At 46.2% G+C, this 72,089-nt stretch overlaps 1 protein-coding gene across 1 annotated transcript; it reads right to left on the bottom strand.

The window, feature by feature from the left end:
• Window positions 1–20,582: 20,582 nt before the first annotated feature.
• On the bottom strand, window positions 20,583–71,396 carry LOC144821609 (uncharacterized). Its single transcript, XM_078678842.1, has 2 exons — window positions 70,865–71,396; window positions 20,583–25,687 (listed from the first exon to the last, which is right to left on the bottom strand). Exon 2 carries the CDS (start codon window positions 24,437–24,439, stop codon window positions 22,784–22,786), a length of 1,656 nt encoding a protein of 551 aa, XP_078534968.1. The 5' UTR covers window positions 24,440–25,687; window positions 70,865–71,396; the 3' UTR covers window positions 20,583–22,783.
• Between the last annotated feature and the right edge of the window lie 693 nt (window positions 71,397–72,089).

Here is a 72,089-nt window from a genome sequence, read left to right as displayed (position 1 = left end):
CTCGGCTTCTCTGAAATAGTCTCTCTTATCAGAGCAGTTTCGCCTGATCCTCAGAAATTGTGAGTATGGCAATGAGTCTCTGAGGGCCCTGGGGTGATTGCTTTTATAGTTCAGAAGCGTGTTACGCTCTGTGGGCTTGCGAAATAGCTTTGTGAGAAGCTCACCTTCTGCATGGTAAATGGTGAGGTCTAGGAATGCTATTGAGGAGTTGTCGTGGGTAAGGGAAAAGGTAAGACCAAGGCAGTTATTATTGAGCCAATGGAGGAACTGTGGTAATGTCTCAGGGGGCTGAGTCCAGATCATAAAAATGTCGTCTATGTAGCGACGCCAGAGTTTTATGCCCGGATGGAATGGATTGCCTGGCACCAGTATTGAGCCTGTTTCTAGCTGGTCCATGAATAGTACGGCCAGATTGGGGGCAAAAATAGCCCCCATAGATGTCCCCTTGATCTGTTGGTAGTAGGTGTTGTCAAAGGAGAAAAAAAAATTTACTTAATTATTATGACACAAGGAGCTGCTCACAAAGTCACTATCACGTCGGTTTAATTTAAATAAACCCACCACGAGTGCATCACAGATATAGGCACGAACATGCCGGATCCGAGTACACAAGTTATGTTACCATGTGTGATCCATGAATATTCAGGTCTAATGAACACATTTTTCAAGCGGAAATTGTTTGAACCCTAAAACAGTTTTTTCTTTCGCCCTCTTTCTCCTTTTATTTCCCTACAGGCGTTAAACAATATATACTGACAGGCAAATAATGTAAATTTGTCAGTCCTGATGATGGTCCCAATTAATTGAGCACTAGGGATCGAAACGTCGACTATGTAGATTGCCTTCACAACCTAAACCATTGTGTTAAATTTTGTTGTGTTTTGGCAGTTGGTTGGCATACCTTGAATGTAACACTGATTTGAAAAGTGGCCAACATTTGCTCTTTCTTTTGCCTGTTCTCTTTTATTCTATTTTTCTTTAATTCTTCAGTTTCTTGTGTTCTTTTTTGTGGTACAGGATTGTGCCTTGTTATCCTTTTCACAAGAGTTACATTGTTGAAAAATAAAACGTACTGTCCGGCTGGACAGTGACAAAATATAGTCTCCAATTATGGCCTATATCTTATTTGTTTTATCTAAAATGCTAAGGACCCCTGTTCTTGAATAATAACTCCTTTACAGTAAGCCTAAGGTTCTGGTGCATGGATCCTCGAGGGCCTTAGCGGCCCCCCAATGCTACCGGGCCTTCTTATTGGAACTGGCGCATGAGATTCCTTTGGCTTGACACCTGGGCCAGGACAAAACCTTTGTGCGGTTGGTCCCGCATTTTTATTGGCCCAGGATGAGAGTTGCCTCTGACACCTACTGCAAGACCTGCAAGACTTGCCAGGCAAGTGGCAAGACTGGGACTAAAGTGAAGGTCCCTTTGGAACCGCTCCCGGTGGTCGGGACCCCTTTTGAGCGGGTCGGATTCGTTGGGCCGTTGGACCCTCCGACCTCTGCGAGACACCGGTTCATCTTGGTGTTAGTGGACCATGCCACTCGGTACCCGGAGGCTATTCCTCTGAGGACCGTCACTGCACCTGTGGTGGCGCGGGCCCTGATGGGGATATTTACCAGAGTGGGTTTCCCCAAGGTCGTGGTGTCAGACAGGAGCACGAACTTCATGTCGGCCTACATGCAGGCCATGTGGAAGGAATGCGGAGTGACCTACCGGTTCTCCACTCCTTACCACTCCCAGAATAACGGGCTCGTAGAGCGCTTCAACAAGACCTTGAAGGGGATGACCCGGAGCCTGCCAGAGGACTTGAGGTGGAAATGGGACATCCTCCTCCCTTGCCTGCTGTTTTCGTACCGCGAGGTGCCACAGAAGGGAGTCGGGTTCAGCCCCTTCGAACTGCTCTATGGCCATCCCGTTAGGGGGCCCCTCAGTCTTGTCAAGGAGGGGTGGGAGAAGACTTCGAAGAAGCTTCCCCGTGATGTCATCAGCTACATGCTGGCGTTCCGCAGCCAGATGGCCAAGCTGTGGAAGGAAGCCTCAGACAACTTGGAGGCTAGCCAAGCCGTCATGAAGGAGTGGTATGACCGCAACGCTCGGACGGTGGAGTTGGACGCTGGACAGAAGGTGTGGGTCATGGTGCCTGGGGAGCTCAGTGCCCTCCAGGACCGGTAGACTGGTCCGTACGAAATTGTGGAGCGTCGAGACCAGACCACCTATGTCGTTGACTTGAAGACCCCCCGTCAGCCCCATCGGGTGCTCCACGTCAACCGCCTGAAGCCTCACCATGAGTGATCTGAGCTTGCTCTCCTCATGGTGACGGATGGGAGCGAGGAGGAAGAGAGTGAGGGCCAGATGTATCAAAGGGTTTTTCCCATTCTGCGTCTATGGGGAAATGTGTTGATACATATGGCCCTGAGTCTCTTCCTGACCTCTGGCGGCCCAGGAGAAGGTTGGTTCAGTGGAGGGAGTTGTCCTCTCCCCATCCTTGACCCCAGAGCAACAGAGGGACTGCCGCCAGGTGTTGGAGCAGCATGCCTCGTTGTTCTCCCTCACGCCTGGAATCACACATCTGTGTACCCATGATGTGGATACAGGGGACAGCCCGCCTGTAAAAACCAAATCTTACCGGCTGACCGAGAAAGTGAAGAACAGCATCCAGGGTGCGGTGGCTAAAATGCTGGAGCTGGGGGTGATTGAACCTTCCAGCAGCCCGTGGGCTAGTCCGGTTGTGTTGGTGCCGAAAGCGGCCCCACCGGGCACCACACCAGTTCTGTGTGGACTATCGGGGATTCAACTCTGTCACCAAGACAGACGCTCACCCGATCCCACAGGCGGATGAGCTGATTGACCGGCTGGGAGCAGCCCGGTACCTCAGCACCATTGATCTAACATCAGGGTACTGGCAGATTGCCATGGCCGATGGAGCAAAGGAGAAAACAGCGTTCTCCACCCCCGAGGGCCACTTTCAATTTAGAGTGATGCCCTTCAGGCTCAAGAATGCTCCGGCCACCTTCCAGCGGTTGGTGAACCAGGTGCTGCCTGGCCTGGAGTCCTTCTCAGCGGCGTACCTGGATGACATAGCTGTCTTCAGTAGCACCTGGGAGGACCATCTGCAGCATCTCCAGGAGGTGCTGCAGGCTTTGCACCGTGCTAGCCTGACCATCAAGGCTAGCAAGTGCCAGATTGGACAGGGATCTGTCGTCTACCTGGGACACCTGGTGGGTGGGGGTAAGGTGCAACCCCTCCAGGCCAAAATTGAGACCATCTTGGCCTGGGAGCCCCCCAAAACCCAGACTGAGGTCAGAGCTTTCCTCGGCCTCACTGGCTATTACCGCTGGTTCGTCAAGGGATATGGCACCATCGTAGCCCCCTTGACTGAGTTGACGTCCAAGAAGCAGCCACGAAAAGTGATCTGGACGGCTGCTTGCCAAGAGGCATTCGAGAAATTGAAGCACGCGATGTGCATCGCTCCAGTGCTTGCAACACCTGACTTCTCGAAGGAATTAATCGTGCAGGCGGACGCCTCTGAGCACAGCGTAGGCGCTGTGCTTTCGCAACTCAACAACGATGGCCAAGACCAACCTGTGGCCTTCATCTGCAGAAGACTCCTCCCTCGGGAACGGCAATGGAGTACCATCGAGCGAGAAGCCTTCGCTGTAGTCTGGGCTGTGAAGAAGTTGAGGCCATACCTGTTTGGCTCTCACTTCCTGATTCAAACCGGCCACCGACCCCTTCGCTGGCTCATGCAAATGAGAGGCGAAAACCCCAAGTTGCTAAGGTGGTCCATTTCCCTACGGGGGATGGACTTTCGGGTGGAACATCGACCCTGTGTTGACCACGCCAATGCTGACAGTCTCTCCCGGTTTTTCCGCCTTAGTGACGAGAACTCCATAGAGGTTGGGTAGCTCTCCCCACTTTCAGCTGGGGGGGACGCATGTTAGACCTGTCAGCCTTAGGGTGGTCTTCCCCATTTGTTTCCACTTTTGCCTCATTTTTCCCACCTACTTTTTGTTGGCCTTAGGTCTCTGGGCACCTTCCCATTGCTTATCAATGCTAAGGTGCAGGTGCTCTCTTCCCCCAACATGGCTGCCACTGACCCCTGCTACTGCAGCGTGGTTGTTATAGGTGCAACTGGAACCCTTAAACATTGTTGCAATACCAGCCTGCCAGCCTGCCCATAGCTAGAGTGAGGAGGCTCCTGGAACCTTCCAGAATAGGGGAGTGGACACCAACTGCCACTGCCAACTGCCAACTGACGCTATAAAAGGAAAGGGTGGGAAACTTTCTAGTCAGTTGAGTCAGTTGGGGCATCACTGACCTGGGGGACCCTTCGCAGGAGACTTAGGCGGTAGGGCCTAGTCAGGAACCTATGCCACTGGGGGTGACAGGGTTTAGGCGCTGCCCACCAAGCTGTGTGAGGAACACTGAACTAGCCCACTGATCTGGCCCAGCGGGAGGGGAACCCAGGGACCACCTGAAGTGATCTACTGAGGAAACTTGACAAGCCTTCAACTCAAACCCCCCCCTCTTCAAGTAACTTCTAACAAGGGCGTAGGAAACAGCTAGCGCCAAGAAGACCTTCTCACTGCCCACAGGACTGGTGGGGAATCAACCAGGTATTAGCGCTGTGTCACCCCCTGCGCTCCCTGACTTCACCTGGGTCCCCTCTGCTGTTTTGCCACTGTCGTGTGGCCTGTCCTGGGCTATCTGACCTGCAACTCTGTCTGATTCCCCTATCCAGCGCTTTCCTATGGTCCCACCGAAAAGCGCTGTGAACTGTTGACTGGCAAGCGCTGTGCCCCCGCTGAGAAGCGCTACTGCGCGGAGACCCGCTGTGGGCCCAAAGAGAGCTGCCCGAGGCGCGATCGTGAGTTGCCCGCAAAGCGCTACGAGGACCAAGCGCTTTAGCTACCAGGCGCTTCTCAGCTGTGCCCCCCACCTCTTTTCGCACTTTCCACCGAGTGCGCCCCTGAACTTACTGCTTCAGGCCAGGGGCCCTCTGAGCCTCACCGACATTGCCGCGGCCCGGCGCGTTCCCCGAGACACCAACGCCGCCTTCACATCCCCTCGGCGGCCCCCGGAGCAAGGAGAGGGCCGCCGTGAAATCTTGTCAGGCCGCAGTAGGCCTCGCTAGGCCTGAAGCCTGGATCCGGCATCACGTGACGGGGGCGCCCGTGTTGACTCCGCCCCACCGTGTGCTGATTGAGTCCCTGTGCTGTGCCCCGCGAGCCGCTCTGCTTTGGCGGTCGCTGGTCGCCTGGGCCTCCCATTGGTTCCCGGTCCCTGCAAGCACCGAGGGAGGACCGGGACCGGCTCTGACACCTGTGCGGGGGGTGCTCCTGTTATTTAATATTTATTTATTTAAGTATTTATGGCCAAGAAATGGAAAGTATGTGTTTTTAAGGAAAAGCAATGAGTTAATGCTGCTGTGATTTTTGACTGACCTGATTTTGAATCCAGATAAAACTTATTTATCTGCAACACGCATTCTGGTGTGGACTCAGTCTTTGCATGCACTTATTGTCTCAGTGGATGAGTGTGTTGTATGGTCACTTAGCACCTAAGCTTCGGGTGCCTGCCTGCTCGGTCCATGCTACCCCCCCGGGGATCTGGTGAACCCACTTCCTGCAGTCTGCATATTGGCAATCAAATTAACATGGCTAGAAGAGTATCATGGGAGGGAAACACTCTTAAGTGAATTGAGGGAGATTGTGTAGTAATAACATTTAAGAAACAACACTATGTGAAATATCTTTTGGGTATGACCCCTAACTCTCCTAGGGCATCTACTCAAACCTTTGCTGTAACTTTGGGTTTCTTTTACAGACCACTGGAGCCAAATCTCATGATGGCGACTAGGATGAGTTGCTCCCAGGGGCCTGTTGTTCCCCCTTTCTCTACCCAAGTTGCAGCACCCCCTTTTGTCGGAGAAGCAAATGTCCTTGATATACCCCTAACATATAGGTTTGTGCCCTTGGAGGATTTAGAGGCATGCGATTGACATAGGAAAAAAGGAGAGACCATGAGCCCTAAAATAGATCAGGAGATACCAAGCACTAGAGTACTTTACTTGCAGGCTGAAGAAAGGGATAATATGAAAGTATTGGTTGGAATATAGAGGGGCTTAGATCTAAGAAGGATAACGAAGACTGGTTAGAAATAATTAATGAGTATGACCTAGTGTGCCTCCAGGAAACATGGGAGGTGGCACTGTGTTTTATGATGGGTTCCGTATATTCCACACCCCCGCGATTCCGTTTCGGTCTGGAAGAGCGAGAGGCGGCATAATAATGGTAAAGAACGCCTTAGCTATAAAAATAAATGATTTAAATGTGCTATCACCATATTATCACCTATTAATTCTTAGAGGGGATCGTCAGGTAAATATTTTACTAGTACATTTTTATAATAAACTTTTCGTAGGCAACATGGCAGATATAATCCGTTCTCTTGGAAATGAAATAGAAAAAGCTACAGGAAGTCATCGCAAACATTTGCATATTCTATGGGTAGGTGATTTTAATTGCCACAGCTGTCCAAAAATTACAAGGCCAGTTTGTGGATTAGTAGGTGAGGATGAGGATATACCATATCACCATGAATATGGGGAGGAAATAAATAGACTTATGGTTACTAGGAATCTGGAGATTTGTAACCCTGTAGAGGAAGAAACTGGTACACTGGTAAAAACGTTTGGGGATCCGAGTAATGGATCAACGCTTGACTACCTTGTAGTGGCAATTGCCTTCAAGATATTTTTAAGAGATAGGAACTTTTGTATCAAATTTTAGTGATCATGGCGCTCTGATTTTTATTTTGAAATGGAAGGACTGCTTTAGTAGCAAAATTAAAAAAGTTGTGGCACCAAGTATAGCTAGAAAAAATGGTATAGTGCTTAAATGGACAAAAATAAATAAAGCTACTTTAATCCCTAAAGTAATTGGTCATACCGAGGAAGAAATTGATATTTGCCTCGCCTTGCAAGGTGATCCACAAAGCATAGTAAAAGCTTTTGCTACTTTGTTAAATGTGGTGGATGGGAATTTAAAATCTGACTCCAAGGCAAGTGTAGGGAAAACTCTGCGATGGTTTGATAGGTCCTGCACAAAAGCTCTGAGTAGACTTTTAAATGTTTTAAAGGAAAAGCCAAGAAATATTGCTTGGTGAGTCTCTTACGATGTGTTAGACCTGGCACCATTGGCGTGGGTCGCCCATCCATTTTTGCTGTCGCCTCATGTATTTTTGCTGGTGTTAGATGCTTTGGGCACTGTGCCACTGATGTCCAGTGCCACAGTGCGAGTGCTCCCTATTGTAAATTGATATATGGTTTAGTGATTCCATGACTGGATGTTTGGTTTACTTGTCAGGCCCTAGTACAGTGCACCGAGTGGGCCCAGGGCGTGTAAATCTAAATGCTGCTGGTGGGCTTGCAGCACTGGTTGTGCCACCCACAGAAGCAGCCTTGTAAAACGTGTCTAAGGTCTGCCATTGCAGAGACTGCGTGCAGCCTGGTACTGTCATGCTGACTGGGCAAGTGCACTCACTTGCCAGTCCCTAAACCTTCACTTTTCTTCATATCAGTCACACCTATGGTAGGCCCAAGGGCAGGGAGCATTGTAAGTATAAGGTAGGACAAGCCCTGGTGTGTGTGGCATGTCCTAATAGTGAATTACAGCCATTTTCTTTTTTTCACTATTGCAAGGTTACCTGTTCTCCATAGGCCAGAATGAGCTGTTAGATTATTACATGTTTATAATCCTAACAGACTCAGAGAACATGGTAGAAATTCGAGTTTAGTATGCCTGGACTCAGAATAATAAAATACATATTTTAGTGAAGTTTATTTTAATATTCTGTGTTTGCAAATATCACTTTTTAGAAAGTAGGTATTTGCTTGTCTAACCATTAAAACCTGACTCTGCTTGGTTGTGTATTCCTTTGTAGGGTTTTGTGAGTGACAGGGCTGGGGGATTCCAAGAGACAGGCTGAGTCACCCAGTGGTGAATATAGAGATCTGCATCTAGATGGTAGGGAGGACTTGCATCTGAACCTTGAATAGGGCTGTGCCAGCCTTCCACAATGCTGGCTCCACCCCCTGGGGAGCGGCCGATGTCAATGCCCTGCACACTGAAAGAAGAGAAGGAGTCCTGTAAACACATGGATCCAGGACTGTACTTGCCTTCCACAATGCTGGCTCCACCTCCTGTGGGGCGCCTGACGTGCCTGCCCTGGTAAACAGAGTGCTATCAGAACTGGTTTGGACTGGACAAAGGCCCCCTCCGCTCAGAGAACAAAGGATTTTGGGGTATAAATATTGGGACCCTGATCCCATGAAATTAGATCTCTTTTGGACTACAAGAAGAAACCTTTACTGAGGAGACGAACCTGAAGAAACCGTGACAGAGACTATTCCCAAGCTGAAGTGCTGCTTGGGGGATTGTCCTGCAGTTGCCTTACTGCCAAAGGAAGGAGAAAGAAACTTTGTGTACTTTGCTTTCAACTTGTGAAGGATCACCAAGGGCTTGGAAAAGAGCTTGCCTCCTGCTGAAGTCTCAGGGACAACAGACTTCACCCCCAGCTCCCCAGAGTTCTTTGGAAGTGCCTGCTGCTGTTTTGGGCCTTCTGAGGGACTGCGTGTCGCAAGGAGCTGGAAGCGCGACTCAACGAGAAGCATGTCGCCATCGCTGGGCCTGGCGTTGCAACTCCGAAGGAGGGTGTCGCCGCTGGAACTGTTGCACTGCACCGCATCATAGAGAAGCATGCTGGAACGAAGAGGAAGCGTGTCGCCGTCGCTGCTGCTGCTGTCGCAACTCCGAAGGAGGGTGTCGCCACTGGAGCTGTCGCACTGCACCGCATCAGGAGAAGAATCTCGCAACGAGGTTGGAGTGTGTTGCCGTCGCTGTGCCTTCCGTCGCAACTCCGAAGGAGGGTGTCGCAGCTGGAACGGTCGCACTGCACCGCATCAAAGAAGAGCACCTCGCATCCCCGAGAAGCGCCCCGCCGTCGGAGCTGCTGCCGTCGCATCTTGGATGTCACCGCTGTATTTGTCTCATTGTGCGAAGCTTAACGCATCGTGGGAGAAGAGCGTCGACACTAGGGCTGCTGCCATCGCAATGTAGATGTCGCCCCTGTAGTCCACACATCGAACCGAGAACTTCTCGCATCCCCGAGAAGCTTGCCGCATCTGGAAGAGCTTCACGTCTTTATTTCTTTGTATCTGAACTTTGCCGCATTTCCCATCGCATCGACATTGCTTGTTGTGGAAGCATAACGCAAAGTGTTGCATCTAAGAACTGAACTAAGCTTAAATCTACCATCTTAAAGTAATAGTATTCTGTATTTTTGTTGTTTATGGTCTTGTGGTAACTCTTTATGAAGTCTACTTATTTTTTATATAAAACCTGTGTGGTGTCCATTTGTAGTGTTGTCACTGGGTTACTATATGTGGTCACAACTGCTTAACTTACAACACCTCTGAGATAAGCCTTGACTGCTTGTGCCAAGCTACCAAGGGGGTGAGCAGGGGTTATTTTAGGAGTGTAATACCCTTATCCTGACTAGAGCAGAGGGTCCCTATTTGTCACAAGTACCTACCTGTGCCAACTAGAGACCTCCAAATCTAACACAAGGCGAATACAAAAAATGTAGACAGGTGAGATTAATGGCTCTAAAAGAAGAGGCTTGGGAAAAACTTCGGGCGGCCTCCCTCTTAAAAAGTTCCAAAGAATTTTGGGGAGTAGTAAATTCCCCGTTCCTGTGTGAAGACTCAGATCCCTCTATAGTACTTATAGAGGGATCTGAGTCTTCACACAGTGGGAGACGAAGCCTGGGTGGACCACTATACTGCAATTTTCGGTTCGGTAAATCCGAATGATGATTATTCTATTAGCCTTAAAACAGATACACCAATCACTTTTACAATGGTAGAGGTGGAAAAGGGATTAAAACAGTGCAGCAGCTCTAAGGCTCCAGGTCCTGACGGTGCTCCAATTGACTTTTTCTTTGAGCCATTGGGACTTTGGATTCCACTTCTCACTAATGTTTTTAACGCTATTGCAAAAGGCCTTATACCTGCTTCTTGGAAAACTAAAGTAATTATACCGTTGTTTTTAAAAAGGAGACAAAGCACTGCCAAAATATTATCGACCAATTTCACTTATAGACGGCACCTGCAAATTAATGGGTTGCCTTGTCTTAAATAGAATTGAGGAATGGGCAGCTGGCAAAAATATTTTAATTTCTACACAATATGGTTTTAAAAAAGGGATGGGGACATTCGACCAGTGTCTAAATCTAAACCTAATTGTGGCAAAACATACTAACGCGAAGGATGGGAATATTTTTATGGCGTTCATGGATCTCCCCGCCGCGTTTCATTCAGTTTCACACAAGAAATGAGGGTTTATTTTAAAAGAGATGGGCGTGGAGTAAAATATTATCATTTTTATCAGACAGTTATATTCTCAATCCACAGCTTGTGTCAGATACGGTTCCCAGGGTGAATGTACAAGAGCTTTCCAAATTCGCCGTGGGGTTGGGCAAGTGAAGTAACTCCAAACACTTCCAAGTAATAGGAAAGAAGAACTTTATTGACCATTAGTCCAACAGCTCCCAGGAAACTGCCAAACCAGAGTCCACAGAGAATATTCCAACATAAACATTCTGTAACCATAGGAGGAATGACAGCATGGGAGAATGCACAATAATAGACATGGAAGATAGATTACTACAATATCTCCCTTCTTTACAACAACAAAATAATGAAAGTTATGCAAAAGTAAACCTAAAAATTAACATGTAAAATATAAAATAAAGAAAATAGATACAAAAGAAAATTAAAGAAAACAGGAATATAAACAACATTCAATTAATGAATAAACTCAGGTGCTGCTAATCGTTGAGAAAGGATAATAACACCATACAAATCATAAATCCATCCGTTTAGGTATAACCCAGATCCTACTACTCCTCCTAGGAGGAACATATTCTAACTTACAATTACTACTTGAATTTTCCTTGTCATCAATTTCATCAACACCCATTTGTGAAACCACCTTCTCTGGCAATTTGTAGATGTGTGAAAGATTCCACCAATTCTTACCATTGACCCTAACAGCACACCTAGCCACAGCATCTACTTTTACAGGAGAACTGAATTTAGATAATCCTTTGGGCACATTATGAGGTGATTTGATTTTGAGCCAATCTCCCACTTTTATTTTGGAAGCAAAAGTCTGAACTGTATTCAGTTTAGATTGATTATTGCTTCCAGCCTTCCCATTTGTTACTTCTCTAACAGATTCTTCACATTAAGAATAGATCCCCATTTTTTCATCCATGCAGGACATAAAAGGAAAGACGTTTCCCGCCCTCTCAAAAGCTTAAAGGGGCTTGAACCAGTTATATTACTTGGTGTAGTGCGATGTGCCCACAACATGCTTTGGACCGCTTCTTTAATGTCAATTTTTGATGAAACAGCCCACTGAATACATTGTACCAAAATACGGTTTGTCCTCTCAATAAAACCATTTGCCTGTGGGTGATATAGCGCTACCCTTCTATGGTTAATACCTGACTGTGATAAAAAATTCACCATCTCCTTAGAAGTGAATTGTACTCCATTGTCTGACACAATCTCCTTAGGAAAGCCTTTCCTTGCAAACAGACTTTGAAAGAATTTAATGACCTCCAACGAATTAGGATCTGGCATAAAGTGTACTTCCCACCATTTACTGAAATAATCAGCCACCACCAAAGCAAATTTATATTTATTTGGCAAGATGATGAATGGACCTACAAAGTCCACTGCCAATTTTAACCAAGGACCGTCTGGCCTGGGAACCTCTTGTATAGGTGGAGACACAATTTTCACCACTTTATCACTGGCATTGCAAGTTAAACAATCTTCAACCACAGAATTTATTTCCCGATTCATAGATGGCCACCAATAAAAATTTCTAATCCTCTTCTTAGTGTTAGTTTGACCCAAATGGCCCTCATTTCCAAATCTGATAATGCAATTTCTCAACTTCTCAGGTGGAACAAACTTATCACCCCTCATCACCATACCACCTTCCTCCACAGTAAGTTCATCAGCAATCTTTGAACATGGATGTAAGTCTTTCCCTAGATGTTTTTCTTTGGGCCAACCCTTGACAATATGATCTTTAACTTGTTTAAGAGTGGAATCTACTTCCATGGCTGAAAACCATTCAAGTTCATTAAAACAACCCACTGAACAAACATCAATAGCTGCAATAAGGCAATCCTCATCCATGTCTTTTTTCAACTCATGAGCAGAAATAGGAATATGAAATCTAGATAAAAAATCTGCCCGTGTGTTCTTACCCCCTGATATATGCGCCACCTTAAAACTGTATTGTAGTAATTTGGCGCTGAGTCTTGCAATTCGTGGTGTGTGTTCCTTTATGACTTTCCCTTAGAGAATGGGGACAAGAGGCTTATGATCAGTCAATAGGTCAAAACTTCTCCCCCACAAAAAACACTTAAATCTTTCAATGGCCCAACAACATGCAAGTAATTCACGCTCTATAACAGAGTAATTTTTTTCACTTGGACGCAAAGCCCTTGATGCAAATCCCACAGTTTGTTCTCTCCCCAGTTTAAACTGAGAAATCATACCCCCCAATCTATACAAACTCGCATCAACAGATACAGTACATTTTAGATTTGGATCAAAAGGTGTGAGCATTTTACACGATCCTAATTCCTTTTTCAAATTAATGAACTGCTTTTCACAAATTTCGTCCCATCTGAAAATAGCTCTTTTCTTTAGTAATTGTCTCATATTTACAGTCTTCATTGAGAAATTCTGGATGAATTTAGAATAGAATTCACACATTCCTAGAAAAGATGAGACCATTTCCTTAGTAGTGGGACTAGGAGCATCAACGATTGCTTGTACCAAACCTTCCCTAGGTATAATACCTTCGCCTGAAATCTGATGCCCCAGATATTCAATGGACTGCACCCCAAAATACATTTTTGTTTATTTGCCACAATTCCATTCACCTCCAACCTTTTCAATACCGCTGACAAATTTTGATTGTGTATTTCTTCATTGTCACCTGCTACCAATATGTCGTCTCGGTAAACCACTGTGTTGTCAACACCCTCCAAAACCTTTTCCATTATGTGTTGAAAGACGGATGCCGCCGAAGCCAGTCCAAACGGCATCCTTCTAAATTGAAATGAGCTAATCGGTGGAACAAAAGCAGTAACATGTTTGCATGAAGGGTCTAATTGAATTTGGAGATATGCTGAGGCTAAGTCGATTTTAGAGAAAACCTTTGCCCCAGCAAACTTTGATAAAATATCATCAATTCGAGGAAGAGGATGAGAATCCACCCAAATTTCTTTGTTAACACTGCGAAGATCTATGCAAACCCTAAGACTGTTTGCGTCTTACCACCAAAGGAGATAACCAAAGTGAAGATTCAATCGGTTCGATTACTCCCGACACACAGATTTTCTTGAGTTCCGATGCTAAATCTTCCCTCACACTAAATGGAACATTACGCAATTTTTGCTTTACAGGGACAGCATTTTCCTTTACTTTAATTAGATGTTTAAAACCAGAAATACATCCCAGATCATTCCCAAAAACCTTAGGAAATTTAGTAAACCATGATGTAGATGAACTCTCAACCATCAAATCTTCCACTATGGAAACCTGTTATCTAGTGCCTGGTCTTAATGTCATACCAAACAACCCTTGGCGGTACCACCCTAATATATTGAGGCCTTTCTTCGCTACGTAAACCTTACCTTGAATGCGTTTGTTTTTAAAAACCAATGAAGTTTCAAACACTCCAGATAATTCAACTCTTCTACCCTCATAAGAAACTGGGCTTCTGTCAGGTGGACTGAGTGGTTTATCGTCCCAAGTTTTCTCAAATAACTCATGTGTTATCATCGTTATGCGTGCCCCTGAATCAGCTAACAAATTAAGTGGTTTGTTATCTACCACAATCTCTACTATAGGATCAACATAGTCTTCTGTTTCGTCTTTTACTACCACCACTAAATCTGAGAAAGAGCTTACCACTTCTGACACACTCTCACTTTGCTCATCACAAACTACACCTTCCTTACTCTTGTAATTACAGACCCGTGCAAAATGCCCTTGTTTACCACACTTGTGACAAGTGGTATTTTTCTCTGGACAAACATTTACAAAATGAGTTGCAAACCCACATTTTTTGCACGAATTCCTAGATACAAAATTCTTTTTTTCAAACTTTTTGGGTACGAATTTAGAACCCGTAGCTTCATTTTGTGGCTTAATTTGAGATTGAGATTTCACATTTTTCTCCTCATTTTCTCCCACAATATTAACCAAACTTTTCTCTGGTTTTAATTCTCTGTTTGATTTTTGAGAAAGCTCAATACTTTTAACTATAGATATTGTTTCATCTAATGACGGATTTTTAAGGGTGAGTAATTTTTCTTGGACTTTCCCATTATTGGTGTGAACCACTATCTGATCACGAATTAATTGACATGTGAACTGTTCAAATTCACACTCAGATGCAAGTATGCGTAATGCAGCTACATAAGCAACTATACTTTTGTCTCTCTCCTCTTCTCCAGTAAAGAACCTATGTCGTGCTACCACCAAACTTTTCTCCACATCAAATTGTTTTTGTAGACTCAAAACTACTTTTTGAAATTCATCTACCTCATCTTCTCCTTCCCCCACGACAATTGGAGGAAGGTGTTCAAGAACAGCTTGTCCTTCAAATCCCAAATTATGTTCCAAAATAATTTTTTTCCTTTGTGCACTGAATCTACTACCACCAATTGCACCCAAATATTTTTCAAATGCAGGAAACCATACTTTCCAAACCACTGGTGGATCCCCTGGGAGCTGTAAAAAGGGAGGAGGTGCCTGAACATTCTGCATTTCAACAATGAATTTGAAACTACACTCCAAGTAATATTAACACACTTTACCCCCTCACAACGTTTAAATAACTTACTACTTAGTCTTTAAATAAATAAAAATGTAGTAAACTCATGTTAAACTACTGTACCTACTTTTTTTTCCTCTGTCACAGACTTCTGTCAATATATTAAAATACATTCACTCTTAAAGGCTTCCTTTTCAATAAGTCAGAAACCAGAATTACATGTTAATAACATTTTTTTACATTGAAATATGATGTGTGAAAATTACTGCCAAAAATACTTCACCGCCGCAAAGTTGATATCGAACAGATTTCAACCTTTACTTTAAAAAATGCTTTTTAGGGCTTGAATCACTCTGTGGCTAATGCGCACTGTTGCCCAGAATACAAAGGGTTAGAGCAAGTTGCTGCGCTGTTGACACACTCTCGTCTTCTAAACGCCATGGACGTACTGACTTCCTTGATGCAGTAATGAAAGATGGACTATCACGTACGATACGCTTGTAACGTCGAGAACGTCCCAGTCAGTCTGTTCCGCTGTGACGATCCGCTCTGACGATTGCAGCAATCACCAAGTGGCGTGAAGATTCTTATACGTCATCAGTGAAACTCCCTCCGCCGACCAGTGAACATCGATGGAAACCGTTGGACTCCTCTGAATACCGTTGGCAAAACTGACATAACAACAGTGAGTTGTATCTTTATGTATTAATGACTCACCGTACAAGTTATCGGCAGTTCTCTGTGACACTGTAAATCTTCCAAATGCCAGTATAAGAAACAGAGGAGCTTGAGTCTTAAATTACTGGCAGAAAAACTTTGTGCTCTTCCTGATATCGTAATAGTAGATGTCCAAACCAAAGTGAGTTGTATTTTCTCAAACCAATAACTCACGAAAATTAGTCATAAGCAGTTCTCTTTTTCTTCATAATATCGCCAAACAGCACCGGATTTAAATCGCCATGTAACCAATCAAATTTTCAGACAGTGCTTTTTTCCTCTTTGCTCTGCCAAATCGTCAGACTTCTAATAATGTGATTTAGCTTCCTCACACTGTTCCCGGACAATTACTGCTTCAATTAACCACTTCCACACCACTTCAGAGTATTCAAAGTTCCTTGATTACTGAGCTCCAAGATCCCATCAGTAATAAGTAGTTAGAAAGTCCTCAATTTATTTCAAGTGGTAGTTGTAGCTGCAACACACGTGGGTAAATGGTACTAATGGTCAGTCCTCGTCACCAATTTGAAGTAACTCCTAACACTTCCAAGTAATAGGAAAGAAGTACTTTATTGACCATTTGTCCAACAGCTCCCAAGAAACTGCCAAACCAGACTCCGCAGAGAATATTCCAACATAAACATACTGTAACCATAGGAGAGGAATGACAGTGTGGGAACATGCACAATAATAGACATGGAAGATAGATTACTACAGCAAGGCTGTGTTTTAGCCCCTCTTTTATTTTCTATGTACACTAATGGGGTAGATTCAGCAGTAAATGTGGATGTTATCGATGTACCTAGGGTAAGTAAGACACAACTTCCCATACTAATATACGCAGATGACGCCGTCTTGGTGGCAAGAACTGGCGTAGCCTTACAAGAATTAATAAATAGTTATGTGTCTTATATGGCGGGCCTAGACTTGCAAGTAAATGAAACTAAAACATTTGTTTTAACAGTGGGGAAGCAGCCAAGAAAATTACCAACTTTTTACATTGCCACACGAAAAATTGAAATAACAAAAACGTTTTTATATTTGGTGGTACTTTTTAATAGTGAAGGGACATGGAAAGACATGGTGGCGAATAGATGTAACGCCTTAGAAAAAAAATACCATGGCCATTCGATCTTTCACAAAAAAATTGGCCACTAAACCGGTAGAACCAATTAAAAAAATCTATGGCACCAGAGCTGTTGCTTCTGCTACATATGACGCAGGCATATGGGGTATAGCTAATACCGATACATTACAAAACAAGCATTTACAATGCAATAGTCTCGGCATTATTAAAGGTAGAGCTATTGGCATTGCTCATGACTTAGAGCCTCTCTCACACAGACAGTCACCCACACATAGAGCCGCCTACAAAATAAGCTATCCACACAGAGCTACACACACACACACACAGAGCGCTACGCACACACACAGAGCGCAACACACACACAGAGCGCTACACACACCCACACAGAGCGCTACACACACACAGAGCGCCACACACACACAAACAGAGTGCCACACAGACTACACACACACAGAGCGCCACACACACACACACACACAGAGCGCCACACACACACACAGAGCGCCACACACACAGAGCGCCACACACACACACAGAGCGCCACACACACAGAGCGCCACACAGCCCACAAAGCTCTCACAGCCCACAAAGCTCTCACAGCCCACACAGCTCACACAGCTCTCACTGCCCACACAGCTCTCACTGCCTACACAGCTCTCACAGCCCACACAGCCCACACAGCTCTCACAGCCCACACAGCTCTCACAGCCCACATAGCTCTCACAGCCCACACAGCTCTAACGGCCCTCACAGCCCACACAGCTCTCACAGCCCACACAGCTCTCACAGCTCTCACAGCCCACACAGCTCTCACAGCCCACACAGCTCTCACAGGTCTCACAGCCCACACAGCTCTCACAGCCCACACAGCTCTCACAGCCCACACAGCTCTCACAGCCCACACAGCTCTCACAGCTCTCACAGCCCACACAGCCCACACAGCTCTCACTGCCCACACAGCTCTCACTGCCCACACAGCTCTCACTGCCCACACAGCTCTCACTGCCCACACAGCTCTCACAGACCACACAGCTCTCACAGCCCACACAGCCCACACAGCTCTCACAGCCCACATAGCTCTCACAGCCCACACAGCCCACACAGCTCTCACGGCCCTCACAGCCCACACAGCTCTCACAGCTCTCACAGCTCTCACAGCCCACACAGCTCTCACAGCCCACACAGCTCTCACAGCCCACACAGCTCTCACAGCCCACACAGCTCTCACAGTCCACACAGCTCTCACAGCCCTCAGCCCCCAGCTCTCACAGACCACACAGCTCTCACAGCCCACACAGCCCACACAGCTCTCACAGCCCTCACAGCTCTCACAGCCCACACAGCTCTCACAGCCCACACAGCTCTCGCAGCTCTCACAGCCCACACATCCCACACAGCTCACAGCCCCCAGCTCTCACAGACCACACAGCTCTCACAGCCCACACAGCCCACACAGCTCTCACAGCCCTCACAGCCCACACAGCTCCCACAGCCCACACAGCTCCCACAGCTCTCACAGCCAACACAGCTCTCACAGCCAACACAGCTCTCACAGCCCACACAGCTCTCACAGCCCACACAGCTCTCACAGCCCACACAGCTCTCACAGCCCACACAGCTCTCACAGCTCTCAACGTACAACAGTCGTAAATGTAAAGAAACAGGCATAGAACACAATTGCTGTATTTCACGCCTCAGAAGCAACACAGGTTCCAAGAACTCATGCTCAGTTTTCGGTAGATTTAAGAAAGCGTGGAACGCTCACTACAAAAGCAACCAGGCCCATTGTCGAGCGATATTAATTTTCTACAGGGAAATCTAAAGCAGAAACGGCATGCCACTGCGCTCTCACCAACTCCAGTCCCGGTGGACACGACGCCCTTAAGGAAAGATGGCAATGTCGGGTGCGGGAGTGCGCCCTCACTTTCTCTCACCCTGTACGCAGTCTCTTTCCCCACCGTGTGCACTCACTGCTTTGACTTTCTCACACCTAGTACAATGTCCCTTTCACTTACCCAGTAAAGCCTCTGCCTCATTCACTGCACTGCCTCTTTCTCTCGCTCTGCGCACTGTCTAACCACCCCGTCCCTACCTTCACCGAGTGCACCGCCCCTTTTACTCACCCCTCCAAAATGATTCCGTAGGCTGAGCACATACCTGCACAGGTGCCAAAACTGAGTCTCATCAAACTCATCACCTCAAAATTTGCAGGACTGTAGCGCCAACAGCAACATTTTTAGTCACAGAAAGCGATTTCTTCGAGTTTTAGGACTTCAGATCTATCGTTTGAACCAGTTTAATTCCCTGGGAGGAGAAATGGTTGGAGCACCGACTCTGAAGCCACGCACGCGGTTGCCGGGCCACGCTGTGCTCTTAAAAGTACGTGTGAACGCCTGAAGTGCTCTTGCTGTCGCACTGGCATCCGACACCGAGCACAAGACAGACTGATGGGCACAGACCACCCATGAAACGTGCAACATTTAACAACAATCGCTATGAGCTGAAGTCGGATCTGAAAATTTCCCTCAAACGCGCGTTTAATTGTTGAGTCACAATTCCAAAATGCAAACGTGGAAAGAGCCGGCAGAACACCCGCAGCATTCACCACGTTATTATGGCTTCAGGGCCTAAGTTTGGGCAGCAAGACACATACATACAGGTAGAGCGGGGGAGGGCGGGCGGAGCCTCGGCGAAGAGAGACCGGCTAACGGGGGAAAGGCAGCGCGGGGAGAGCACAAGTGGAGCTGGGGGAGAAGGGTGGCTGAGGAGGGGAACTGCGCAGGCTGGGAGAAAGAAAGGGGAGAGAGAACAGCCGGCAGGCAGGAAACAAAATGGTGAATTTTGAATTGGATAAAGTGCTACCCTGACGCTGCAGCTCAGGACAAACAAGACGATCCTCACCGGCAGACGAGAAAAAAAAAAATGGCGGCCGCAAGGGACCAACATTTTCGGATTCGGGGGCGTGTTTGGCCGTCCCCAAAAGGGGCGGGGCTTAAAAGTGGAAAGAACAGCACCAACACGCCCCCGAATCTGAAAGAGACGGAGCTTCTTTCGAGGGACGCCTCTCTCCTCCAATGGCTGGCCTCCGTTTAGGAAAATCAGTCCACACACTCCAGGTCTAAAGTTGTTTAGATTGAATAATAGGAGTGCGCTTCCAACCCTTTATAATTTATTCTATGTTTAGGAAGCCAGCCAATGGAGGAGAGAGGCGGGTTCAAGCCCCCTTACTGAAAGTCATAATATCTCTGACTTCCGGCTGGCAAGCCAGTCGTCGGTCCGAGACCTAAAAAGGAAGATATATTCTTTAAAAAGTTATTTGCTATCCCCAAAGGCTGTTCCAATTACATTATACATCAAGAATTACAAGTACCTTTTGTAACTGACCTGACTTCTTTAGCCACAGTTTTATTTTGGGATTCAATATGAATGAGAGATACAGTAGGACTTACCCAAGATATCATCCAAGATTGTATACTGTTGGATAAGGTAAACCGAGTCCCTTGGTTGCGCTACGTTAAAAACACACTGATGAAGTTGGGTTTAGAGACCCTGTATTTAGATCCATCTGTCTGCAGGGGTAGACCCAAAGCTGTAATCAAGGCATGTGCTTAAGAATGTAGAGAAAATGAAAGAGCGAATTTAAATTGTGCTAAACATACAGTTGTATTGTACTTAGCCCAACCGTGTATTTTGGGAGAAATTAATACATACCTGACATATGTAACAAACCCCCGACATAGATTTATTTTGTTAATGTTTACATTAAATTTTATCCCCTGTATGTTAGGATATCCAGCAGCGACTTATTCAGAGAATGAACTTCCTGTTTGTCCCTGTGACAATATATCTATTCAATCTAACTTACATTTGCAATTTTTTTGCAAATTCTATTAATGTATTCAGAAAAAGTATATTTGTCCATTACTGTTAAAATATAACTTTGTCCACTGCTGTCCTGCCCTGTTTTTCCACCAAATGCTCCTAATCCATATACCAACCATTGTGTAGCATTGTACTTATGTTCGGCTCTATAAAAAATTAGGTTAGTGAGGCATTAGATCGTTTAAAGAAAAAAGCATTAACTAATACTTTATAATAACTGATTGGAAGGAGACTAATTCAATAACTATTTTTAAAATGTCTTTTATAACTCATATATTCGCCATTACAATGTACTTTATTAATTTAATTGGTATTGTTTACAAAAGGAATGATTAGTACTGAATAACTTAATGAACAGTATTACTATCTTAATTGGTTCTTGCCTGTAGATTTCTGTGACGTTTTAATTATACTGTTTATGATTATTTCTTTCTTATATATTTTGAATAATGTATGATCTGTATACTTTTATGACCTTATCAATTAAGATCGAATAAAGTTACTAACCAACCAACCAGTCACATATACCGAAACATAATGTGTTATACCCCCCCCCGCTGCAGCCCTTGGTAAGAGTCGCCCTGACGAAGCGTTATGGCCAACGGCTCAATCACCATGGCAAACAGTTGTGGTGAGAGCGGAAAACGCTGCTTAGTACCCCTCTCTATGCCGGAAGAGTTGGATATGAATCTATCCACCCTAACACAGGCAGTGGGGAAAGTATACAGTAGTTTTGTCCAGGAGAGGAATCTGCTACAAATGCACATACTGGCTATTGTGTAGATAATTTTCCAACTCAAGGAAATGAAAGCTTTCTTGCTGTCAACCACGAGGACGGTGGCCTTGGAGTAGTCCCTAAGTGGGGAGTGCCGTGCATGAACAAGTTGTCTAATATTAGTGATGGTACTACGATTCGGGATAAACCCAGACTGGCCGGGGTGCATCAGGATCGAGAGTCAAGGCAGCAATGGAGTGACTAGGATCTTACTAAATATTTTGTAATCCACATTTATTATCCTTAGTGGCTTGTTGGAGGAGAGTTGATCCACCTCCTTACCCTGTTTAAGGAGACAAACAGAGCCTCTCACATAGTTGGTGGGGAGGCAACACTCCCCTTCGCAAAGTTATAAATATTGTTTAATGGAGGAGCCAAAGTATCCACAAAGGTTGAAAAAAACTCAATAGGAAGTCCATCCTTTCCCTGGTCAGGGACTTAATAGCCTCTCCCACTTCCTGAACCTGTACGAAACAAGACATTTATACCCCAAAAAATTGTGGCTGCATGGTGTCCCATTGTTAAGTGTGATACCTTCAGCTAATCATGACTTTATACCCAACTGCAATTTACTGCTGGGATTTGCGAGCATACAATTACAAAGTTCTTTTTAAAAAAAATCTTTTTACTGATCGCACATATAATTACAATGTTAAAAGCAAACTTTCAAGTCTCAGAATAGAATGTAATGCCTAGTAAAAGTTAGATATTTCTATGGCAGCTACAAATGTAAACACAACAGCGGCACCACCCTAATGTAGTTAGGCAAAGAGTGCAGAAAAACATTGGTGAGCCAGCTTACATCATCAAGTTTCAGCTGCCTTAGAATGCAGGCCTGCAAATTAATCTATTGTAATTAAAAATGTTAACAAGTTGACGAAGTGTTATGCTGCTGGCAGGGTTGTCCACCCCTAAAATGTTATAATATTAAGTAAAGAGTAAGTGAATGACTCCCACCTGAGTTATAGAATTTTCAAAAACATTTGAATATAGCACTCTTACTTAATCCATTAACAGGACTGTAACCCAGAGAGTCCTAACAGAATGTGAGAGATAATGAGATGTGAGAGAGGGTAATGAAGCGTGAGGGTGAGTGAGAGTGTAATACAAACTTTCTATGTTTAAAACAGTCTAACGTAAGTCCACTGGACACACTGTCAATGGTTAGTCACTTTCTAGTATACATTAGTCGCCTTTATATTAAATACGCTCTTTATAACATGTTTAATAAACAGTGGAAAAAACATATATTTTGTCTATTCTGTGATAGACAAAGCTGAACAAACACTGATTAAGCACTGATCTAAAAAGGTTTGGAACCCAATAAGAAAACACCACTGCAATCCACAAAACATAAACACTGAAAACTGGACGGCCTAATTATAACATTTACATGTTTTTACTCTGAGTGTGAGTTCTCAGGTGAAGGGAGAGTGCAAACTTACGTTTGAAAGCCTTGTCACATTTAGAACATGTATATGGTTTCTCCCCCGTATGACACTTCTGGTGATCAGACAGTGTACCATTTGTTGCGAAAGCCATGTCACATTCAGAGCATTCATAGGGTTTCTCCCCAGTGTGAGTTCTCTGATGCACTGACAGCTCTCTTTTTGATCTGAAAGCCTTATCACATTCAGAACATGAATATGGTTTCTCGTCACTGTGAGTTTTCTGATGTATGGCGAGTGTACTTTTCTGTCTGAAAGTCTTGTCACATTCAGAACACTTGTATGGTTTTTCCCCCGTGTGAATTCTTTCATGTATTGATAAAGAAAATTTTCTTGTGAAAGCCTTATCACATTCAGAACACTTAAATGGTCTTTCCCCAGTATGTGTTTTGTGATGTGATGCCTGATGACTCTTAACTTTAAAAGCCATATCGCATTCAGAACATTTATATGGTTTCTCCCCAGTGTGATTTCTCTGATGTAGTGATAGCTCGCCTCTCATCCTAAAAGTTTTATCACATTCAGAACATTTATATGGTTTCTCCCCAGTGTGAATCCTTTGATGTATGAATAGTTTAAATTGGTGTCTGAAAGCCTTATCACATTCAGAACATTTATAGGGTTTCTCCCCCGTGTGAATTCTCTGATGTAATGATAGCTCTCTTCTTATCTTATAAGCTTTATCACATTCAGAACATTTATATGGTTTCTTCCCAATATGAGCTCCCTGATGTTGCCTTAGTGAAAGCTTACCTTTGAAAGCCTTTTCCCATTCAGAACATTTATAAGGTGTATTCATAGTATAATTTATCTGATACTGGATAGGGTAACCATTTTTATTAAAAGCCTTGTCCCATTTAGAATATTTATATGGTTTCTCCCCAGTGTGGCACCTTTGGTGATCAGTTAGTGTACCTTTTTGTGCGAAAGCCTTGTGACATTCAGAACACTCATAAGGCTTCTCTCCAGTGTGCGTTCTCTGGTGTATTGATAACTCTATTTTTGTCTTGAAAGCCTTAACACATTCAGAGCATTTATATGGTTTCTCCCCAGTGTGAATTCTTTGATGAGTGGCTAGTGAACCTGTTCGTGTGAAAGCCTTGTCACATTCAGAACATTTATATGGTTTCTCCCCAGTGTGAATTCTTTGATGTATTGATAAAGAAAATCTTCTTGTGAAAGCCTTATCACATTCAGAACACTTAAAAGGCCTTTCCCCAGTATGTGTTTTGTGATGTGATGCCTGATGACTCTTAACTTTAAAAGCCATATCGCATTCAGAACATTTATATGGTTTCTCCCCCGTGTGAATTCTCTGATGCACTGATAGCTCTCCTCTCATCCTAAATGTTTTATCACATTCAGAACATTTATATGGTTTCTTCCTCATGTGGGGTCTCTGGTGTAAAAATAGATTTCTCTTTCCAATGAAAGCCTTATCATATTCACAACATTCATGTGGTTTCTCACTGCTGTGATTTATTTCATCTTGCAATACCCCTTGTGATGAATGTAAAACCTTGTCACATTCAGAAAATCCATATGGTTTCTCCCAAGTACGAGTTTTTTGATATACTGGGAGTGCCATCTTTCTCATGAAAGGCTTCTGACATTCAGGACAATTATGGGGGTTGCTCCCAGTATGAGTTCTCCGATGAATGGATAGTGTCAAGTCTCTTATGAAAGTCTTGTCACATTCAGAACATTCATAGGGGTTCTTCCCAGTAAACTCTTTGTGATGCACAGTTAGAGAATTCTTTTGGATGAAAGCCTGAACACTTTCAGAACCTTTGCATGGTTTCTACCCAGTGTGAGTTCTCAGATGCTGGATTATTCATACAATTGTGTGCATAGTTACATTCAGAATATTCATATGTTTTCCCTCTGGTGTGTCTTATCTGATATTCCAATAGCTCAGATGATATCTCGAAAACGTTGCCACATTCAGAACATCCATATGGTCTCTCTCAGTGCGAATTCTGATGCATAGATGGTGCAAGCTTTTGACTGAAAGCCGGGTCACATACAGAATATCCATATGGTTTTTCACTAGAGTCCTGTGATATTTTATCAACTGCTCCTTTCATTCAGAATATTGATAAAGATCTCCATTGTTGTGTGTTATGTTTTAATGATTATCCTTCCCTCATCCGTATGTTCATATGGACTTTGCTTGAGATTGTGGCTCACTTGGATTCTCTCGCCAGGTTGGGTACATTGTGTATAGATGTATTATGTTTTGAATGTTCAGCAACGGTGCAACCACCCTAACCAATCCACCATCATAGCTAGGGGTGGACACCTTTTTACATTGATCTAGAATGGCAACATCCTCACCTTACGGGAATCAGACATATATCTTTCATACGATCTCTAGATATAAAAAGGAGTCTCTTTCCGGCAAGTTTTCTGGTGTCTAATTAGAGTTATTCATTCATATTGCCTCTTCAAGGATTGGCCTCAAGTTGATTTCATATTGCACAGTTAGTCAGTCATCTTTACTTCGTAGATGTCACATGCAGAACATGTGCTCTCTACTGAGCATGAGATCAGACTTGTTAGAGTTCGTTACAGTGGGAAAGGGCATCAGGTACGTGCGCTGCTTCGGAAACAACTGTGGGCATTAAAATATCTTCTCACATCAAAAACATTTGCAGAATTCCTTCAGTAAGTTAACTTCCCTCCACTCTGCATAACATTTTTCTAATGTTTGTGCTTCCAAGTCAGGTTCGATTGGTCGTTGCTTGAGAACATTTTAATGGAACTTTAACTGTCATGACATTTGTTTTTCCAACACACTGTGATTCCCACTCTTCAGATTCCTTTCATAATGTTTTTCTTTTACCTTCCAGAGTAAAAAACAGAAAAAAGGATTTAGGACAATAAAGCCAATAAACAACTTCAATATGGTAAAACTAGACATCACGGTAAGAATTAACATAGAAAACGGCATACTTGTAATACCTTGACTAAACCAACAGCATGGAAAACAGAAATCTAGACACAACTGGCCAATGACTACGCTACACATTTAGACTGAAACAAAAATACAAGAGAATCAGCCCCAGAGTTACAAAGATTTTGATTGGGGTTGCATCGTTTTTTGGAATACACGCAATGCAAAATCTATTTTGAGATTAACAAGGTCTTGCAAAGCCTAATTTACTTGACTGCATGGATTTCTTTAAAAAAAAAAAAATGTAACTTTGAGGTACCTTACATTGAGGAGGCGTTACCTGGATGGCTCATGGGCATTCCCAATCATCCATCCACTCTTTTGACGCAAACCCATTTCTATTAATACAGATAAACATAGGTTTGATCCAAAATGGTGCCCCTACCCAAGGCTGGCAGAAAGAGGAGAGTTCTTTTTTTATTTCTGGTCTGTACTTCCACTTTGCATTAGTACTGCATTCTGCAGCACACATTGCCATGTGCCTAGTTAGGCCCAGTAGGAAATAATACCATTCCTGTATACACACAAATCTTTTTCTTAAAGTTGCCTTCTCTTTGCCACATTTACGTTTGACACACATTTTGCATTTTTGATGCTTGAATTTATATTCGCAGAAACACCGACCTTGTTGACAGAAAACACTTTGTTAGAATCCTATCACACAGCCTTGGCATAGTGCAAGGCCTCTCACGAGCGGAGTACAAATGTGTTTATTATTACATCTATATGGCGACATAGCTATCTGTAGAATACAAACAATGGTTGCCCGATTACAATCTCGACTGAGGCAAGGATGCCATTTTCTATATATAGCCTTTTGTTTCCTAACATAATCAGAGGAGACACTTCTACTGTCTCAATCCCTTTTCTCGGTATAGTAATGCCAGATAGCCTCTGCCGCCCATCGCTTGACGGTCAACCCTGCATACCGGTTCCTCCCTATCCGCATACAACCATGCATTGACTGTACTCAACTGTGCTGCCCAATACTACTTCTTAATATCTGGGACTGCAGCTCCCCTTCATAAACCCTCCTCTGTAGCTTTGAAAGGGCAATTCTAGAGCTGCCCCCATTCCAGCGGAGACCACATAGTTCCCTATCTTCTGACAGTAGTCAGGAGGAACCCTTCATGGGGTATTTTGTGGGACATGAAGAAAGCTGCTCTACCCATTAGGGATATTGGGAGGCCCCTCCAGTGTGCCACATCTGGGCCGAACTCCTCGATCAATGGAAGTAGATTATCTCTTCATGTAAATCAGTCTTGACCCTATTCCTCATGGGAACAGTCCAGCCTGAACTGCTAATAGCACAGACGCCAGCACTACTAGGGGGAAAAAGTGCACATACCAATAAAACTATTTTTCAGGTGTATGACGCCCCTGGACCCTGTGAAAGAAGAACATATGATATTTGACATACAGGCCCTTGCGATTAGATCAAGATAGACAATACGAATAGCCTTTAACAAAACTGTGGGAATCAATTGTATTTATGGGCCCAGGAGTTAAGTTAGGAGACTTATCAGATGAAGAATTATTTGAGGACAACCCATTGAGCAAACAAGCATTTACAATGCAATAGGTCTCGCAGCATTAAAGTTTGAGTTATTGACATTGTGTATGACAATGCCAATATTTTTTAACTTTTGCAAATGTGACACCTATAGCATTTCTATTGCAATTTGTGTTGTATTTACGTGACTTAGATGTATTGATACATCCTGTTGGTCATGTAGAAATATATCTTCAAAGGCACTGGCAGTAACATCTCTAAAACTAGAATAATGAAGAGTCAACTATCAGCCAGGTTACCCAGCCAATAAGGTAATTAAATGATATCCAGTTGTATTTGTATTTCTGACATTTTTGTAAAGTGAGTTAAGGTCTCAGATAAGATAGGTGTGGTATTTAAAGAAGGTATGAGTATTTATAATCAAGTAATACTTTTGAAGTCAAAAAAGTATCCAACCTGAATGCTGGTTATTGTTCTGCTACACTGAGTCCATAAAGTGCTCCACTGATGCAGATAGCTACCTGTCATTGGGCCGGATCTAACAGCATTGTGGCAGGAGTTTCTGAGTATACAGCAACATCCTCTCAGTGCAGTTGTAGATAGTACGTCAGATTATGGCTCTGGCTTGTTATTGAGTTCTGCAGTACCTTTTCCTGTCCTAAAATGTAATTCCGCATGGCTGAATTACATGCAAGAAGAACTTGAAAGCAAGGATTCCGAAATCTTCTGTGGACTGTCAGGAGCATTTAAATAGGTCACTCGTTAGTGCCCAGAAGCCAATGTGTAGCAAGATGGAGATGACACTTCCGTGTTGCAGGGTTTGGGTGAACTCGTTTCATGCTTTCACTAGGCAGAAGGAAGAATGAGCAGCTGATGTGAAGGACATGACCTACAGGTTTATGAAGAGATCCAAGGTTATTCTGTAACCGAGAACCTCCTGCTCAGGTGCGCACGGCAGCATGTTGATGTCTGTTGCTCATGGGAAAAATTATAGATCAAGCTGTGGGTTTTTTTTCACGGCGGCGGCGCACTAAATAACAAAACCATCGCTGACAACATATGTGAGATAGACATCACCCGACACTGCGTCACAGGTAATGACGGCCTAGGCGTTTCTCCAGCTGAAGGGATGAAGAGGGTTGATTGAAGACGAAAAATATGCCACAAAAAGCCGCTCCCACCAAAATAAACCGGAAAGGGAAGAGACGAACAAATGGCATATCGATTAATAATAAAAATGATGACAGTGGGATACTCTAGCTGTGAGGGCTCAACCCAAGGCACGCTGCTCCAGTTATGGCTAAGAGGACGTTTACCAGAAAGCAGTATTTGGGCCTTCACATACACATACTTCGAGACCAGCCGCTTTTAGCATTTCAACCCCGTAGATTAAATAAACAAGGAGTGTCGTTGGAAGCGGAAGGAGCCGCGGTGTTTATTTTATATTATTTAATGCGAGTTGATATAGCGCTAACATTACCAGAAGGTGTCAAGTCATTTTTTGGGCATACGCAATACCAGCAGCGGAGCAGACTCTCACGAGCCCCTCTGCTGCCTCTCGTCTCAGACTCTCACGAGCCCCTCTGCTGCCTCTCGTCTCGGAGAGGGCGGGACTTCCGGCTTCGGAAGCCCGCGCACGCGCCCACGGAGAGAAGCCACGCCCACGGAGAGAAGCAGTGCTGGTGACGCGGGGCTCCCATGCTCGAGGGTGGCGGCTGAAGACCGGAGTGGCGGTAAGTGGGCAGGGGGGGGCGCTTGGTGCACTTGTGTGTGTATGCGTGTGTGTGCGTGTGTGCGTGTGTGTGTGGCATGTGTGTATGCGACAGCGGGGGTGGGTTCTCTGTATGTGTGGGTGCGTGCGTGCATGGGCGCTCGTGTGTGTGTCTCTGAGTATGCGCATGCGTGTGGGGTGTTGGAGCTTCCCAGGAGACAGCAGCTGAGCGCGTTCTTGTGCGCGTGGCCCGCGGAAATCGCCTCCTTCAACAGGCAATGCGAGCGGCCAGGTGCTGTCTCCTGGGAAGCACAGTCAGTAACAAAAGATCTCCTGGCGGACACAGCGCTGACGCGCTGTTACGCCACGAGACCTAAAAAGTGGTGTTTGAAATGAGCATCAATCTTAGAATACAATTAAAGTACAGTGTAAAGACATATGAAGTGCAGTTCAACACGAGAAAATGACTTGATCTGAAGACCCGAGGGCACATGATGCAGTCCTAATGAAAGGGGCAGAACCTGTATGGATAGCTCTGAAACAAGGGGCAATACTACCCAGGGTGCTCCAATATCCCTTAGCAGAGGAGGGCTTTTTTCTAACAGTACAAGCTTTATTAGAGCATGGAGTAACATACGTGGGGACTTCACCTGGGAACACCCCTATTTTCCCAGGTAAGGAGGGCAAGGGAGGAACTTGAAAGACAGTACAGGATTTCTGCCCCTTGAATGACATAGTGGTGTTTGAATTTCCAGTGGCCCCTGACCCCTCAGTGATTTTGACAAACATTCCTGCAGACTCCACCCACTTTTCAGAGATTGATTTGAAACATGTGTTTTTCAGCATCCCACTGCAACCAAACTCAAATACTTGACCGCATTTGCATACAAAGGGACACAGTACCAATATTTGAGACTGCCCCAAGGGTATTGTGAGTCCCACAGCATCTTCAACAGGACACTGATACATGATTTAACAAACATCGTACACTTTTGAAATATGTGCATGACATTTAATATGTAGACAAGACACCATCAGTCTCCTTTGTTAGCGGGTAGAGAAGGGATACAAAGTAGACAAAGACAAATTGCAATACGTACAAACAAAAGTGCATTATTTGGAACAACTAATAATCCATTTTGGGAGGAGAGTGACACCTGATAGGGCAGAAAGAATCAGGAACATGCCCATCCCTAATACAGCTAAGGAAATACAGCAATTTTTAGGACTGTGAAATTATGTGAGACAATGGCTGTTTGGTTATGCCTCTTCTTTACCTACACCATTGTTGAGCGCATTAAAAGGGTCCCAAACTAATAATGCAATACCAAATAGGATGATGGACGGGGAGTTGCACTCACCCCCAGTCAACTGATCTGGGTTTAATCCATCATCATTCTTTAGCTCACTCCACCACCCCAGTTCAGACCCAGCTATATGTAAATCAGTCTGACCCTGTGCCTCATGGGAACAGTCCAGGCCGAACTGCCATATCTTCCCTGGACCGGAAACAAGCATCCTGAGACCGGTTTCTGACTAATCAGCCGTCATCAGCCCGGATAGCTTGAATCCAGTGGTAAACTGAGCAAAGAACCCAGTCTGGGCATACCCTGCCAACTTAGGGCGAACAAAGCAATACCAAAGGGGATGGTGGACGGAATGCTGAACACTGCAAGCACTCACCCCCAGTCAACTGATCTAGGTTTAATCCATTACCGTTCTTTAGCTCACTCAGCCACTCCAGTTCAGACATGGCCATATGCAAATCAGTCTGACCCTGTGACTCATGGGAACAGTCCAGCCCGAACTGCCAAGCCATGTCTTCCCTGGACCGCAAATAAGCATCCTGGGACCGGTTTCTGACTAATCAGCCGTCATCAGCCAGGCTAGCTTGAATCCAGTGGCAAAGTGAGCAAGGAACCCACATCTGGGCATACCCTGCCAACTTAGGGCGAACAAAGCGATACCAAAGGGGATGATGTACGGAGTGTTGAACAGGATAAAACGGACCAATGGAAGGGGAGATGGTATTTCAGGAATTAATAAGGCAATTACAAATGCTCCAATGTTAGGTACACCAGACTACGGTAAAAGATTTTAGCTCTTCTGTCACTGTAACGGATTAACAATGACTGCACTACTGACTCAATAGAAATCCATGCAATATACGCCAATTGCATATTGCAGTGGTCTGTTACACCCCATAATACAGGGTCACTGTCCTTTTGAGCAAGCACTGGCCACAAAAGCATTTGCAGTCCAGAAATGCACTACCATAGTGATGGGATCGCTACTCACACTATATGTAGAGCAGTCACTACCATAGTGATGGGATCGCCACTCACACTATATGTAGAGCAGTCACTACCATAGTGATGGGATCGCCACTCACACTATATGTAGAGCAGTCACTACCGTAGTGATGGGATCGCCACTCACACTATATGTAGAGCAGTCACTACCATAGTGATGGGATCGCCACTCACACTATATGTAGAGCAGTCACTATCACAGTGATGGGATCACCACTCACACTATATGTAGAGCAGTCACTACCACAGTGATGGGATCGCCACTCACACTATATGTAGAGCAGTCACTACCACAGTGATGGGATCGCCACTCACACTATATGTAGAGCAGTCACTACCACAGTGTTGGGATCGCCACTCACACTATATGTAGAGCAGTCACTACCACAGTGATGGGATCGCCACTCACACTATATGTAGAGCAGTCACTACCGTAGTGATGGGATCACCACTCACACTATATGTAGAGCAGTCACTACCACAGTGATGGGATCGCCACTCACACTATATGTAGAGCAGTCACTACCACAGTGATGGGATCGCCACTCACACTATATGTAGAGCAGTCACTACCACAGTGATGGGATCGCCACTCACACTATATGTAGAGCAGTCACTACCACAGTGATGGGATCGCCACTCACACTATATGTAGAGCAGTCACTACCACAGTGATGGGATCGCCACTCACACTATAAGTAGAGCAGTCACTACCATAGTGATGGGATCGCCACTCACACTATATGTAGAGCAGTCACTACCACAGTGATGGGATCGCCACTCACACTATATGTAGAGCAGTCACTACCACAGTGATGGGATCGCCACTCACACTATATGTAGAGCAGTCACTACCACAGTGATGGGATCGCCACTCACACTATATGTAGAGCAGTCACTACCACAGTATTGGGATCGCCACTCACACTATATGTAGAGCAGTCACTACCATAGTGATGGGATCGCCACTCACGCTATATGTAGAGCAGTCACTACCATAGTGATGGGATCGCCACTCACACTATATGTAGAGCAGTCACTACCATAGTGATGGGATCGCCACTCACACTATATGTAGAGCAGTCACTACCACAGTGATGGGATCGCCACTCACACTATATGTAGAGCAGTCACTACCACAGTGATGGGATCACCACTCACACTATATGTAGAGCAGTCACTACCACAGTGATGGGATGGCCACTCACACTATATGTAGAGCAGTCACTACCACAGTGATGGGATCGCCACTCACACTATATGAAGAGCAGTCACTACCATAGTGATGGGATCGCCACTCACACTATATGTAGAGCAGTCACTACCATAGTGATGGGATCGCCACTCACACTATATGTAGAGCAGTCACTACCACTGTGATGGGATCACCACTCACACTATATGTAGAGCATGCACTACCATAGTGATGGGATCACCACTCATACTATATGTAGAGCACTCACTACCATAGTGATGGGATCGCCACTCACACTATATGTAGAGCATGCACTACCATAGTGATGGCATCACCACTCACACTATATGTAGAGCAGTCACTACCACAGTGATGGGATCGCCACTCACACTATAAGTAGAGCAGTCACTACCACAGTGATGGGATCGCCTCTCACACTATATGTAGAGCAGTCACTACCATAGTGATGGGATCCCCACTCACACTATAAGTAGAGCAGTCATTACCATAGTGATGGGATCACCACTCACACTATATGTAGAGCAGTTACTACCATAGTGATGGGATCGCCACTCACACTATAAGTAGAGCATGCAGTATTTGCCATCCTACAGTAAGCCAAGGGAACTCTCCCTACCCAGAGGGCCTCCGGCTATAAAGTGATACTTTCACTACCATCGCTGCTAGCGGTGCGCTGTAACACGGTCAATCCGGTAACATTGTTTGCACACCCAGATATGGACAATGAACAGGTACATGACTGTGGCACATATATACCTGATGAAGTCAGGGTGGTAAGAGAAAACCCTATCCCAGGGAGCACCCTGCTCTTTGCCGATGGTTCCTAAATTCCTTCATAGATCAGGAAACAGGGATCAGACATTCCAGAGCAGCAGTTGTCAAGGCTGAACAGCGGCATTCTTCTGATACGTTACACATTGTAAGCCAGATGTCACTGCCAACTCACTTTTTGCAACAAGCAGCAGAATTAGTGGGCCTCATTGAAGCACTACACCAGGCTAAGGGGTTAGAGGTCTATCTGTTCAGACTCAGCATATGTTACCACTGCAATACACTCTGGTATTCACAGATGGGAAAGGAGGGGATTTCTCAAATCTGATGGGTCACCAGTAAGGCACAAAGACTTATTATCGCAGCTGATAAAAGCCTCCAAAGTAACTGTGATAAAATGGGCAGCTCACACTAACCAGCAAGACCTGATCTCCAAGGCTAACGCCTTGGCAGACTGGGCATGAAAAGAGGCGGCAAAAGCAATTCAGCTATTTGCTGATTACGCCTCCACCATGATGACAAGTAGAGAACAGCCTGCTGTCGAACTATCACCTCCCTATACAGAGACAACACGACTGCATCTGCGCGAGTTACAAGAACAGGCCCTGCCACATGATGTAGTGTGTTTATCTAGGTACCTGAATCGATATTCCTATTCTTTGCCCTTGACCGGTTATAAATCAATAATATCCATACAACGGCATAGAAACCCTATTCACAATTCAGTCATAGCGCATGCTGTCACATTAAGCAAGCCTATTCCTCCAGCCCCCTAGAAAGCACACCGAGTTCTTAAACAAATCCAAGCCTCCAGCAACCTGGGAAATCCCCGCTGCTTTGTTTTGATTTCGTCCGAAGAACTCCTGTAAAGCACTGTAAGAACGACCAGTTTTTAGTGACATCTTTATTGACGTCTTAGGTCCAGCCTTACGTCAAACCCAGCACCTCTCAGGTATAAATATACCAACGCTGCCCTAAGCAAACACACGGTGGTGATGAATCTGGAGCAGCTACTACTTGCCGAGAGCCAAGCTGAAGCGAGAGCCCACGGACGCTGCCCCTCCCTTTTGACGCGCTGAGAAAGACGCTGTCTTTTCTCCTGCCGAGAAATCCAGCCTCCGGCGTTTCCAGCCCACCCTTGCGGGTGACTGAGATATCGAATCCTGAGAGAGAGATTCCAGCCCTCCTGCCTTCTAATACCCAGGTACTGAACTGACTAAACCCTTACAGAGAATTCTTGAGTCAGATTCTTGGCAAAACAAACTTAACTTAAACTGCTACTTACTTACTCCTTCCCACGTATTAGGCTTAGGTCAGGTACACTGGGGTAGGCGTAGTTAGAAGCACCAGTTGAGTACGATTAGTCAATGTATATATGTATGTATCTATTTTATCCATTTTAAAGTATCATATGGCTAAGAAACCATATCAATGCTTTTACAGTATTATTTTATAATCCTGCTTTTACAATATGCACTTTACTTAACTATAAGTATTGCAATTGTAGCGATTCGTTTCTCTTGTATGAGGAAGGAGACTGCTCAATAAATAACACCTTTTATTGAAAACGCCCGTCTCTCTTTTTCTCTGCAATCTGGTGAAACTAAGTACGCACTAATTGACTGAGTGAAATAGCTGTCTTTTGTTTTCACACGACTCTAGAGATACACTCTTATTCAGGGTGAGCAAAGTTGTCATGTTTTATGGTTGTCAGAAACTAAATCCCTTCTTGTCTATCCAGGGAGGTTAAACTCTTCCTCGCCTATTCGAGAAAGTTTCTAGTGAACTCTGAGCTAGCTGGCAAAAACTTAAGTCTAATATAGTCAGTAGAGACCTAGTCGACCTCAGTCCTACGACTACACTACTGAAGATATTATTCCAATGCGCAGAGCCTATTGGGACTATAGGAACTACACTACATGGCGCCCAAACGTTTGGTAAGGTGATAAATCTAACGCAAGACGTTAGAGTAACTCAGTCGTGATTTTTCACACAGACCCTTTCTCCCGTAAATATTCCAAAGACGTCTGGAGTGGGTCAAAGGTAAAAATCCGCCGGAACTTAGTAGGAAGAGATTTCTATGTATAGTTTTTGGTTTATTCAACGTTGAAGGATACAGTGTTCCAAAATATTGTGCACCTAATCTTTGTTTCCTTGAAAACTTGATCTGCAACAAAAACCTTCCTGTCAGTAAAAATGTCAGACGGTGAAGAAGAAAGGGAGACAGCTAGAATAGCAGCTCAACTCCTAGCGGATGACAATAGTCTCCTGCAAACCGACCCGGATGCAATACTCATCCCGGTCAACATAAGAAAAACTATAACACTTAAACTTATAGAAAATGGACTAACACCAAGAGGTGGTACAGTCATATTCGTAGTTGAGGCACATGAATATCGGCAGACAGAGGTATTCTATTCATGGATAAACTTTCCAGCAGCAAACGCTGTCACACGTGAGTTCCACTGTTACAAAATAGAGGAACCTCCGGAAAAGTACACTCCGTTCGAGGGGGTGGAAATCCCATTAAAATACCAAGAGCACCTGCTCTGGTTTAAAGGCGCCCCCTGCTCTGGTTTAAAGGCGCCCTAAAACATAATAATCACATCACCAGGCTCGGTCCACTAGGTAGACCAGGAGCAACGTGGAAGGTTCTAGCCAGCTACACACCACATCATGACATTAATAAAATGTCAAGCGAAGAACTCTTAGTTAAAATAAAAGAATTAACACAGGCATATAGAGACTTAGTTCAATTGGCAACTGAGGATATAACTTTCCTCCAGAAATTGAAAGAAACAGATATAGCAGAACAACCATTTGAACTTGCCAGAATCATAGAAAAAATCCTATGAAGAACTAGGAAGAGATAGTTTGGGTGGGAAACCAGTAAAACCCCAACTAACTGAAAATCCTGGAAAAATATTTATTAAAAATAATCTAAACACTCCAAAAAAGAAAAAAGATTCCAGTCCAGAGGAAGGTCTCTTCGGCGGAGAGAAAGATCTCCGGACCAAGGACACAAGTCTCCCCAGAGGGAGCCCTCTGAGAAAAGATACAACCTTAGAAATAGGGATAATTTGAAGAAACCTGATAGATATCAAGATATTGATACACGTCCCTCTCGATCTTTTCAGACTTCCTTGCAGAAATCGGAAAGAAGAGGACGGTCAGAACAAAGGGAAGAGCACGTCAAGTCCAAAGACAAGGAACCTGCTCATCAAAGTAAAAAATTACAATTTCCAAAAAAGAAGGTAGCCAGTATTAAAGTAATTAAACATGCAGAGGATCCTGAGGACACAGCTGAAAACGGAGAGTGGGCTCAGACAATGCTAGACAGCGCAGCAGAAGTGAGCATAGCTCGCAAGATCCTGATGAATCATCTGGAGACAGTGGACACGAATGAATACATTCAGGTGGAAACTGCAGATACCAGAGTTAGCAAACCTCATAAAATATACAAAATAACATTACGTATAGAGGAAGATAAGACTAGGAAAATAAGGGGTCTATTTTGGGATAACCTCTCCAAAGGCTATGACATCCTTTTAGCTGAAAAAGACTGGCCACCGGAGTTTGTCAGGGAGTGCCCTCATGGCGAAGAAATAATGATGCCTGCCTTCTCAAATCATATTCCGATTCATAAAAAATATACACTTGCAAGAAAGTGGGCGGTAGCCCAAGCTCCTGCATTATATAAAAACCATGTTGGATGAGATGAGGACTCTCCTCCTCACAAAATCCAGTTAAAAAGTCAACCAACTGCACAGAGGCAGTACCCAATTAAGCAAGAAGCTAAAAAACAGGTCAGGGAGATCTTAGATCAACTTGAATACCAGGGGGTGATTGAAACTTGCACCTCACAAATGAACAATCCTTTGTTTCCTGTCTCCAAGCCAGACGATTCATATTGTCTAGTTTTGGACTACAGACACCTTGACTCATGTTGCAAAACTTTTGCAGTACAAAACTCACACAGTGCAGCACTAATGAATAACATCGTGCGCAAAAAATACAAAACAACATAAGACATCTCTAATGGATTCTTTTGTCAAAACATAGCACCTGAAAGCAGATATTTGACCGCTTTCTCAATAATGGGCTCGCAGAAAAAAAATTCTGTCGACTCCCACAGGGGTTCAAGAACAGCCCAGGATTATTCTCAGCAAGAGTAACAGAGTTACTACAAATGTATGATGATGAGGCATTATCTTATGACGATGACATCTATCTAACAGATGATGATTTGGATACTCACTTGAAAAGAGTGAACACCATAATACTTGGATTCGCAGCAGAGGGTTACAAATTCAACTTTAAAAAGTCACGAATTGCCCATCTAACTGTCCTATTTTTAGGATATGAATTATCAAGCGAAGGCAAAAGCCTGGCAGACAATTTCTTAGAAAAATGCGCTGTAATCCAAGCACCAAGAACGCTGAAAAACTTACGATCAATTCTAGGTTTCCTGAATTTCGGAAGAACTTACATTCTAAATTATGCAGAGAGGGTTAAACCTCTCTACGAACTAATCAAACCAGATTTTAAAACAATCAACTGGACTCAAAAACACACAGAAATTTTGAGATCATTGAAAACAGACATGTTAGCTAAAACAAAATTGCAAACACATGATAACACACGCAACCTTGTGATTCGAGTCATCCCAGGAAGATGCGGATTCACATACCTAACCTCTAATGAGGGAGAAACGGCACCAATAGCATACAAATCACATTTGTACACAAAAGCTGAAATGAAATTTAGCTCAACTGAAAAAATTCTAACCGCGGTCCTCCCTAGCACAAGGTAAACGAATAATCATCGTTACACCAGTACCAGCTCTAGAAGCGGTAACAAAGGCAAGCATTCCAAATGCTAAAGCACTACATCCGAGATGGATACAATGGGTTAATTCTCTTGCTGCAACAGACGTGGTATACAAATTTGATCCTAATTTAAAAACACAAGAATTTCTCCAATATGAATTTGAATGTCCTCTGCCAATCGAAATCTTGCCTCTTGAACACTACAGCTGTATAATATATACAGACGGATCAGCACAGCCCGCAGTTGGGGGTAAACAAGCTTACAGTGCTGCGTGCGCGATTGTTAAAGGTCGTTGGCATGAAGGAAAATTTAGACCACTGGTCACTAAAACACAATCTCTAGGAGATTGTACAGCTCAGCAAGCTGCACTACTAGCATTTAAGATGGCGCTTGAAAATACCGATCGCGAATTCCCCACACTCCTAGTGTGCGATTCATATTATTGCGTTCAGTCTTATAATGAATACTTGCAGAACTGGGTTCTAAATGGTTTCAAAGATGCAAAGGGTGGCACAATCAAGCATAAAACGCTTTGGGAACAAGTAGTTCTTTTACAGAAAGAACTACAAAAGACTGACGTCTTGGTTGCCCCACTCCCTGCTGCCGCTCCTGCCTGCCTTTGCCGCCTCCTGCCTGCAGATTCCTTCGCTCGCTGCCCGCTGCTCCTGGGAATTTCCCGCTGCTCCAGGGAATTTCCCGCTGCCCGCTGCTTCTTGGAATTTCCGGCCGCTGCCTCCCTGCGGCCCCGCCCCCCTGTGATTCCATTCGCCGCCCCGCTCCCGCCACCCAGCTGCTCCTCCCTCCCGGCTCCTTACTTATGACGCCACCAGAGCGACCGCGTAGCGGACGCGCGCAGCGGGAGCGCCGATTGAGCGCCGAAGGTGCGCCAAAGGTAAGCCCGTCTGCGCCCGTCGGCGCCTGGCCCGCGCCCAGCGCCAGGACCCCTGGCCCTCCCCGCCGAGGCAAGACGACCTGACTGACCTACGACGCCGCCACTCTCAACGCACTCAATGCCGGCCGGAACCACGCCTGCTGCCGAGCCACCCCGAGACGCACCCACGGACCCTTCACCTGCTGCACCTGCAAGTTCACCTGCCTCCGAACCTGCCCCGCACCCGCCAAGACAAACACCAGCAGCAACCACCTCAAGTGCATCCTGATCAACACCCGCTCCGTCCACAGACACGCCGTGGAACTCTGGAACCTCCTCGATGCTACATCACCGGACGTCGCCTTCCTCACGGAAACCTGGATGAACGCCTCCTCTGCACCCGACATCGCCATCGCCATCCCGGACGGGTACAAGATCATCAGGAGGGACCGCATCAACCAGACCGGAGGTGGCATCGCCATCGTCCACAGGAACACCATCCGCATCACGACCGACGACAACGACTCCTTCGCCGCAGCCGAACATCTCCACTTCCAGATTCACACCGACCCTAAGACGACCCTCAGAGGCACCCTCGTCTACAGACCCCCGGGACCACGCACACAATTCAGCGGAGACATCACAGACTTCATCAGCCCGCACGCCCTCTCCTCCACTGACTACATCCTCCTCGGGGACCTCAACTTCCACCTGGAGAACAACAAGGACCGCAACACCACCGCCCTGCTGGAAAACCTCGCCAACCTCGGACTCAAGCAACTGGTCAACACCCCCACCCACTACGCCGGCCACACTCTTGATCCCGTCTTCTCTTCCAGCAAGTACATCACCTTCAGCCACGCCACCGGACTCCACTGGACCGACCACAGCTGCGTCCACTTCAGCTTCAAAAGATCCACGACCCACCACCACCCGCAACAGGTACCTCACAGGAATTGGAGCAAGATCACCGCAGACCAGCTCACCACCTCCCTCAGCCAGAGCCCACCCGCCAACACAACAGACCCCAACGAAGCAGTCCGCAACTTCACACAGTGGCTGACCGCCTGCGCCGACGACCTCGCGCCACTAAAGAACCCTCCCAGCAGACCCAGAACAAGAAGGCATCCTGGTTCACCGACGACCTCAAGGACTCCAAGAAGACCTGCCGCACCCTCGAGAAAGCCTGGCTCCTCGACCGGACCACCGACAACATGACCGCCCTCAAACACGCTACCCGCAAGCACCACCAGCTCATCCGCACCACCAAGAGGAAATCCCTGAAGGAACGACTGGACAACAACGCCCACGACAGCAAAGAGCTTTTCACTATCGTCAAGGAGTTCTCCAACCCCAGCACCGGCACCAACGACATCACTCCGTCACAAGAACTCTGCGACTCCCTCGCTTCGTTCTTCCACCGCAAGATCGCCGACATCCACAACAGCTTCTGCGCCCCACCCACGCACCCAACCGTCGAACCAACGCCCCCCACCGCCACCCTTCGCACCTGGACCACGGTGACCACCGAAGACACAGCCCGCACGATGAACACCATCCACTCCGGATCACCGACCGACCCCTGCCCACATCACGTCTTCAACAAGGCCGACTCCACCATCGCACCCCAACTCCGGAACATCATCAACGCCTCCTTCAACCCCGCCACCTTCCCGGAGAGCTGGAAGCACGCCGAGATCAGCGCCCCTCCTGAAGAAACCTACAGCGGACCCCACCGATCTCAAAAACTTCCGCCCCATCTCGCTCCTCCCTTTTCCTGCTAAAGTCATCGAGAAGATCGTCAACAGACAGCTGACCGCCTTCCTCGAGACTAACGGATCCCTCGACCACTCGCAGTCCGGCTTCAGAGCCAACCACAGCACTGAGACCGCCCTCATCGCAGCCACCGACGACATCCGGACCCTGCTCGACAAGGGGGAAACAGTGGCCCTCATCCTCCTGGACCTCTCCGCTGCGTTCGACACGGTCTGCCACCGCACCCTAGTCCAGCGCCTCAGCAACATCGGTATCCAAGAGAAGGCACTGGAGTGGATCATCTCGTTCCTTGCCGGAAGAACACAAAGAGTCCGCCTCCCCCCGTTTCGCTCCGAGGCCACCGAAGTCATCAGCGGAGTCCCGCAAGGATCTTCACTCAGCCCCACCCTCTTCAACATCTACATGAAACCTCTCGCAGCCATCGCACGCCAGCACAACCTCAACATCATCTCTTAGGCAGACGACACCCAGCTGATCCTCTCCCTCACCAGAGACCCCGACACCATCAGAACCTGCCTACACGAAGGGATGAAAGACGTCGCCGAGTGGATGAAGGACAGCCGCCTGAAACTGAACTCGGACAAGACGGAAGTCCTCATCCTGGGATCTTCGCCCTCGGCCTGGGACGACTCCTGGTGGCCCCCAGCCCTGGGCACCGCACCCAAGCCAACCGACCACGCACGCAACCTGGGCTTCATCCTGGACCCCTCCCTCTCGATGACCAGACAAGTCAACGCCGTCTCCTCATCGTGCTTCAACACCCTGCGTATGCTTCGCAAGATCTTCCGCTGGATCCCGACCGAGACCAGGAAGAATGTCACCCAGGCACTCGTCACCAGCCGACTGGACTACGGAAACGCCCTCTACGCCGGAACCACAGCCAAGCTACAGAAAAGACTCCAGCGCATCCAGAACGCCTCCGCCCGACTCATCCTGGATGTCCCCCGACGCAGCCACATCTCCAGCCACCTGAGGAACCTGCACTGGCTCCCCGTCGACAAGAGGATCACGTTCCGGCTCCTCACCCACGCACACAAGTCTCTCCACGACCTGGGCCCCAAGTACCTCAACGACCGCTTGACCTTCTACACGCCCACCCGCCAGCTACGGTCCACCAGCCTCGCCCTGCAGCCGTACCACGCATCCGTAGAGCCACCGCCAGAGGAAGATCCTTCTCTTACCTGGCTGCCAAGACTTGGAACTCCCTCCCCATCCACCTTCGGCTGACCCAGGACCATCTCGCCTTCAGGAAACAACTCAAGACCTGGCTGTTCGAGCAGTAGCATATCCCTCCCCCCAAGCGCCTTGAGACCCTCCCGGGTGAGTAGTGCGCTATACAAATGGCATGATTGATTGATTGATTGATTGATTGAGTGATACATACACTGAGTCATCAACGTGATGGCGTTCACGTTGCAGGGAATTCATTGGCTGATGAGGCAGCGAAGGCAGCTGTGCAAACGGCTTGCGTAGCTGCTATCACACGGTCAAAAACAAAAATAGACAGCGAGATATTGCAAGCTGTCAGCGCTACAGTAAAAAATGCGATAAAATTACTCCCGAAAGGCTTTCCAGTAAAGTACTCATACATAACTGATGCGAATAACGTTCCATTTGCTCGAATCCCTGGAGTGGGGGATAGGGCAATTCCAAACATGGAACATAGGTTAGGACTAATTATAGCTGCACACGAAGGGCTCGCTTCTGCACACGCTGGTGTTTCGGTCACAGTATCATTATTAAAACAGAGATACTGGTGGCCACACATGAGAAAACAAACTAGGAACTATGTTCTAGAATGTGAAATATGCCAAAAGATTAAAGTTTCTACAGTGAAACGACCAGCACAGACGCCCCTTCTGATCTCAGATAAACCATTAGCGTGTGTTTACCTGGACCACTGTGGTCCCTTATAAAGGGATGGCAACTATAAATATATCATGGTCGCAGTGGATTCCTGCACGAGATTCATTTGGATGTGGCCCCAGCGCTCGGCTGACGCCAGAACGTTTATAAAAGATTTGCGAGTCTTTATAGGCACATACGCAATTGGCATGCTACATTCTGACCAGGGTCCTGCTTTTAGCTCTCGAGCTTATAAGGAGGCCATGACCAGCATGGGCATTGCATTGCGGTATTCTTGTCCCTTCCATCCTGAGGGAAACGGGATTGTGGAAAGAAAAAACCGAGACATAAAGCAATCTATAACGGCAAAGGTATTAGGTTCGGGTGTTGGGTGGGTCAAACATTTAATAAGTGTCCAACGTAGTCTTAACAATCTGCCAAGAAATTCTCTAAAAGGTTTCAGTCCGTACAAACTATTGTTCGGGACTAGAATGCATATCCAGGACCTCGATAGTCAGACTTCAGTGGTAGAAAGAAAATGCTTTGATATTAAAGATCGTTTGGCTATTTTACAGGACTTAAATGAAACGAGAAAAGACCTGAGCAACATAAAATTGAAACAGCAGCCAACAGCCACTGTAGAGAAACCACCTGTCCCAGCAAGGCCTGTCTGGATTCCAAAGATTGGGGATCTGGTCAGAGAGAAAATCGCGGTGAAGAAGGAATTTGGGCCTTCTTACAGAAAAGCAGTACCTGTCTTAGCTGTCAACGGAACAAGATCAGTTGTACTACCGCCCCTTGCTGGTAAAAAGGAGAACCGAGTTGTATCCATCGACCTGGTTAAACCACAATCATGTGGTCAATAATAAGTAGTAGGCCAAGTGGACTCCCAAGAAATAGCAGAACACCAAAGTTTGCTACAAACACAGAGGTTCAAACTGAGAGACTAATCACATTTGATAAACCTACAGTAAAACAACAAGGACTATGCAACAAAGCCATGGAACTTATGCCTCTTAAAACCCAAATTGCAACAGTTCGTCAAGAAACACCTGTCTACAACGATGTTGCCACAGACTATGCTAATGAAACGAAGAAAATTCCAAAAGAAAATAAAAATCCAGAAGCAATTCCAACAATTGACAGAACTGCATCAGGCTACTTCATCAATTTCGATAACTTTTCTGAGGATCCAAGCGAACCTGAGGAACAGCCAACAACATCAAAGACTTTTAAAGACAAAGCGAAAGAACTCTTTCATCATCTCAAAGCAACCTATCTGATTTCTCCATGGATTGAATTTTGGGTGGTGCTAGGTGTACTTTTCCTCCTGCTTTGGCTCATCATGGTACTATGCTTGGGACACTTCATTGAGGGAAAATATGTTAAAATGGACACAGCAGGGGCGTGGCCAGGCGCCGAGGGTAATGGCCGCCTGATTCCCCATCTCCGCCGCGACCGCCAGTGTCCCTTCAGAAATCCGCTCTTAATCCTTGCCGGGAGGCTATCTGAAGGCAGCCCCCGACCCCCTCAGGTTGGGTGAGACCTCGGAGCGGTTTACAGGCTCTGAGGACCCTCGGAGGCTCCGTGAGGCGGCCGCGACTCGCGGCGGCAACCCGGCGTCACGCAATTGGAACCCGGGAGCCGCCGCCTCTTCTACTCGAGGTCCCGGCTTTCGGCCTGCCGCGGACCGCGGCCGAAGGGCGCGAAAACGGGGGGCGTTGCCTCTGAAGCGGCGCAGGAGATTCGCGCACTGGGATAGTCTGTCTAGGAGGCCAGCGAGATCCTCTGGACCCAAGGGACCCTCACACCGGGACTCGAGGCACAGCGCCCAACACAGAAGTAAGGAGGGCTGCCACCCACAGCGCTACTGCCATAGGGCGTGCAGGGGAAGTGATCGGCCCGCAGTGCCCTCGGCCTGACGGGGTGCTGCTGGCCCTGAGTGCTGCACGAAGGCGCGCTTTGGAAAGGGGCAAATACCCACGGACGTGGAGGCGCCAGGGTCACGGGACATCGACCTAAAGGTGGACCGGTTGACAGCGACTGTAGACCGGGCCAGTTTGAAAACTCTGCAGAAGTCTCGGTGTACACCACTGGCAGCAGGCCCCACGCTACCATAGCTCCTTGGCAGTGCCTACAGTCTTGGTAGCGGTCAGTTGGAGCGGGGAGTGAATCTGACCTGGCGACGGCCCGAAAGACGGTGGGGGACAGACCACCCAACCCCAAGGACATCAGTTCGACCATGCGGCCTAAAGTGGGTGTAGTGTCCCAAACCAACAAACTTGATCAGTATACGGTGCCCAAAACGCAGACGCAGGCCGGGGGGGCAGCGAAGGATGGACCGGGGCAGGCGGAACCCTCCCTTACATCCATAATGGCGGCGATCCAGACCCTTGGTACCAACCTCGAAACGAAAATAGACAAGATTACCATTGAAGTAAATCTGCTCCGCACCGACCTGGGAAAGACCACGGACCGCTCGAAAACTAACGAAGTGGACATTAAGGCCCTTCAGGAGTCGGAGAAAAAGCTCGAACGCAGGGTCAGTGAACTTGTCCACCAGCACCGACAGATGGCGATTCGGCTCGATGACCAGGAAGGTAGGGCTCGGAGGAGCAACATACGCGTGGTGGGAGTAGAGGAGGAACTGGAGGGAGACAGTACGGAACTATTCCTCGAAGACTTGATACTCCGCCACCTTAAACCCAAAAGGCTTTCCAAGATATTCACTATTGAGCGGGCCCACCGGGCCCCGATTCCCAAACCCAAGCCTGGAGCCCCACCGCGAACAATTATTGCCAAAATACTCAACTATAGGGACCGAGATGCGATCCTCCAGGCTGCCAGACAACACGGGGACCTACAGTATGAGGGATCTACAATTCGTTTTTTCCCTGACTTTACGCTGCAAGTGCAACAGGAGAGGCGCTCCTTCCAAGGGGTCAAGGCGGCACTACGTGAACATGGAGTCCGTTATATGATGTTCTTTCCCGCAAAACTAAAGGGTATACATGGCGGCAAGTCCCACTTTTTCACCTCGCCAGCGACAGTGCAGGAATGGATTGACGCAACGTTGGCAGTGGCCCACCCTCTTCAAAATGGCAGACAGTGGAGAGACACAGGACACCCCTCCCCGGGATCGGCGACTGGGAGAGCTGAGAATGGTGAGCCGAGCCAAAGATCCTGGCGTTCGAGATCAAATAGTCCCCGCTGGGACTCACCCGGAGATAACACGGCGCGATGAGGCGGCACACGCTGGACTTGGAAGAAGCCGGACTGTAATGTATACAGTGTGATTGTTTGTGTGCCTGGGCACTCCGAGGGGACAGCGCAGGGCCTGCCCATGCTTTCAGGGATGGGCCCCTTATAGTACTCGTACACCCCTGGCCTGAGGGACTGACTGACCCGGGACACTGCGGGAGGGCGACGGGGACGGAGCTGGCCTCGTTAATCCCGAGTTAGAAGTTCCTCGGTTTTCCACCGGGGTAGGGTTGGGCGACAGGTGCTCTGCTAATTGGGGTGGTGGGTAGTTTGAAACCCACGGAGCAGGGGGCAGGGAGGGGGGGGTTCTTTGTTTTCACAGAGGTGGGCGGGATGTTAGGGGTCGATATGGGGAGAAAAGCATGGAGTCACATGTCTGATATGCATAATACTGTTTGCACTGTTAGAGCTTTTGGGGGGGGGTACCAGGGTGGACAGCGGAGTTGGGGAGTTTTGCTGCTGGGGGGGAGCCGGGGAGGGATGGGAGTTGTGCTGCTGGGGGGGATCCGGGGAGGGTTGGGAAGTATTGGGAATGTGTTGGTCGTACAGTATCTATGCCCGTGAAGACTTGACTGGTTCAGGAGTGCTGAGTAGGGACTGCTTTCAAAGTAATGGTTATGGCTAAGAATTGGGAAACGAGCCTTAAAATAATGAGCTGGAATGTGAATGGACTGGGGGACAGACTCAAGCGTACTATAGTCTTGCAATTCATTAAACGACACCAACCTGACATAGTACTGCTGCAAGAAACTAATTTGCTGGGAAACGCATGTCAAGCCCTCAACAGGTGGGGTTACACGCTCGCCTCACACTCCGGCTTCACCTCAGGCTCAAGAGGGGTGGGAATCCTCATCCATCGCTCCTTGCCCCTCCATATAGATGGCACTACATCAGATCCACAGGGCCGCTTTACGGTGGTCACAGGCAGATGGGAGGGGTACGTACTGAACCTACTCTCGGCGTATGTCCCGCCGGGATTGCAGGCTCCCGCCTTTGCAGACCTGGGCAAATTGTTACTCTCCCTCCCCGAAGGTCAGTTAGTCCTGGGAGGGGACTTCAACTCGGTGGTGTCGGGCATGATGGATAGACGACCCTCTAGAACCATACCCCAGGGACAGCAATGGTTGGCCGAGTTTCTTGAGGCCTTTGGACTCACTGACGTTTGGCGACACCTTCACCCCACGGCCAGTCAATTCACCTTCTTTTCGGGGCCACACCATACCTTCTCACGCCTCGACTACATTCTCACCGTCCTGCAGCATCACACAATAGTGCGAGAGGCGTCGCTCCTGACGCGAGGCATATCAGACCACTCACCAGTCACAACTCACATCACATTCGGAGCAAGGAGGGAGGGGTGCGTGGCGCCTATAAGCCCATGGCACCTAAAAAAAAATGGACACAGCAAGTCAGAACATCAACTTGGTCCTAAAGCCACACAAGTCTTCGCACATCGAGAAAAGAGAACTATCTTCAGTAAATTTCACAGCCAATCCAATACCCGGTGGGGTAGCTTGGGACAAAACTGATTACGAAATATATGGCCCGGTCGAGCTCTTGAAGTATCCACATCAATTTAAGGTTTCATTAAGTGACTGCAGGGGTGGGGAATTCCTATCTCCCGACGCCCGAGACATCTAGATTTCTTAGGAGGGCAAGAGGTTTTAATTTGCATTTTGTCCAAAGGACAAGTAGACAGTTTAATGGTGCTGGGGCCTGCACTTTAATTTCCCAAGAGCAGAACAACAACAGAGATATAGCAGAGCTCAAAGTTGCAGCCAGCTCCATAAGCTTGTGTGCCCCCCAGGCCCGCCCCTGTTCCTTTTATTTTCTTTGAGCAGGAGACAAACATCGTGCTTCTGCAGCTCCAGAACACTCGCAGCAATGGCATGTAAGAGGCTGCCTTATCTGCCTCTTGGCCCCTTGCTCTGACTTGAACTCTATGACCCCTGCGTTTTAATCTCTGCTCCACTCTTGGGCCTCATACGGCCCCAAGAGCAGCGCTTTCCCTTCTCATGCACCCCGTGCACCCCCTTCTTTGCACTTTGTCTTTCCTGTACACTTTGTTTCACCCGGTGCCTAAACCTTGACACCCCGGACCTGCTCCCCTTGGCCTCTCGTTTTCTTAGTCATTCAGGGCTTACATTAAAGCTCGTAAGTTTCTCCATGAGGCTTTCACGCAGGCCTAAGGCCACCCCCATTTCTGTCCTTGCACTAGGCCTCTCATCTCACTTTGTGCATACACCAGGGGCATTTTGAATACACTGCCATAGCAACTACAGCAGCTGTGGAGTTCTTGATGGGCCTCTTCAGTCTGCAGGTCCGCACACAAAGGCCCATAATGGATTTGAAAGGGGTGGGTGGATGAGTGATCGGGTGGATGAATAGATGCATGGATGAATGAGTGAAAGGGTGGATGGATGAATAAGTGAAAGAGTGGATGATAGATGAATACATTAATGAGTGAAAGTGTGGATGGATAGATGCATGTATGAATGAGTGAAAGGTTGGATGGATAGGTGCATGGATGAATGGGTGGAGTGAAAGGATGGATGGATAGATGAATGAATGAGTGAAATGATGGATGTAAGGAAGGATGCGTGAAAGAATGGATGGGCAAGGGTGAAAGGATGGATGGCTGAGTGGATGGATGGGGTGAAAGTGGATGGATGGGGTGAAAGTGGATGGATGAGTGAAAGGATGGATGGCTGAATGAAAGGGGGATTAATGGTTGCGAGAGAGTAGATAAATGGATGGATGGCTGGGTGAATCGGTGGGTGGGTAGGTCGCTAACTGGGTGGAAGGGTGGATGGATGGGTGGATAGTTGAGTGTAAAGGTGGATGGAGGGATTAGTGAAAGGGTGGATGGAGGGATTAGTGAAAGGGTGGATGGAGGCATTAGTGAAAGGGTGGGTGGATGGATATATGAGCGAAATGGAAGATGGATGGGGTAAAAGGGTGGATGGATGAGCTAAAGCGTAAATGGAGGAAGTGAAAGGGTGGAAGGATATACGAGTGAAAAGGAGGATGTATGTATGAGCAAAAGGATGGTGGAGGGATGAGTGGAAGGGTGGATGAATATGAGCGAAAAGGAGGATGTGTGGGGTGAAAGGATGGATGCGCAAAAGGATGGATGAGTGAAAGGAAGGCGGGATGGATGAGTTTGGTAGATAGGTTTGGAGATGGAAGGATAGGAATGAACAGGGGCTTCGTGAACACCCCACTTTAGCAGCTACTGTAGAGGTGGAGCTCTTGATGGGCCTCTTCTGTCTGCAGCTCGACAGACAAAGGCTCATAATTAATGTGAAAGGGTGGGTGTGAGTGAAAGGATGGATGAATGTGTGGGTGAAAGGATGAGTGAGTGCAAGTGTTGCTGGCTAAATGCATGGATGAATGAGTGACAGGGATGGTTGAGGGACGGGGATAGTGGATGGACAAAGGATGTTATAATGAAGGAAAAGATGGATGGATGGGTTACAGGGTGTATGGATTAGGGAGCGAAAGGATGGATGAGTGTAAAGGATAAATGGCTGAGGGGAAGGATGGATTGATGGATTGGTAGATGGATGGGTGGATGAGTGAAAGGGTGGATGGATGAGTGAAAGGATGGATGGATAAGTGAAAGGATGGATGGATAGATGGATGGAGGGAAAGGGTGGCTGTATGGATGAGCAAAAGGATGGACAGATGGCTGAAATGGTTAGGTTTGGAGATGGATGGGTAGGTTTGGATATTAATGAGCGGATGGACTGACAAATCCACAGATGGACGAACACATTGGTGAAAGGCTAATGGATGAAATAATGAATGGATGACCATGTAAAGATGAAATGCTAGATATCAGTGGGTGAAAGGATGAATGGATGGATGCTTAGATGGAAGAGACGGAGCAATTCTGGAGAGGACTCTAGTGACTTTTTCGCTTGCTTGGTGGCATAAGAGCTTTGGATCAAAGTGGCGGGTATTTCAATTTTCTGGTTACTCACTTGGCCTGCACTATGCTCCTTTCTCTACCTGGGGATTATCAGGTAGGTGTGGTGCTGTTCGCCAGCACGTTCTTACTAGACAGCCAGTATTTGGTCTCATAAAGACCGCAGTGCCATAGAAATTCCTGGTACTGAACAAAACTACTTTGTAAAATAGCAGAATGTTGTCACACACAATCAAGCCAGCCGATAGATAGGATGAGAAAGCATTTAAATAAAAACAAAAAGTCTTGGTTAACTCAGATTGAATAAGGGGCTCAAATGTTAAAGAAAGTCACAAAAGTGCACCCAGGATATATGTCCTTATATTAATGCAGATTTACGTTTTTCATGAATTCACATGAATTTCCTTAAGTAGGCCAGGAAACCGTAATTCTAGAAAACATTTGTGAATTGCATTTTAGCATGAGCAAAGATGAATGTGCCCCAGTGGAAATCTGAGTGTTTACAAGTTCACTTTTCCTCGAACCACATTTTTCCCAGCCCTGGAAGAAACTTTACTTCGGTCATTGTCAGGGGAAGTAAATTTCCAACCTCTCAGTATGGGAAAAGATTAGAGAAAAGCTAGTGAAAACCCCCAACAGTCAAATCCTTTTATAGTATTAGCCTGACATTAACCAGAGAGGCTACTATCAAAGCTCTTCTATATTGAGATGGCTGCCATTATTTTACGGCGCACTATGTGGCACCAAAGGGACAAGTGGGTTTTGTTACAGGACAAGTAGATTTATGAAGCTACTTGTCCCTTGGACAAGTACATATTTCATTAAATTCCACACCCCTGGACTTTGTAAAACCGAGCACATTCTCTGATGATTGGGACTTTGAAAGTATTAATGATATGATGTCAGACTTAGTTATGTCAGCAAAATTTACAGAACATGATTATTTACAGGGTTCATCTAATTATGAACAGATGTACTGCTACAATCACTATGCTAACCATTATTTGCATAAATCTGCTCAACCTAGAAATGTTTTTAATTATAATCAATGGGAACATTGTGCAACTCCACCAAAAGGCAGTTCAAAAACATTTTATGATAAATTCCCATACTTCTCAGGGTTTAACACAAGTGAAGTAGAAACGTTTTATTTCAAACTGTTAAATAAGACAGGAATGAAAACCATGCTGACAAATACAAAATTAATCTATTCAGAATTTTTTTTTGAAAAAATGAATACATTTGGTTTTGATTTTTGGAAAAATAACATTGAAACGAAAACCATCTGGGGTACCAGAGATTGGCAGGTCCAAGGTATAGAATCATTATTCAGAGCCTGCATGATCCCAGAACAAATTATATTTTTGAATGACACAATTCAACAGACAACCTGTCTTGGCCTAGCCAAAATTAAAGACTTAAACAAACCGTCTATTCCAAAGCCAATACCTGACAGTAATAGCACTACAGATGTTGAGATAGACGTATCCCATATTTTAAACCAAAACAGAACACATCCTGATTGGAAAAAATGGTTGATCTGGCCCACAGACACAAATAACTGTCAAGATAGATTCCTGAACAAAATACAGGGGTTCAAATTGACCAGGCCAGACCCTAGATACTCCCAGAGACAACATCCAGGGATAATTACAACATACAGTGTAGGAAAACTCTGCCTCGAATGGCTACAGACATCCACACTGGAAGAAATTAAGCAACACTTGACTTTACTTAAAGAAGGTGCTGACTTGCGTGATTTCATACAGGGACCACGCAAACAGCGTCAAAAACGTTTCATAGCGGCCTCTATATATGCAGCATACAACGAAGCTTGGAAAGAAACACAAATAGAAACAGCAGAAAAAATACGGGAAATTGACCGTATCAATTTGGAAAAATCACTTTCTGTTGTGGACAATGGGTTAATGACTCTGTCTTCCAGAATATATTCACTGGACAGTATTGTATCATCTGCAATTGATATAATAGAGCAGGACTTACTAATGTTACAACATGGTCAGTCCCAATTACGTTCTATTGTACAGCTTGGCTGGACGTTACAAAATCTGCGTTCAGGCTACGTGCCTTGGCGTTTAATCAACACAACGTCATTATTCTCTATCTTTAACCTTACTGATACACAAATCAGCTTGGCACAAAAAGGATCAGAATATACAATTCTGAGCATTGAAAAATTTGAGAGATTACCATTGACAATGTCAGAACTACCTGTCATTGAATGGATAATACACGGAATCATAACTATTCCGATAACAACTTTCCAATTTCAATACTGCCAAAAGTATATACAGGCAGGCCAGTATGAAAGGTTGGGTAAAGGATACATTAAGTCATCATGGAAATTACCTTACACACACACATGTTATAGTGAAAAAGGACAGAATGTATTTCTTAGTGGTAATAATTGTAAAAAATCACTAAGTGGTATACTTCTGTGTCAGGGTATAAATCTTCATGGGGCCTGTGAGGGGACTGCAAATAACCTTTTATGCCACCAGCTTGGCACACCTGCAACTCGAATAGAGCCATTCTTTAGACGGCTTTCTAACGGGAGCTACATTCTAATAGTGGACCACAGATGTTGTGGCTTGGTGCCAGGAAAAGCTTATCTTGTAAGCGTTTCGTCCATGGTCACTTGTTGTATGCAAGTATTGTATCCGAACGACACTCCAGACAGGGAGGGAAAAATTTGGCCTAGTTTGAAAATCTCTTCTATTCGAATTGATACTTTAAGCAGAATGAAGTCTGTTCTTCTACAGACGCCTGTGCCCTTGACGTCATCGAAAGAAACGTATGATCTCCAAGTTGCAAGGACAACGACAGAGATACATGCATTATTATCAACAAATTGCCCCTTACATTTCTCGGAAATGCTAAGCCAAATCTTGAACATGTCAGATACGAATGGGATCCCACATGTATTTAAGACAATTTTTTCGGGACTGTTGACACCGTTCAAAGCAGTCCTGGGCATTTTTCCAAACTTTGGCCATTCGATTTTTGGCGGCCTTCCACTCCTGTTGGGACTCGTAGCAGGCATTTTATTTTTGATACTCCTGCTTCGTTATGGCAAGCCATGTCACAGACAAGACTCCAGCAACAATGGAAGAAACGATCCTAGCTATACGCTATCGGGACCGCATAACTAAAGTCCTTGGATTAGCCCGGCTACGAGATCTGAATATGACCTGGTTTCTTTCATTCAGACCCACCTGGCAGAATTGTATCTTGCCTGTGTTAAGATGTATGCTGTGCGGAGAAGAATGCGTGTTGGACATCTGTTTCACACTACAATCAGAAGTACCATTGGATACAGATACTTTGCTAAATCCCGTAAAGGCTCATGCATCGTGTTGTCCCCAGCGGTTACCTATCCTAATGACGGCATTCGTGGAAACTTCACCACTGCGATTAAAGGGTAGTGAAGAGCAAGATGAGAGCAGCATCAACCAGGTACGACCTTCTGTAAGCAATGCTGATCATTACATCGATGAAAGCGATCATGCTCGAAACTGCATGGTAGCGACATTTTCCAACTTGGTCGAACTTTCACCTGAAGCGGTAAACTGCTTTTTTGAAAGTCTGTCTGAAATGATGTTCTCCCCCGAACGAAAAGAATAACTTTTAAGCAAACGAGAACACAGCGTTCCCTGAACTCTGAATTTGGCCTTCAGCTTTGAAAAACAACAGCTACTGGAAATATTTGGAACTGTTTTTTTTTCTCTTCCCCTGAAAAACAAAATTATTTTTTCCCCCGATTCCAAAATATTTACTTTTTCTGGCACTCATCCTCTGCTTAAAGTAGAACTATTCTTAGAGAACAGAGCTTCTATTTTTAGGAACTCCAGAGACAATATATTACCTCAGCCTCTAGCATATTTACAAAATAACTGTATTTATATGTGATGAAGTGGTCTCGCACTTTTTTTTTCTGTATTAAGAGCCATTTCATGTGTAATTTCGCAAAATCATTCCGCTGATATATGCATCCTAGTTTATGAATGATTACTCTGCTTGAAATACGTACTGTACCTATACTCATTTTTCGTGTATTTCGCATATGCCATTTCAAATGCAAAAAATGTATTTTGGGGTGGATCGGTATACACATGCATCGTTAGATATGTTTACTATTGCTTAGTTTTAGTAATTATGGACATGAATTCGTGGAGTGGGTGTAGTGTGTTTATCTAGGTACCTGAATCGATATTCCTATTCTTTGCCCTTGACCGGTTATAAATCAATAATATCCCTACAACGGCATAGAAACCCTATTGACAATTCAGTCATAGCGCATGCTGTCACATTAAGCAAGCCTATTCCTCCAGCCCCCTAGAAAGCACACCGAGTTCTTAAACAAATCCAAGCCTCCAGCAACCTGGGAAATCCCCGCTGCTTTGTTTTGATTTCGTCCGAAGAACTCCTGTAAAGCACTGTAAGAACGACCAGTTCTTAGTGACATCTTTATTGACGTCTTAGGTCCAGCCTTACGTCAAACCCAGCACCTCTCAGGTATAAATATACCAACGCTGCCCTAAGCAAACACACGGTGGTGATGAATCTGGAGCAGCTTCTACTTGCCGAGAGCCAAGCTGAAGCGAGAGCCCACGGACGCTGCCCCTCCCTTTTGACGCGCTGAGAAAGACGCTGTCTTTTCTCCTGCCGAGAAATCCAGCCTCCGGCGTTTCCAGCCCACCCTTGCGGGTGACTGAGATATGGAATCCTGAGAGAGAGATTCCAGCCCTCCTGCCTTCTAATACCCAGGTACTGAACTGACTAAACCCTTACAGAGAATTCTTGAGTCAGATTCTTGGAAAAACAAACTTAACTTAAACTGCTACTTACTTACTCCTTCCCACGTATTAGGCTTAGGTCAGGTACACTGGGGTAGGCGTAGTTAGAAGCACCAGTTGAGTACGATTAGTCAATGTATATATGTATGTATCTATTTTATCCATTTTAAAGTATCATATGGCTAAGAAACCATATCAATACTTTTACAGTATTATTTTATAATCCTGCTTTTACAATATGCACTTTACTTAACTATAAGTATTGCAATTGTAGCGATTCGTTTCTCTTGTATGAGGAAGGAGACTGCTCAATAAATAACACCTTTTATTGAAAACGCCCGTCTCTCTTTTTCTCTGCAATCTGGTGAAACTAAGTACGCACTAATTGACTGAGTGAAATAGCTGTCTTTTGTTTTCACACGACTCTAGAGATACACTCTTATTCAGGGAGAGCAAAGTTGTCATGTTTTATAGTTGTCAGAAACTAAATCCCTTCTTGTCTATCCACACTAGAGGTGATTACTTCAACAATACCACGCCCAACATGCGCATTTCAAAATATGCATTTAGATTTGTAGACATGCTTGACAGATGCCATAATTACAGGTATCTTATTGCGGTTGTTGGCCCATTCTCCCGATGGTTGAAAGCAGGACCTTGTGTGTCTAATGATGCTTAAGCCACAGCTAATTTTTTGATAAGAGAAGTAAATACCTAGGTGGGGCATTTCAGAAGCGATCCGTTCCAATAACGCACTCACTTTGTTGATACAATGTTACAACACATCTCTACCTCCTTAGGGATAAAACACAAACTATCATCTGTTTATCACCCCAAAGTAATGGCTTTGTGGAACGCCTGAACGGCCCGCAAAGTTCTTTTCTAATCAGCGATCAAAGAAGGAGAAGTGACCACTGCAGCCCACCAGCCAGGTCCCGTAATCGTTGGCCAACAAGTGTACAACCGTAATTTTGTTTGGAAATGGAAGGACCCGAGAATCACAGACCCCTTCTCAGTGACAATGAGTACCCCCACAGCGATCGAAGTGGGCGGCAGGAAGCCATGGATGCACCTGTCGGATGTTCGACTGGACCATGCCTTGCATCAGACACCTCCACAGACAGAAAACGAACAAGCACTGGCGTTGCCAATAGGTTTCGCATTTGGAAAGTTGGAGCTATTGGTTTTGTAAATGACATTTTATATTTATATATCGTTATTGGCATTGTCAATAACAATATATAAATATAAAATGTCATTTACAAAACCAATAGCTCCAACTTTCCAAATGCGAAACCTATTGGCAACGCCAGTGCTTGTTCTTTTGTGTGAAGAACTCCATTAGAGTTCTTCACATTCGCTGATATTTGTCAGAAGGCTCCGAACTCTTCACAGGGGCAGCACCGAAGCTAGTCCCAGTCACCCACCAACCGGTGCCCCCGCTGCAAGAGCAAGTACACCAGCCGGAGGGAAAGGGGAAGTGGAAGAGAAAGAAGAGACACCTTGTATTCCTGCCACCTGCACTGCCTGTTGGACTGCGGCTGACTTCTTCTGACTGTCCAAAGGAGTACCTAATGCACAGAAGGGAGAAATAAACAACTACCCACCTATTCTTACTAGACTCTATTGTAAATAAAGAGTGGTTCCTACCAGTGGGCTTCAAGGCAATTGCAACTCTTCATGATAATGGAGATAGTTCTGCAGGAACCTTCTTTCTAGGTTGTAAGAGAACTAACATTACTCTCTCATTCTATTTATTTTATCATGTTATTTAGAGCTAAAGAGAATTCTAAATACCTGTAAGGTTTCTGCTCTGGTGAGGTATTGGGGTTCTGTTAGGAATATCGCTGAATTGAATCAAACCTTTTCTTTTTCAGTCTCAGAAGTTCTTTATCCTCCTGAAGCGCGCAAAAAGGAACAAGGTAGGTACAAGGAGAAAAGGAAAGGATAGGAGAAGCGCAAGAGGAAGGAAGGTGAACTCAACGCTGCAATATTCCTGAAAATGCGCTGTCTTACTGTCTGTCTTGCTGCGGGTATTCCTCTGAAGTCTCTCAGCTGACAGTCTTGAACGAGGAACAACCTGAACACTGCAGGCGGAAGACTCGACTCCTTCGGCAACTCTAAACTCAGGAAGAAGCTCTGAAGAACGGACGGCTCACCGTTCTGTGAACCCTGGAACTGCTAATTATGAAATTAAGTCCCGCAACTCCCGTCAGGAAAACTTGACGCGGAGCGACGGACTTCGACTGTGGCTTCACGAAAATCCGTCGTTGAAGTGCGCAGTTACAAACTCGCGCTGCTTCCACATACACTAGACCGCTAAAGCGCTCTAGATCCACAAACGACCACAGCAGCGGCCATCTTAAGATAAGGTCTTAGATTACTCTAACGGGAATTAGGCAAGCTATCTGGTATATTTACAGGTATGAATAAATGAGTAATTTCAAGGGGAGTAAGGCTGCAGATACTGGCGATATTTACAAGAAAACCGAGGGTCATTTTACAGGGGGCAAGGATACCAAACATTTACCCGATTGGGTTTTAGAATGGCTCGAGTACTATACCCCTGCTTAGAAGGACATACAGTAGCGATTCTGTGGGACCTGACAGTACCCCCTCTCAAAGACCGATTTATCGGTCCAGGCTTGAGCGGGTGCCGAATATGAAACCTCTTAATCAATTGGGGAGCGTGAATGTTAGATACAGGTTCCCAAGATCTGTCTTCGGGGCCATAACCTTTCCAGTCCACTAAATATAACAGTTTCCCTTTCTTCAATTTAGAATCCAGGATATCTTTAACTTCATACTCAGAATGTCCTTGAATGTTAAGGGGATCTGGAGGTTTGCTCAAACGCATCTGAGGTTTAGTCTTTTTCAATAAGGACACATGGAAGACTGGATGGATCCCTATTTTGGTTGGTAATTTCAATCTCACAGTCACTGGACCCAAGACTTTCTCTACGGAATAGGGACCCACAAATCTAGGCTGAAACTTCCTATTTCCCTTTAAATGTAAATTCTTAGTAGAAAGCCAAACCTGATCTCCCACCCGATATTGTGGTGCGGGTTTTCTATGTCTATCTGCAAATTTCTTATAAGAGTTCTTAGCCTTCATGAGATTTTGTTCTGCAGATTGATGTAAGGAGACTATATCTGTAATCAAATCTTTAACTGCAGGAACCTCTAAATCTTCCTGAGTAACAAAGAGGTTAGGATGTCGCCCTAGATTCAAATAAAAGGGTGAGTAACCAGTAGATGAACTCTTAGCATTGTTACTAGCAAACTCAGCCATCCACAACCTGTCTGACCAATCACCACCCTGATCCATAAGAAACAGGCGGAGATATTGCTCCAACTCTTGATTGATGCGTTCAGTCTGACCATCTGGTTCAGGGTGGTAACTGGTGGACAGTCTACCCTCAATTCCTAACCCCTTTAGGAATGCCTGCCAGAAACGTGAAATGAATTGAGGTCCTCTGTCCGAAACCACAATTTTGGGAACTCCATGTAACCTTACTATATTTTCACTGAAGGCTCTGGCTAACTCAGAAGCAGTAGGATTCCCAGACATTGGAATGAAATGACTCATCTTAGTGAACGTGTCCACAATCAACAAAATAGTGTCAAAACCTTTACTGAGAGGCAATTCTACAATGAGATCCATAGAAATGGTGTGCCAAGGATGAGTAGGAGTAGGAAGGGGCTGCAGTAAACCTTGAGGAGATTGTCTATTTGGTTTACCTCGTGCACATAATTCGCACGACTGCACAAATTGTTTGACATGAGAGGACAACCCAGGCCACCAAAAATAACGCTGCACCAAATCCAAGGTCTTGGCAATGCCTTTATGGCCCGTAAGAGGATGATCATGACAATTTTGAATAGCTTTCTGTTGGAGAGCGGACGTAGGTAGGTATAGGGCTTCTTTCTGATAAGGTAATTGTTGAAAACAACGTCTTCCTTCTCCCAATTGTACCCATTCCTGAATTTCCTCCGGAGACAAACTCTTACGAACCTGTTCTTGAAAATTGTCTACAGAAAGAGTGCAAACAATCTTTGTTTCGGGAATAATTGGTTGAGGGTTCACCAAATGTTCACACTCCTCCGTATTTAATCGAGACAAGGCGTCCGCCTTTCCATTCTTGGTTCCTGGGCGATAAGTAATCACAAAGTCAAAATCTGCAAAATATAAAGACCAACGCAATTGTCGCGGAGTTAAAGTCTTGGCTGTCTTTAGAAACTGCAGATTCTTATGATCTGAAAACACGGTAACTGTGTGTTTAGCTCCCAGCAAATAATGTCTCCAATCTTCAAAGGAGTCCTTAACAGCTAACAGTTCTTTTTCTGTGATAGTGTAGTTCAACTCTGCAGGATTAAGCTTCCTAGAACGGTATGCCACCGGATGAAGTTGGCCAGTCTTAGGATGTTGCTGAGAAAGGACTCCACCTATAGCTTGATCCGAAGCATCAGCTTCCACAAAGAATGGTTCAGCAGGATCCGCATGCAAGAGAATGGGGGCAGAAATGAATTTCTTCTTTAACTCCAAAAAGGCCTGTTCCGCTTCTTGAGACCAATCAAACTTGACTCCTTTCTTAAGCAAACGAGTAATGGGTGCAATCAATTGTGAGAATCCTTGAATAAAACGTCGGTAGAAATTGGCAAAACCCAAGAATCTTTGAATCTCCTTGATATTATGTGGAACTGGCCAATTCTCCACGGCTTGTACCTTTCCAGGATCCATCGTGATTCCTTGAGAGGAGATTACAAATCCCAAAAATTCAACCTTAGACGCATGAAATACACATTTCTCCAGTTTAACAAATAAATGGTGCGTCTTCAACCGTTCCAGCACCACTCTGACATGCTGGACATGCTCTTGTGTGTTTTTGGAGTAGATCAAAATGTCATCCAAATAGATTATGGCAATCTTATCAATCAAGTCACCCATGATGTCATTAATGAAGTGTTGAAACACAGCGGGCGCATTGCACAGCCCAAAAGGCATCACACAGTATTCAAAGAGACCGAACTTAGTGCGGAAGGCAGTCTTCCATTCATGCCCCTCTTTCATGCGAATAAGGTGATAAGCACCCCGCAAATCAAGTTTAATGAAAACTTGCGCCTCTTTGATTTGGTCCAACAGAACAGAGATTAACGGTAGAGGGTATCTGTTCTTAATAGTTACTTGATTTAGGGCGCGATAATCTATACACGTTCTCAAACTTCCCTCTTGTTTCTTCGGAATAAAAAAGAGGGGAGAAGAAACCGGAGACTGCGATGGCCTGATAAACCCATTGGCGAGGTAACGATCCAAATAATCTCGGAGATGATCATTTTCAGCTACTGTCAAGGCATAAATCCGACTACAAGGAAGCACGGCCCCAGGTTCTAGGTCTATGGTACAATCATAAGAACGATGAGGAGGCAAAATTTCTGCTTCTTGTTCACTAAAGACTACATCAAGGTCTTGATACTCGGAAGGAATTTCTCCAGTAGCGATGACTCCAATAGAATGACTTCCAAAAGAGAGTAAAGTAGCCTGTGAAGATTCTTCAACACTTATCTTTGGACCATAACAATGTTCCAAACAGAATTTGGATTTCATATTCACAGTGCGATTCTCCCAATCGATGGTTGGGTTGTGAGTGGTTGACCAAGGTAACCCCAAAATCAATTGAAACTGAGGAGCGTCAATCAAGTTAAATTGCAAAATTTCCCAATGGCCATCGGATTGAATTAACTCCAACTCTTCGGTGTGACTGGTTATTGGCCCTGAAGACAAATTTGTTCCATCCACGGCACGTACTGCTTCTGGTTGATCCTTCTGGATGGCTCGGAATCCCATTCGCTGCGCATACTTGATGTCACAGAAATTTCCAGTGGCCCCTGAGTCCAATATTATGGCCACTCCCAAAATCTGATGTTCACGAAATCTTAACGTCATATGAAGAATCACATGAGGAGTCATAGTCTGAAGAGTATTTAAAATTAAATGAGAATCTGGAGTCGACTTTTGATCCTCCACCACCAGAGCGACTCCGCCTACTGATGGCTCACATCGTTTCCCTTAAACGGTGTCTTCGGTCGCTTGGTACACTCCTTCACAAAATGACCAGAACCTCCACGGTATAAACATAACTTCTTCTGACGTCTCATCTCCTTTTCTTCTTTACTCAAGTGACCTCTAACGACTCCTATCTGCATGGGTTCAGAATCATTATTTCCACTTGTTCCTCTCTCTGATTTCATCCGATCGAATCGGGGAATGTTGACCTTCCAATCCTTCCTTTTCTCTCCTTTTCGTTCAGAATTACGGAAATCCAATTCCAACACCAGATCCACCAAAGCAGATAATTCTGTAGGACGATTGGGGACTTGAGACAAAGTATCCTTAATCTCATCCCGTAAGCCTCGGTAAAACAATGCAGCTCTCTTTTCCTCTGGCCATTTTGTTTCCAAAATAAGTTTGTTGAATTGAGTAAGGTAGGTAATTAAATCCTTGGAACCCTGACGCAACTCCAGCAGCTCGTTATCTGTGGCCTGAGATATCCTTCTCCTGTCAAAAATTCGAAGAAACTCCTTTTGAAACTGGGTAAAATCAGAAAGTAAAGGGTCATCTCCGCTAACTAAAGGCATAGCCCAATTGGCAGCATCCCCTCCAAGATATGATAAAATAAAAGCTACTCTAGACTGAGCGTCAGGAAATAGTGTCGGCCGACACATAAAATGTAAAGAACATTGGGTTAAGAAAAGTTGAGCCTTTTGGGGATCTCCTGTGAATCTTTCTGGGGCTGCTAGGGGAATTAATGGAGAGACCGAATGAATAACCTGAGTCACAGTTTTAGGATCAGTGCTGGGATTACTGGTAATAGGGACGGGAATACTTTTTACTGGATTACCCATCGCAAACCCCTCCACCTTCTGAGCTAACAACTTAGTCTCCTGTTGGGATGCTACTAAATCCATTCTGATACTCTTATTCTCCTCATGGACTGCTCCTATCTCTCTTTGAATGCTCTCTAGTATAGCTCCCAAGGACTTCAAATCCAATCCTTCAGCCATACTGCCCGGGTGAAGAAAATTTCGTGGGCACTTCAATCTGTCAGAAGGCTCCGAACTCTTCACAGGGGCAGCACCGAAGCTAGTCCCAGTCACCCACCAACCGGTGCCCCCGCTGCAAGAGCAAGTACACCAGCCGGAGGGAACGGGGAAGTGGAAGAGAAAGAAGAGACACCTTGTATTCCTGCCACCTGCACTGCCTGTTGGACTGCGGCTGACTTCTTCTGACTGTCCAAAGGAGTACCTAATGCACAGAAGGGAGAAATAAACAACTACCCACCTATTCTTACTAGACTCTATTGTAAGTAAAGAGTGGTTCCTACCAGTGGGCTTCAAGGCAATTGCAACTCTTCATGATAATGGAGATAGTTCTGCAGGAACCTTCTTTCTAGGTTGTAAGAGAACTATATTACTCTCTCATTCTATTTATTTTATCATGTTATTTAGAGCTAAAGAGAATTCTAAATACCTGTAAGGTTTCTGCTCTGGTGAGGTATTGGGGTTCTGTTAGGAATATCGCTGAATTGAATCAAACCTTTTCTTTTTCAGTCTCAGAAGTTCTTTATCCTCCTGAAGCGTGCAAAAAGGAACAAGGTAGGTACAAGGGGGAAAAGGAAAGGATAGGAGAAGCGCAAGAGGAAGGAAGGTGAACTCAACGTTGCAATATTCCTGCAGCAAGGCAGTCTTACTGTCTGTCTTGCTGCAGGTATTCCTCTGAAGTCTCTCAGCTGACAGTCTTGAACGAGGAACAACCTGAACACTGCAGGCGGAAGACTCGACTCCTTCGGCAACTCTAAACTCAGGAAGAAGCTCTGAAGAACGGACGGCTCACCGTTCTGTGAACCCTGGAACTGCTAATTATGAAATTAAGTCCCGCAACTCCCGTCAGGAAAACTTGACGCGGAGCGACGGACTTCGACTGTGGCTTCACGAAAATCCGTCGTTGAAGTGCGCAGTTACAAACTCGCGCTGCTTCCACATACACTAGACCGCTAAAGCGCTCTAGATCCACAAACGACCACAGCAGCGGCCATCTTAAGATAAGGTCTTAGATTACTCTAAAGGGAATTAGGCAAGCTATCTGGTATATTTACAGGTATGAATAAATGAGTAATTTCAAGGGGAGTAAGGCTGCAGATACTGGCGATATTTACAAGAAAACCGAGGGTCATTTTACAGGGGGCAAGGATACCAAACATTTACCCGATTGGGTTTTAGAATGGCTCGAGTACTATACCCCTGCTTAGAAGGACATACAGTAGCGATTCTGTGGGACCTGACAATATTTAATTGTGTGTCCACTGCCAGTCGTTTGCTACAATATTCCCAGCAGAGCTGATAAGATAGCACAGTGAGTTGAGGTGCTTGCTCCAGAGATCTCTGCACAACTTTCAAGTAACAGGACTGACTCCTGGCACGGGAAGTCCTACTTGTGCTAGCTAGCTCAGTGGGATAAGCACCTGCTCAGGAGGTCAGAGCGTGGTGGTTTTAAACTTTACTCGAAGGTCCAATGCTAATTAGTCACTCAATTAAGGTTGCTCATATTACTGTAACGAGCAGGTCACACATAGATCAGTGAAGCTTGTGGCTTGATTTATTGAGCTGTTTTAAGTGAATTAGGTACGACACAGAACACTCTGCCACAGCACTTAAATTAATTTCTTTTGTCGACAGTAAAAACCACTTGCCGGGTAAGATGGGCAGTAATAAAGAGAGATGGCCCGGTGTACGCAGAATTAAATAACGGCGTGAGGGATGCGGAGATCTATATGTGATTTCGTATTCTCCCAAATATAGCCCGGACCTCCATGGAATGATGGCTTCCAGTGCTCACCTCTGAATGCACTTCCCCCCCCACCCTCCGTGACTTTTTACCCCTCACTGACAAACCGTGTTGCTTGCATCGGTATTCACAGCCAGAGCCTCAGGGCAATGAAAGGGGAAAGCCGAGGACCCGCCGCCTTTAACCAGCACATGTTACACCCCGTATGTGCTCTGCCCATGTGTGTGGTGAGAGTCAAAGGGGTGCGAGCAGAGCGGACGTCGGGATAGAGGAGGAAATATTGGGTCAGAGGGTGCTGGCGGAATGCAGGAGAGAAGGATATCGAAAGCAGCAGATGGGAGACCAGAAAGAGACTGTAAATTAGGGAACATGTGAAACTGCTGCAGGGGTAGGCAAGCACAGCCCTGCAGCAGTAGGCAGGGTCGTCCACCGCAATAGTGAGCTCAGGCGGGGCAGGCGTCTCTAAATGACATACACTACCCTACTGCAGCGAGGATCAGAGGCTAGACTCAAGGGACAAGAAGGGAAACCGTAGCGCTGCAAGTGAGCGGCATAGTATTACAGAAGTGAAAGTTAGAGAGAACGGAAAAAGAGCAGCGCCTCGGCAACTCCTGCGGGTAAAAGGAAAACCAATATCAGCTCAATTGGTTAACATCATCAGGTCATGTGATAACGTGGGAAACAGGAGAGCAAGACTGCACAATTCCGTCTGCACATCCTTGTCTGTGCCTCCCCGACCTCAGGGGGAAGCTCAGAAATACCACTGCTGGCCTCAAGAAGAATGTATGGCGTGCTCCTGCTTCTTGCGCTCGGCAATCAGGTCATCTGCTCTGAGGCTCTGTAAATTGAGCCTTATAATGCAGTCAGTGGAGGCCGTGAGCGGAGTCTTTGAACCGGCTCTCCCTTGTATTTATTGTTAATTAATAAAATACCGTGAATCAAAGTAAACGATCACAAACACTTACCACCATGGCGCTCAAAGTAAACAAGAGAGCTTGGCGGCCGTGAAGAATGATGCAACGGGGCATAAACATTGCGGGTGAAGTAAACAAAACAGGAACACATCACTACAATCCACTGGGCTACAAGAGGAAAATGAAAGTGACAAAAACAGAGGGGGAGAAGGGAGGGGGGAGTGCAGAGGAGAGGAGCATGATTCACAGCCATTGAAAACAAACAAAACTGGCCCGGAGGGAAGCCGGATGGGGGCGGGAGAGCCTGGTGGGGGGGGCGGGAATGCGAGCGAGGAGAGAGAAGTGTGGCCGGCGGATTAGGGAGATGCGCGTGCTTGTGTGGTCACGTGACCCGCTTTTGTGGTCACGTGACTCACATGCACTGGGAAGAAACCGCAGTGGTTTGACGAGTCGGATCAAGCCCTTGAATTTTCGCCTATTACATTCGCAAGCGAATGATAATAGGCGAAACCTAAAAAGAGAGGGGAAGAGAGGATCAGCTGTAAAACAAAAACTCCATCCAATGCACAAGTGGAACAAGTTCTCGACTCTGCAAATCAACGGTTATTTATTTCTGCTTTATTTTGCATTTCTGATTTATTTTTCCTTTTATGTCTTTTTATGTTGCTGTTTATCTTGCGCTTTGACAATGACCAATACCTCAGATCAGATCAAAATGTCATGCGTCTGCGGAGAGAGTTACACATAACAATGCATCGCATAGTATTCATGTTAACTTATTGGATAATATGTGGTATAAACACATGACAGAGAAAGAAACTTCAAAAGATTCATGCTTCGTGTGCTTACTAATACCCCATGCCACAGGGTCCGAGAGATTACATTCTATTAAAGACGTTTCTCCAAAGGTGTTTGAATGCCAAATACACTTATGTCTATGTAAGGTTAAAGCACAGATCCAGCTCACAAAAATAGCAGCATCCGAGACAGATGTTAACACCAATAAGTATGACAGAAAAGCAGCCAGTCTACAAATACTAAGGGGCACTCAGGCCATTCAAAATGCATTTAAGGAACTTGAGCTCAGGGGACAGAGGCCTCGGGATTCAAGATGGGTAAAAAAGATATTAGAGAAAGGGTTCATTGGTGAAAACTACCCACCAATGCAGTGCAACAATTACAAACTAGCCTACGAGATGAAATTGCCTGACAGCGCCTCCAGACCAGCCCTCGGTTGTTGTCAAGTGAAAATGGCATAGGAACGTCACATTCGTTTGTAGTGCAGCGCCTCTGTGGAATGGCACACACAAGAGCAAGGAATCAATTGAGTGCAGGGGAAACATTGGACAGCTATGCCAAGGGGTATACATGGGTAGGAGAGAAGACGAAACATGTGCATACCATGAAACTGATCATGTTTTCTCTGATTCCTTGGAAATATTTCTTACAAACCACAACTGCAACACCACAATATACAATGCCAACATGCAGCAGGCACCTCCAGTATGACGGACTTCTATTATTAATACAGAGACCTGGCTTATGAGCAATTTTCACCGGAACGGGGATAGCCTCTGTTTCTTGGTCAGGTTACACACCCCCTACCTGGTAATAGTAGGAGTGAACATTTCCAAGTTCCATGACCATCCCATGATCTGTCCGACTACCCGGCTCCACCATCATTGAAAGAAAAGAGCTGCAGAATGTTATGGCACTTCTGTCTGTGAAAATGTCCCCCGGGATCACAGGCTGTTCAACGACATCCAGCTGTTCTTCGGAAGTGTCTACTGTTTATTCAGACAAAAGCAACCACCAGATAGTTGCAGATAACTAGGTGGTATCTGATGAAAGCAATAAATGTCCCTGAAGATGGATTTAATTCAGTGAATGAGGAACTGCGAGCCATGAGGGTAATGCTAATACAGCACAGGTGTGTGCTAGATTAGATGATGGCAATAAGGGAGGGAGGGCAAAATAGGGACTGCTTGCTGTACGTATGTCCCTGCTAATGATGTTAACGATGGAACACCGATGGAGGCAATACAAACTCTGCACAATTTGCAAAAGACAATTGTGAGCGGAGGAGTTGGCCCAGATGAATGTTTTAAGGGTTGGTTTAATAGGCTACAATCCTGGATTTCAGTACTATTTAAGGCCTTGTTGCCTATCGTTGTGGTTTTACTTTTGAAGTGCTGTTTCTTTCAAACAGTAATAGCATGCTGTAAAAGAGTTAGCACTAAAGTGGGAGGAATGTACATAGCGAAATCACAAGAACAGGTAACAGATTCCTTGAGGAACACATATCAGTTTACATTTAGTACTGACCAGGAGTTAGAAGTAGTTGAAATATTAACCACAGGGGAGAATGTTAAGGAAAATATAAAATGCAAGGAAATCTTAGACAGACAAAAACAACTACCACCATCTCTGACCGCAAAGAGCACTGTAAAACTCTATGTAATTAAAAGACAATTGAGGCCTGGGTTGCACAAGGACAGAGTACGGCTGGGAGGCTCAGGAGAGAGCAGAACACGAGATAAGAAAGTTTCAGTTAAAAAGAGAAACATAATTAAAAAGAGTTGAAAGAATTGAAGATTACAGCACATAAGCATGTACCTCCACTCCCACTCTTGAAAGAGTGTTTCAAGCTAAATGTTGTATACTTGTAAAGCGCACAGCTGCCACAGCAAAGGGGCGTCCCGGCGCTGTATACCGCTGGGGAACCCGTCCTGGCTTTCCCTGTGGGATGGTTCCTACTGGGAATCCCCAAGGTGGAGCCAGGCATCCCCGGCGTTGATGGGGCCGTTGTGGAGATTAGGCAAGCTAATGCCCAGAGTTGCCGAGTGGGACCCCAGGTTAGAGTAGGCACCAAGGCAATAATTGTCGAGTCTGCTGACCCTGATCCACGACCCTGCCGCGTCGGGAATTGAACCCTGGTCCCAGGCCGACTTCTGCTCCTGGGTCTGCCGCCTCTAACCAGTGAGCCACACCACTCCACATACGCTACATAAGAGACCCTGAGAACAGCAGAATAACACACACGGGAGAGGTGTTGCGCCATGGCCAGGGCGATTGACGCTGGAATCTGGGGATCACGGTTCGATTCCTGGCGGCAGATTAGCCCAGCACCATGTGACTCTGGGCAATAGCTTGCTTAATCTTCCCGACGGCTCCCAGCGCCTGGAGACCCTTACGGGTGATTGTTCGCGCTTTACAAATGTGGATTATTATATTACACACTCGGGAGGACAGGTTAAAGGATAATGAGCTTCAAAGCTTTATCAGGGTTGCAGGATAAGGGGAAGTGATCAGGTAGGCACGAAGGTCACTAATGCAAGTGGTGTGGGGTATGTGAAAATATATAACTGACTTGTCCTATTCTGTGACTTGTTTATTACTTGTTTGTGTAAGATAACATGCATGGAGTCATTGTGGTTTTTGTGAATAAAAGGAGCGGTCTGCTGTGCAGCAGGTTGAGACAGTTTTCAGTCCTACAGAGATGACTGTCTCCTGGCCATTATTTGAGTAAATCTATTTCCTATTGTCAATGACCTGTGTCTTTCATTTTTTCCTAGTTAACATTTGCAATGATGGAACAACAAGTTTGCCTATTGTCGGACATCTTTGATGATACTTTGAGTGAATGGAAATCTATAGCAGGTTCTCCTTTAGCTGACAGATGACACATTTGGCTTAGATCCTGGAAGGCAGAAGCCTTGCAAAAGGCACTATTGATAAAGATTCCTTTTTAAGCATCTAAGCTGTTTGAATCTCAAGTAGAGGAGGTGATCAAGAGGTCGACTAAGGATAGACACTTTCAGCCCCAGCCAACTTTACAACAGGAAGATTTTTGGCACTAAAACGGCATTTAGTTAATCTTTTCAGGTCAAAGCGAGTCAGCCCTATTGAGGGAGGGGGTGAGGCCGGGGAGTCCCTTCTACAGAAAAGTTCCAATCCCAGTAAGCAGCTTGCTCAGCTAAACCCCAGCCAAGTCCTGACTATCGGAACAGGAGTGCATTACCAGTTGGTGGTCGAATCTCTTGTTTTCTGTAAGGCCGGAAGAACTCTATATGGGATCAATGGGTCCAACAGATAGTAGAGACGGGTTTTCAGATTAGATTCTGTGCATTGCCTCCAGATTCCGTGCATAGCCTCCAGATTCCGTGCATAGCCTCCAGATTCTGTGCATAGCCTCCAGATTCTGTGCATTGCCTCCAGATTCCCTGCATAGCCTCCAGAATGTTTCTGTTGGACCACGGTGCCATCAAATTCAGAGAAATAAGAGGCCTTTAGAGAGGGCATCCAGAAATTGTTGGTAAAGGGAGAAACTGAATCAGTTCCAAGGCACCAAAGAGGAAGGGGAACCTATTTGATCCTTTTTTTAATGAAACGTTCAGGCCTGTCTTGGACCTGAAGAATGTGGTACATTCCTCATACTAAGTTCAATATGACGACTCCTAAGAGAGTCTGCCGTTCATCAGTCAGGGGGATTTACTGGCTTCCGTAGACCTACTGGATGTGCCCCTGCAGGTGCCAATGCATCCCAATCCTCAGACGTTCCTGCATTTCTGTGTTCTACATCAACACTACCTGTGCCAGGTACTACCTTTAGGCCTTTCATTGTTTCACAGAGTTTACATGTTATTGGCATTTTGTGTCATTTAACATTCAATGAATGGATTCTTCCGCGGTGCATACAGCGAATGACACAGGCGTTATTTCCCAATAGTAACCACAGTTTCTAATGAGATTGACCCCCTGTGGTGTGAGCTCCCTCATGCTTTCCATACCTGGTGAGTGGCTGAGTTCTTCTTCTGGTTGTTCCAAGGCCCAGAGTCCGGTCCAGGAAGCTGCAGGGTGGTCCAGGCACCGATGGCTGCTGACTCTGGAGCCAGGCCTGGTCCCCCCAAGGCTTGCTTCTCAGAGGGGGGGTGGTTCAAGGGCAGCAAAGGGGAGGTGTTAATGCCTGAGCTCAGAGCAGAGACTGTCACTGATGCAGACACTGCTCCCCCAGTGAGGCCAGGCTTGAGCACAGCCTGTCTTTGTGCTCATTTGCATACGAACCAGCTGAGGAGCCACTTCCTTCTAAATGAGACCCGACGTCACCAGCTCGAGGCCCGGGGTGCACCTGCGAGGGGCTGGGCTGCACCTGCGAGGGGCCTGGGCTGCACCTGCGAGGGGCCCAGGGGCTGCACCTGTGAGGGGCGGGGCTGCACCTGTGAGGGGTCTGGGCTGCACCTGTGAGGGGTCTGGGCTGCACCTGTGAGGGGTCTGGGCTGCACCTGTGAAGGGCGGGGCTGCTCCTGTGAGGGGCCGGGGATGCACCTGTGAGCGGCCTGGGATGCACCTGTGAGGGGCCCGGGGGCTGCACCTGTGAGGGGCCCGGGGGCTGCACCTGTGAGGGGCCCGGGGGCTGCACCTGTGAGGGGCCCGGGCTGCACCTGTGAGCGGCCTGGGCTGCACCTGTGAGGGGCCCGGGGCTGCACCTGTGAGCGGCCTGGGCTGCACCTGTGAGGGGCCTGGGCTGCACCTGTGAGCGGCCCGGGGCTGCACCTGTGAGGGCCTGAGCTGCACCTGTGAGGGGCCTGGGGCTGTACCTGAGAGGGGCCCGGGGGCTGCACCTGTGAGGGCCCCGGGGGCTGCACCTGTGAGGGCCTGGGCTGCACGTGAGAGGGGCCCGGGGGCTGCACCTGTGAGGGCCTGGGATGCACCTGAGAGGGGCCCGGGGGCTGCACCTGTGAGGGGCCGGGGCTGCACCTGTGAGGGGCTGGGAGTATTATTATTATTACTGCCCGCAGCGCTCCCCCCTCCCACCCCTCCAGGGCATACATGGGGCCCCTGGACAAGGCACCAGTGACGTCAGAGGATGGAGCAGGCGAGAGAGGCAGTCATCACTCGACCGTGGGTGCGGAATCAGCATCCGGCACCCGCGTGCAAAAGACAGCAACAGAGCTTTCGGAAAGCGCGCGCATGCGCAAAGGACAGTACAGAGCATCCAGAACCAGCGCACGATTTACTGGCTTCCATAGACCTACTGGATGTGCACCTGCATGTGCCAAGGCATCCCAATCCTCAGACGTTCCTGCATTTCTGTGTTCTACATCAACACTACCTGTGCCAGGTACTACCTTTAGGCCTTTCATTGTTTCACAGAGTTTACATGTTATTGGCATTTTGTGGCATTTAACATTCAAGACATGAATGGATTCTTCCGCGGTGCATACAGTGAATGACAGGCGTTATTTACCAATAGTAACCACAGTTTTTAACCGCACGCGCGCTGCGGGTTTTCCCGCTGTGCGCTGAGAATCGTGGAACCGCGCGGTCCATGACGAGCTCAGCTCGTCATCAGCGTACGAGAGGTGTACCTGATGACGAGCTGAGCTCGTCATCAGCGTGGAAGGGGTTAATGAGATTGACCCCCTGTGGCGGTGAGGCCCCTCATGCTTTCCATACCTGGGTGAGGGGCTGAGTTCTTCTTCTGATTGATCCAAGGCCCAGAGTCCGGTCCAGGAGCTGCAGAGTGGTCCAGGGCCCCGATGGCTGCTGACTCTGGAGCCAGGCCTGGCCCCCCCAAGGCTTGCTTTCCAGAGGGGGGTTCAAGAGCAGCAAAGGGGAGGGGCTCCTGTCACTGATGCAGACACTGCTCCCCCAGTGATACCCGGTCCCCCCCAAGGCTTGCTTCTCAGAGAAGGGTCGGGGTCACTGATGCAGACACTGCTCCCCCAGTGAGTCCAGGCTCGAGCACAGTCTTTGCACTCATTTGCATACGAACAGCTGATGAGCCACTTCATCCGACGTCACCAGCTCGAGGCCCGGGGGTGCACCTGTGAGGGGCCTGGGCTATTATTATTATTCCTGCCCGCAGCGCTCCTCCCTCTCAGCCCTCCAGGACACACAAGGGCCCCTGGATAGCACCAGTGACGGCAGAGGATGGAGCAGGCGAGGGAGGCTGTCAGCACTCGACCATGGTGCGGTTTCTGCATCCGGAACCAGCGCGCATGCGCAAAGGACACGCACACGAGTTCCTGTCACCGGCGCGCATGCGCAAAGATCGCGCGCACGGAGTTTGCGCACAATAGGAAGGTCTGAACAGCCGAGCGAAGAAAGGAAACTGCAATTCCGAGCATGCGCAGTAGGAGAATGATGGAGCATGCGCAGTAGGAGAATGATGGAGCATGCGCAGAGACGAAACACGGCTCTTTAGAACATACACAAAGAAGCGCTGTTTGAGCATGCGCACTGAAGCAGCCCCACTCTCCTGCGCATGCGCAGACACGGAAGAGGCCTAAGATGCGGCAACACGAGCCTTGCTCTGTGCATGTTTTTATTTATTTGTTTATTTATTTATGCGATTTTATATAGCGCGAACTTTACCCGAAGGTGTCAGAGCGCTTTACATAGGACCCAGTTTCAACCATAAGGACTGACGGTTACAATTGGAAAAACAAATTTTCAAATTTTTGACTTACATAAGAACCAGTTGAAAACATAAGGATTTAGGATTACATGCGTTATAAAAAGATACAAATAGAAAAAATTGCAAATGTACAAGAGATAGAATCACACAGGGAGGAGGTACAAATGGATAAACTCTACGCATATACTAGTGATATCTCGATCTACTTAAGGAGGGGATACACATGGATATACTCTAAGAGTCACTTAGGAATAGAAGAGA

Source organism: Lissotriton helveticus, chromosome 2_2 (genome assembly GCF_964261635.1).
Source record: "Lissotriton helveticus chromosome 2_2, aLisHel1.1, whole genome shotgun sequence".
In the NCBI taxonomy this organism is placed as follows: Eukaryota; Metazoa; Chordata; class Amphibia; order Caudata; family Salamandridae; genus Lissotriton; species Lissotriton helveticus.
Note: the sequence above shows the minus strand (reverse complement) of the source record. Positions and strands in the feature narration are given on the sequence as shown.

What these genes read in the sequence shown, in the direction of transcription:
- LOC144821609 (XM_078678842.1), bottom strand. Translation starts at nt 24,439, where the DNA reads ATGAGAAAGATGGCACTCCCAGTATATCAAAAAACTCGTACTTGGGAG.